Here is a 72,089-nt window from a genome sequence, read left to right on the forward strand (position 1 = left end):
TGGGAGCTAATTAGATTAGCATAGGAAAATGCTATAATATGACTATCGTAGAGATCCTTCTCGTTCAATCGATTATTTTTGAATAAGGGTATTTTATTCTGGATAAGTATCAATATATGAACTATGGTACTTTAGGGATAATGTTTAAAATTTCACAAGACTATCGACCATATAGAATAGTCATGCATTCCTAAGAATTTAATGAGAAAATATGCACCAGTGAAAATGATGTATTTTGACAATTAACTACAAAAATGCTAAAGAAAATAAGAAAAAGAAGTTTGAAATTTTTTTCCTGTTGCTCAAAAGCACTTAAATGTCGTGTTATGTTGCAAATAACTATTTTAGTTTTAGGAGTGATGATCCCAATGGAACATTTAATTTATTTTATGGTACTACGTAGTAATAAATAAATAAATCTCCTATATATTTACCATTTCTTTTAATAAAACCAAAGAAATTGAATAAAATTACGTGTTATCCATAAAAAAATATAAAAACCAAAAAAGTAAACAAAGAAAAACTACTAACCTGTACGAGAAAGTCCCCAATTTTGATCCCCTGCAACGTGCCATGCAAAGTAACCTAGCAATCCTCTACCTTTAACATAATTAACCTTATTTCTAACACTTTGAGTATCATCATAGCTAATCCAATTACTTCCAGAGTAACAATAATCTCCAACAATAGTAGCATTATACACCGTTGTGGCGCGACTCTGCACTATATAATCCCTAATTCTGTTATAAGTCATCGACCCATCATCGACCGCACCTACATTTGATTTTCCGGCGGCAGGTGCTCTAAGATCGTGGATATTCGGGTTAACCAATCGCCACGCATAGCCATAAAATGGAATTCCAAGTACCAATTTTTTTGTTGGAACACCAGCTTGAATCCATGCATTAATTCCATCGCTTCCACTAATATGGTTCACAGGATCAAATAATTGTGCATGTGAATTGGTTTGTGATGGTGACCAATTTGGTCCATAGAAGTCATATGCCATAAGGTTAATCCAGTTTAAGTTTCTTGCCACTGATTCAACTGGGTAGTTCAATCCATTGACTCGGGGTGAGTAGGAAACCGCCGCCGTGAGAAGCAGTGCCGCCCTGCCGGAATTTCTCGCCTCCATGTTGATAGCGGTGCGCCACTCATTCAAAAGGATCCCTGTTTAATTGAGACGTAAGTAAATAAGAGTGTATTTTTCAATAGCTAGATTGAGAGATCACACAATTCATATTATATGGTATCATAGTAGACATATGAAACATATATATAATGAGCGGGACCTATCATTTTTATGAGATGATGGGGGCCTACTTGGCAACCGCCATCATACTATGATCAGTTTTTGAAATTATCAATATAATCGAGTGATTCTATCTGAGGGATCTCTCCTCCTTTCAGATTATATATTACTGTGAGTGTGAAAAAAATTGCTATTATTTTCAAAACTATTATAGACCCATAATTTGCAAAAGTTACATTTAATGTGTAGAGTAGTAAGAACCTACAATTGATCTCATCAAATTTATCGTAGATTCGCCTCTGGTCTCAATCATTACCAAATATAATTTCAAAATAATTGGCCATGAAAAAGATCAAGAATATTGCAGTGAGAGACATGTTAAAGATATGATAATTAAGCATATAAAAATATATTATATATATAATAATTTATAATTTCAAATAAAATTGTCACATAATAATTCAATATAATACCTGAACAGACAGATAAGGGTTCAAATATTACAACTAGCTATTTGTCCAAAATAATTCATGTATAAGGACCATATGTGCAAAACAAATGAAGAAAATATATATTTGTCAATAGTACCTAAGTTTGTCATATCTGTAGCTGATAATGGATATTCCCAATCAAGATCAAGGCCATGAAATCCAAATTGTCTAGCCAATCTTATTGATGAATCAATAAAACTTTTTCTTGAATTTGGTTGTCTAGCCATAATTCCATAGGCAGTTGTATCAGCTCTTCCTCCAGCTATAGACAAGAAAGTCTTGACTGAAGGATTTTTCCTTTGAACTGTACTTGTAAATTGGCTGAATGAATCTTGATTTTCCGGCGAAATGATTAACTGATTTGATTGTGGATTAAGATCAGCAAATGCACAAAATAGATGAGTGAAAAGAGTTGAATCTATGTTGTTTAATGCTAATCCACTGTCCTTAAACCAGTACCCTCCCTTAATAACATTTTGGCTATTTGTGCAAACTAGTTGCTGGAGGAGGAAACATGAGAAAATAATGGAGAAAATAGTGATAGAATTAGCCATTAAATTGAAGGTTGATAGCTTATTTAATTTGTGACCCCGAGATTATATAAGTTCGAAAATTTGAGTTAAGATTACTGTCTACCGGCGGCTTTTAATTTGCTACAAACATTTACTACTCCATTAGAAAGTGGTTGAATCTCTCGATGTTTCTGAAAGGAGAAAAGGTCGAAATTTTCCTGTGAATCCTTCGGAAATTTGAGATTTTATCGTACGTTATAGTTTTGGTCTATATGTATTTTTTTAGCAAATCGTCTTGTATTTGTTCTTTTTATTTACGGAGCAAAGATCAGCCCGATACATTAAATTTTTGCTATAGCGGGGTACGGGGAAGAACCGGATTATAAGAGTCTATTGTACGTAGTATTACCCTGCATTACTGCAAGAGACTGTTTTCACGGCTTGAACTTGTAACTTCGTGGTCACGTGGCAACAACTTTACCGGTTACGCCAAAATTATTAACGGAGCCCAACATAAAATTACTGGACTTCGGTCACTCCACGTGTCCAAATTTATGGATTTCAGTCACTTAGCCTTATCCTTTTTATCACGTTATGATGGAAAATTGAGAATTTTGTTGCCGGTCTTGCATGATTTCTTATGAAAATAGGGTATCTTGGTGAATTTAGCAATTTTTTGACTTTTAGAGTTATACATTATAGCAATTGTTTGACTAATTTATGAATCTATACCTTTGCTTGAAGCTCCACGTCTTGTAGCCTTTCTTTTTCTACTAATATAGTAACTTGTTTGGCAAGATTTCTTTGCTAAAAATATTATTATTATTATTATTGCAATTATTTTTGTATGTTAAAGTGTTTGGCCAAAGTTTTAAAAGTGAAAAAGTATTTTTGAGTAGAATAAAGTAGTTTTTTTCGAAAAATACTTTTGAGAAAAAATATATTTAAAAATATTTTTTAAAAGCTTGACCAAAAAATAATTACTGTTTAAAAGTATTTTTTTTAAAATTAATTAACCAAACACTAACCGCTTCTCATAAAAAATACTTTAGTAAAATGACTTTTGAGAAAAGTACTTACAAAATAATTTGATTTTAAAAAGCTATAAAGCTCTATTTATTAGGAACCTTTACTAAGAGTCTAAAACCTAAATGTGGTCTTTTTGGACATAAGAGACACAAATAGGTTAAAAAATAACTGGGCACCATTTTATATATAGCGCAGTTATTCACCACGCTATACTTTAACGACAGTTTTGTCTATTAAGTTATAGCGCGGTGAATAACCGCTCTATATTTAAACTATAAATGTATAGCGCACATATATAAGGCGCTATAGTATAGCGCCTTATGTATGCGCGCTATATCTATATAAAAAACTGTGCCTTCTCCTTCCCCAACTAGACACTAACCAGCAGCCCCCCCCCCCCCCATTTTTTAACCACAGCACCCCCCTCCCCTCCCTTTTTTAAAGCAGAAAAAATCCATTGGAGCCCACCGGTTTCAAAAAAAGTGTAGATTCTCGGTATTGTAGCAAGCTAACATCGGATCTAAGACGTTATCACGTAGTGGATTGCTCGTTTCGGACCCCAAATCATCAAATCTTCACCTTTTAAAAAATTTAAAATCAATGTATTCCGACTTACATTTTGTTAAAAATCATGTATTAAAAATGCCTATTAGTTATTTCTTACTGTGATATATGTTTTTTCGTGATTGTTTTGCGATTTAATTAATTTTTTATTTTTTATCCGGATTAGATTATTATTGTGCTAAAAAAATAGTAAAATAGAGAAATTGTTATTTTATGAATAATTAATGTTATTAGTTATTATAAAAAATATTTATTAGTTATTTTTTACCATGGTATATGTATTTTTTTGATTATTTTGTGATTAAATTAATTTATTATTTTTTATCCGGATTAGATTATTTATGTGCTAAAAGATTAGTAAAATAGATAAATTATTATTTTATAAATCATTAATATTATTAATTCCCTTTAGTGTTATGTTGTGCCCGTAATTTTAATGTATTGCTCGTAATTATAATGTAGTGCCCTTTAGCGAAGTACAATGTAGTGCCCTTTAGCGTAGTATCTTTGTAGTTATTGAAATTAATTATTTAATTATCTGTCAACCCCAAAAATATCTTTAAAAAGATGATAGTTCAAACACAAAGTCTCTCGAATACTAGTCAACAAATGTAAGAAAATAACATAAAAATAACAATATTTGTCAAACTAATTATTTGTATATGAATACTTATTAATTAAATCATGTATTCATATAAAAATTAATTATTTAATTCTATTATACCCAAAAATAGGTAAATAAGAATGAAATATATAAAATAATAAACTAACATATAAAATAATAAACTACCATATAAAATAAGAAACTAACATATAAAATAATAAACTAACATATAAAATCATAATACAGAAAATGTATCAACCTAAGTAACAATATAGTAAAAATATAGATTAAATATTAATATAAAAGATATTGTAATATATTTAAAGTTGTTAAGCAATTAAAAAGAAAAATACTTTAATTAATATTGTTAAATTTACAGACATCGTCATGGAGGTTCCCCCTGTGCATCCTGGACCTGCATCTCTAGAGCTATTGTTGCAAAACGGTGTGATTATGAGTCTCATATTATTGTAGAAATCAAGCAAGTGGTCTTATTGATGATAGCGATGAAATACGAGAAATGTGTGTCAACTGAGACCTAGATTACGATGTCCTTGGTCCCGAAGGGTGAGTACAAGATGTTGATGAAGAAGATGAAGACGGTGACAACGAAATAGTGCCAGACAACGACGATAATGGCGAATGAATTTTTTTTTATTCCTTGGGCTGTATGTTAAACTGTTGTATTGAATTTTTAATTCTAAATAACAATTACATTTAACCCCATTAGAAACATAATTTTATTTCATACATTTTGCAACTTGAACATTTACATAACTTTAGTACAACAAAATTACTCCAATAAAACACTACGTTTACGCTTAATAATTTGGCACATTTGATGAACTGCCACCTGGTGTTAAATTACCACCTCTTCCCAAACCAGTTGAAGGACATTTACGGCGGTCGTGTCCTGATTGGGAACATATACCACATTTATGCGCGTAAACAGTATCACCAATATCCATTTGGTTCTGTATACGCGTTCTCTTTTACACTTTTCGTTGATGCACATAATCCTTGTTACACACCATTTTAAATGGTTTCGACGGCCAATAATGATCAGCATCCACTGGCTGCAACTGTCCACTATAGGTGTTTAAAAACTACTAATCTGTACGAGACTTGTGACTTCGTAGTCACTTGACATTAACTTTACTAGTTACGCCAAGATTATTAACTGCGCCCCAGCATAAAATTACTGGACTTCAGTCACTCCACGTGTCCAAATTGATGGATTTCAGTCACTTAGCCTTATCCTTTTTATCACGTTATGATGGAAAATTGAGAATTTTGTTGCCGGTCTTGCATGGTTTCTTGTGAAAATAGGGTATCTTGCTGAATTAAGAATTTTTTTTGTCTTTTAGAGTTATATATTATACAAATGTTTTGACTAATTTATGAATCTATACCTTTGCTTGAAGCTCCACGTCTTGTAGCCTTTCTTTATCTACTAATAACTTGTTTGGCAAGCTTTTTTTGTTAAATTTTTTATTTTTATTATAATTTTTTGAAAAGTTAAGTTGCTTGGTCAAACTTTTAAAAGTAAAAAAGTACTTTTTCGAAGCAGAATAGAGTAGCTTTTTTCGAAAAATACTTTTGAGAAAAATATATTTAAAAATACTTTTTAAATGCGTGACCAATCAATAATTATTGTTTAAAAGTATTTTTTTAAATTAATTAACCAAACACAAACTGTTTCTCATCAAAAATACTTTTGTAAAATGACTTTTGAGAAAAGTACTTACAAAATACTAAGATTTTAAAAGCTATAAAGCTCTATTTATTAGGAACCTAAACTGATACAATCGGTTTGATGACGATGACGAAAAATACAAATTCTATATGTAACGATCCGACCGGTCGTTTTGAGCTCTATCGCATCGTTCATCGGTTTGAGACCTTGAGTAGTTCCACTTCAGGTATATTGACTTGTACGTGTGGCCAGAATTGAATTTCAGAAAATTCGGAGTTGATTTAGAAGAAAAATTCTTATTTTAGAAGCTTTAAGTTGGAAGAATTGGCTAAGATTGGGCTTTTGAGTAAACGACTTTAGGATCGGGATTTGAAGGTTCCAATAGGTTCGTATAATGATTTCGGACTTGGGAGTATGTCACGACTCAAAATCCCACCATAGGCATCATGATGACACTTAATCTCTAAGACTAGGTAAGCCGGTTACAATTATATTTCGAGCCATTTTTTTTAAAACATATAATGTAATGCAAGCGTCAAAACCAGAAGCGGAAACAAATATAACAACCTCACAAGACTGGTAATACTGAATCACAAACTCTAACTGAATACATGCAATGATCTCAAGGATAGAATATACAATATTGTTCGAATAAGAGTTGACAATACAATAAAATGGAAAGACTCCAAGGGACTGTGACGACCAAGAAGCTCTACCTTGAATCCTTGCGATCAACATACTAACTCTGCCTGAGTCCGGTATCTCCAATACCTAGATCTGCACAAAAATATGCAGAAGTGTAGTATGAGTACACCACAGTCGATACCCAGTAAGTATCATGACTAACCTCAGTAGAGTAGTGATGAGGTACAGTTAAGACACTCACTAGTCAAAAATCAACCAGTGATATAAACATCAAGGCAACAAGAATACCATAACTATTGTTCAAACGAATAAGGAACACAAGTACAACCAATTAATAAAGTCCTTCAAATATAAATATTTCACATATAATTCTTTCGAATAAATACCTCCCGAATATACTTCTTTCAAATAAATATCTTTCGAATTTACTTCTTTCAAATAAATATCTTTCGAATATAAATTCTTTCAAATAAAAGTTACTCTGTGATACCTCATTTCATAATCATAAAATACGGGTCTCAGCCCACTTTCATATTTCAACTAACAACTCATGTGCCAATAATAAAATTCATCATATTTTCTCCGGTACTTCGTACCCGCATTTCATATCATATTTGCACGGACAATTCACGTGCCAATAACATAATCATTATATTTTCTATGGCACCTCATGCACATATTTCATATCACGTATTTACGGACAGTTCACGTGCCAATAACATAATCCGCCTGAAAATAGCCACAGACTCACAATTTCAAGATAGATCAGACTATTATCAAGTTTACCGACACGACAAGACAAGTTACACCAGATATAAAAATAAACACAAGAAAAATCACAACATCACATGAAAATTTTCAACGCAATAACCCCACATCATCAAATAAAATTACCAACACAATAACCCACATCATCACATATCATCCCTTATAATAGCCACCCGTATCTCTCATATAGACATCCTTATCACTCCTATAATAGCCTCCCTGTCACGACCCGAAATTTCTCACCTTCAGGATCGTGATGGCGCCTAACATTTCATTTGCTAGGCAAGCCAACGTTAAAATAATCTTAACTATTTTAAAGCAAATTTAATTAAATAGAAATAAATTACTAAGATAAAGTGTGGAAGACCATAAATACCGAATTATCAAAATACATCCCCGAATCTGGTATCACAAGTGCACGAGCTACTAGGATAATACAAATAAAGGTCTGAATAATGTTCAAGCTATTTGAAAGAGATTACACAACTAAAATAAAATAGATGGGGACTTCAGAACTGCGAACGATGTGCATTTATACCTGAAGTCTCCACTGATAGTTATATCCAGGAAAATCTAATGTAAGCCATTGGGACCAACTCTGAAATCTGCACAAGAAGTGTAGAGTGCAGTATCAGTACAACCGACCCCATGTACTGGTAAGTGTCGAGCCTGACCTCGACGAAATAGTGACGAGGCTATGACAAGACATGTAAGTAATCAACCTGTACAAGTATATACAAATACAAAGTAACAATAATACAATAAATAACAATTTATAAATTGGGAGGGAACATGCAAAGGGGAAGGATATAATAATTTCAGCAGGAGAAGTGTCACTTAGCAGCCAATTAATTTATCAATAATAAAATGAGCAAATGATAATATGGAAATGGCACGACACCACCCTTCGTGATTTTACTTTTATTTGACACGGCATCACTCTTCGTGCTTTTACTCTCATTTGAAAATGACACGGCATCAGCCTTCGTGCTTTTACACTCACAAATGGCACTGCAACACCCTTTGTACTTTTACACTCTTCCTTACCATGATAATAATATTATGAATAATTAAAATGGCACGGCATCACCCTTCGTGCTTTTACACTCTTCCTTACCATGAAAATAATTATATAAATTCGGAAGAGTATTTAAATGCGGGGATATACACTTATCAATCAATTCAATACCAGAATACCGACTTCACCTTCCAAAATATTTAACAATAATTAAATAAATAATAATTTCATGAATAATGATCAAATAATCAATAATAAACTTAAGCGGAAATATCTTAATTAAATACACAATTATTCACATAAACAATTTCCACCCGCACGCTTCGACTCAACCACAATGCATAAGTACTCGTCACCTCACATATACGTTGTACCCGCACATTAAATCATGTAGCAAATAGACAATTGAATCCTACTCCCTCAAGTCAAGGTTAACCACGACACTTACCTCGCTTTGCAACCAAATTCAAGAATCCAACAAACCTTTTCCTCGTGAATTCGTGTCTGAAATCCTCAAATCTAGTCATAAACAATTCAATATACTCAATACAAATCGTAGGAATTAATTCCATATGAATTTACTAATTTTCTGGATTAAAATCCGAAATTCATCTAAAAAATCAACAATGGGGCCCACATCTCGATATCCGACGAAACTCACAAAATCCGACAACCCATCCGATTACAAGTTCAACCATACTAATTTCACTCAAATCCGACTCCGAATCGGTGCTCAAATCTTGAAAATTCATTTTATGAAATAGTAGAAAATTCCTCTGATTTCTCTGGAAAAATCAATAATCTAACGCCGAAAACAAGGATTAATTCATGGAATATAATCACAAGGGAGTCAAGAACACTTACCCAAAGTTGTGTGGAAAACTTCCTCCCCAAAATCGCCCAAACCGAGCTCCAAAATTCAAAAATGGTGAAAAATAGCGAAACCCCGAACTTAAAGGGTTCTGCCCAGCACCTTCGCAGATGCGGTCAAGAGGTCGCACCTGTGACCCCCGCTTCTGCGGAAAAGTTGGTGCATTTGCGAGCCAGACCGCTTCTGCAAAAAAGCAGCGTAGATGCGACTCCGCATCTGCGGAACAATTTGCGCACCTGCGAGGACTGCCTAGCCAATACTCCCTCGCTTCTGCGGCCTCGTCATCGCTTCTGTGACATCGCACCTGCGAGTCTATTTCCGCAGGTGCGAAAATACCTGAACCAGCAGTCTTCAACAATGTAACATGCAACGAAATTGATCCGAACCCCGTCCCAAATTCACTCGAGGCCCCCGGGACCTAAATCAAATATACCAACAAGTCCTAAAATATAACACGGACTTATTCGGGGTCTCAAATCACATCAAATAACATCGAAATTACAATTCACACTTCGATTCGAGCTTTTGAGTTTCAAACTTTTCAATTTATAAATCTTGTGCCGAAACAAGTTAAATTAACCCAGAATGACTTCAAACTTGGCATACAAGTCATAAATGACATAACATAGCTATTCCAATTTTCAGAACCAGATTCCGGCCCCGATATCAAAAAGTCAAATCCGTGGTCAAACTTTTGGAAATCTTTAGCCTTTAAATTACTAGTTCCCGTTAAATGGTCATAACTTGAGCTAGGGACCTCCAAATTAAATTCCGGGCATACGCCCAAGTCCCAAATTACGATACAGACCTATCGGAATGGTCGAAATATTGATCCGGGTTCATTTGCTAAAACATGTTGACCAAAGTCAACTCAAATGGATTTTAACGCTCTATTTTACATTTTAATCCATTTTTCACATAAAAACTTTTCGAAAAATTATACAGACTACGTACGCAAGTCGAGAAATGATGAATAGTACTTTTTGAGGTCTTAGAACACAGAAATAATTATTAAATTTAAAGATGACCTTTTGGGTCATCATATTTTCCACCTCTAAAACAAACGTTCGTCCTCGAACGGAATTAGAAAAGTACCTGAGCTGGTGAGAAGGTGTGGATATTTATTCCGCATGTCCGACTCGGACTCCCAGGTAGATGCTTCTACCAGCTGACCTCTCCATTGTAACCTAAATGTAGGATAACTCTTAGACCTCAACTGTCGGACCTGTCGGGATAGAATAGCTACCGGCTCCTCTTCATAAGTCAAAGCTTTGTCCAATTGGACTGAACTGAAATCTAACACATGAGACGGATCACCATAATGCAAGCCTGTAGGCTACTTCAACCACCCTTTCAAAAATTTCAAAGGGTCCAATATACCTAGGGCTCAACTTGCCCTTCTTTTCAAACCTCATTACACCTTTCATAGGTGAAACCAGGAGCAATACGTTTTCTCCAACCATGAATGCAATATCACAAACCTTACGGTCGGCATAACTCTTTTGCCTAGACTGAGCTGTGCGAAGTCGATCCTGAATAATTTTGACCTTATCCAAGGCATCCTGTACCAAATCGGTACCCAACAACCGAGCCTCTCCCAGTTCAACCCAGCCAATTGGCGAATGACATCGCCTTCCGTATAATGCCTCATATGGAGCCATCTGAATGCTCGACTGGTAGCTATTCTTATAAGCAAACTCCAGAAGTGGCAAGAACTGATCCCAAGAACCTCCAAAGTCTATAACACAAGCGTGAAGCATATCTTCCAATATCTGAATAGTGCGTTCTGACTGTCCGTCTGTCTGTGGATGAAATATTGTACTCAACTCAACCCGCGTGCCTAACTCACCATGTACAACCCTACAGAAGTGAGAAGTGAACTGTGTACCTCAATTAGAAATGATAGACACGGGTACACCGTGAAGGCGGACAATCTTACGAATGTAAATTTCAGCTAATCGCTTTGAAGAATAGGTAACAACCACTATAATAAAATGTGCTGACTTGGTCAACCTGCCCACAATGACCCAAACTACGTCGAATTTTCTCTGAGTCCGTGGAAGCCCAACAACAAAATCTATAGTGATACGCTCCCACTTCCACTCAGGAATTTCTAACTTCTGAAGCAAACCACCAGATCTCTGATGCTCGTACTTGACTTGTTGACAATTTAGACACCGAGATACATATATAATTATATCCTTCTTCAATCTCCTCCACTAATAATGTAGCCGTAAATCTTGATACATTTTGGCAGCACCTGGATGAATGGAATACCTGGAATTGTAGGTCTCTTCCAGCATTAATTCACGAAGCCCATCCATATTAGGCACACAAATACGACCATGCATTCGCAGAACTCCGTCATCCCCCATAGCAACCTATTTGGCATCATCGTGCCGCACCGTGTCCTTAAGGACAAGTAAATGAGGATCATCATATTGCTTCTCTCTGATGCACTCATATAAAGAAGACCGAGCGACTGTGCAATCTAGAACCCAACTGGGTTCCGAAACATCTAACCTCACGAACTGATTAGCCAAAGTCTGAACATCTATAGCTAATGGCCTCTCACCAACTGGAATACATGCAAGACTGCCCATACTCACATCCTTTCTACTCAAAGCATCAGCCACCACATTGGCCTTTCCGGGGTGATACAAAATAGTGATATCATAATCTTTCAACAACTCCAACCATCTTCTCTGCCTCAAATTGAGATCTTTTTGCCTGAACAGATATTGTAGACTACGATGATCAGTAAATACCTCAGACGAGACACCGTAAAGGTAATGTCTCCAAATCTTTAAAGCGTGGACAATGGCTGCCAATTCTAAGTCATGAACATGATAATTCTTCTCATGAACTTTTAATTGTCGCAACGTATATGCAATCACCCTGCCATCTTGCATCAATACTGCACCAAGCCCAATGCGAGATGCATCACAATACACCGTATAAGATCTTGCACCCATGGGTAATACCAACACTAGCGCCGTAGTCAAAGCAGTCTTGAGCTTCTAAAAAATCAACTAACACTCGTCTAACCATCTGAATGGAACACATTTCTGGGTCAGTTTGGTCAATGGGCTTGCTATAGATTAAAACCCCTCCACGAACCGACGATAATAACCTGCCAAACCCAGGAAACTCCGGTTCTCTGTAATTGAAGTAGGACAAGGCCAATTCTGAACAGCCTCAATCTTCTTAGGATCCACGTTTATGCCTTCTGCCGAAACAATATTCCCAGAAAGGCAACTGAGTCTAACCAAAATTTGCATTTTGAAAATTTGGCATATAACTGATTATTCTTCAAAGGCTGAAGCACACTCCGAAGATGCTGCTCATGCTCCTCTCGACTGCTGGAGTAAATCAAATGTATCATCAATGAATACAACCGCGAAATAATCCAAATAGGGTTTGAACACCCGATTCATCAAATCCATAAATGTTGCTGGGGCATTTGTCAACCCAAATGACATCACTAGGAATTCATAATGCCCATATCGAGTCTGAAAAGCTATCTTAGGGACTTCAGATGCCCTAATCTTCAACTTATGGTATCCATACCTCAAGTCGATCTTTGAAAACATCTTGGCACCCTGAAGCTGATCAAATAAGTCATCAATTCTTGGCAGTGGATACTTGTTCTTGATAGTGTCCTTGTTCAACTGCCGATAATCTATACACATTCGCATTGAACTATCTTTCTTCTTTACCAATAGTACTGGTGCACCTCAGGGCAAGACCCTGGGTCTAATGAATCCCTGATCAAGCAAGTCTTGTAACTGCTCCTTCAATTCTTTTAACTCTGGCGGGGCCATACGGTATGGTGGGATAGAAATGGGCTGAGTGACCGGAGCTAAATCAATACAGAAGTCAATATCTCTATTGGGTGCCATTCCCGGCAAATCTGCAGGAAATACTTCTAGAAATTCACGAACAACTGGTACTGAGTCCATAGAAGGAACATCCGCTCTAGGATCGCGAATATAAGCCAAATAGGCTAGACATCCTTTCTTGACCATACGTCGAGCCTTCATATAAGAAATAACCCTGCTGGTAGAATGACCAAGAGTTCCTTTCCACTCTAATCGAGGTAACCCCGGCATGGCTAGGGTCACCGTCTTGGCATGACAATTCAATATAGCATGATAAGGTGACAGCCAGTCCATTCCCAAGATGACATCAAAATCTACCATATCAAGAAGTAGAAGATCCACACTAGTTTCAAGAGTCTCAATAGTAACCACACACGAATTATAGACATGATCTATCACGATAGAATCTCCCACCGGAGTGGACACACACACATAGGAGCACTCAGAGAATCACGAGGAATGACCAGATATGAAGCAAAATAAGAGGACACATAGGAAAAAGTAGATATTGGATCAAATAGAACTGAAGCATCTCTATGGCAAACTGGAATAATACCTGTGATCACAGCATCGGATGACTCGGCCTCAAGCCCAGCTGGAAAAGCATAAAATCGGGTCTGGGCCCTACCACTCTAAATTGCATTCCTGGGACGGCCTCTAACAGGCTGGCCTCCACCTCTAATGGCCTGACCTCCACCTCTAACGGTCTGACCTCCACCTCTAGCTGCATGACCCCTACCTCTAGCTGACTGAGCAAGCGATGAAGCAACCAGTGCTGGAACCATAGCACGAGAACCCTGTTGTTTCATGCTACCTGGAGACCTGGGGAAGAATCTAGCAATGTGCCTCGGATCACCACAAGTATAACAAGACCTCGGTTGCTGTGATTGCTAACCCTGAAATTATTCCTGTCGGCCTGAGTAACCACCCTAAAAACTCTGGATCAGAGGTACACTGATAGGAGCTGGTGGTTCACTAGAGGATGCCTGGAGCGCTGAATGGAATGGCCTGGGAGGATGACCCCTACCAAAATTACCCCAGTCTCCAGACAAGGCACCACTGAACCCACCGAACTAACGAGGCCTCTTACCAGACCCCTGCTCTCTCTCCTATGCAAGAACCATCTCAATCCTCCTAGCAACATTAGCAGCCGCCTGAAAAAAAATCTCACTTCTGGTCTCCTTGGCCATCTGAAGCCTAATAGGGAGAGTAAGTCCCTCAATAAACCTCCTCTCTCTCTCTCTCTCTCTCTCTCTCTCTCTCTCTCGGTAGGAACTAAAAGGAGAGCATGACGGGCTAGATCTACAAAATGGGACTCATACTGAGTAACAATCATATTGCCCTGCTGCAGACGCTCAAATTACATGCGGTAATCCTCTCTCAATGTGATAGGGAGGAACTTCTCTAGAAATAGCCGTGAGAACTTCTCCCAAGTCAGTGTAGGTGATCAAGCTGGCCTGGACAACATAACATCTCTCCACCACCTCTTGGAGGAACCCGTCATCTGAAATACAACAAAATCGACCCCATTGGTCTCAACTATACCCATGTTCCACAGCACCTCACGGCAGCGGTCAAGATAATCCTGCGGGTCCTCAGAAGGTGTACCACTGAAGTGAACTGGAAAGAGCTTAATAAACTTATCTAGTCTCAATAAGGCCCCAGAAGACATGGCGGGCCTATTACCGGCATATGCCGTAATAACTGGTTGAATTACCCTAACTAGTGGGGCTGCTGGAGCCTGATATTGTGGAGCCATCTGCTCCGGAGCGGGAGTAGTAGGAGTCTGTGCTCCTCTCCCAGCCTGTGAGACGGCTGGTGCCACTGGAAATATACCATTCTGGGCCAAGCCCTCCATAAGACTCACCAAATGGACTAGAGCGTCCTGAAGCACTGGAGTAGCTATGAATTCTTCTGGGACTTGAACTGGTCCAACTGGTACAGTCTGAACTGGAACCTCCTCCTGAAGATCCATCTGAGGTTCTACAATAGGTGTTGCTGCTTGATCTCTAGACTGAGCTCTACCTCTGCCTCTGCCTTGGCCTGTAGCACGACCTCGACCTCTACCCCTGACCATAGTTGCCACTGAGGGATCTGGTTCGTGTCCATCAGTAGATGTATTACGTGTTCTCACCATCTGCGAGAGAATAAGAATAGAATGGTTCAATCATCGATGATAGAGAATAAAATTGCATGATAGAATAAGAAAGAAGTGATATTGTTCCTAAACTTCATAGCCTCCGAAAGATAAGTACAGATGTCTCCGTACCGATCCTTCAGATTCTACTAAGCTTGCTCGTGACTAGTGAGACCTAAGTAACCTAGTGCACTGATACCAACTATCACGACCCGATATTTCCCACCTTGAGGATCGTGATGACGCCTAACATTTTACTTGCTAGGCAAGCCAACGTTAAATAAATCTTAACTATTTTAAAGCAAATTTAATTAATTAGAAATCAATTACTAAGATAAAGTGCAGAAGACCTTAAATACCGAATTATCAAAATACATCCCCGAATCTAGTGTCACAAGTGCACGAGCTACTAGGATAATACAAATAAACGTCTGAATAATGTTCAAGCTATTTGAAAGATAATAGATAACTGAGATAAAATAGAAGAGGACTTCAGAACTGCGAACGATGTGTAGTTATACCTCAAGTCTCCACTGATAGTTGTATCCGGGAAAATCTAATGTACGCCGCTGGGACCAACTCCGAAATCTATACAAGAAGTGCAGAGTGCAGTATTAGTACAACCGACCCCATGTACTGGTAAGTGCCGAGCCTAACCTCGACGAAGTAGTGACGAGGCTATGACAAGACACGTATGTAATCAACATGTACAAGTATATACAAATACAAAGTAACAATAATACAATAAATAACAATTTATATATTGGGAGGGAACATGCAAAGGGGAAGGATATAATAATTTCAGCAGGAGAAGTGTCACTTAGCAGCCAATTAATTTATCAACAATAAAATGAGCAAATGATAATATGAAAATGGCACGGCACCACCCTTCGTGCTTTTACTCTCATTTGACACGGCATCACTCTTCGTGCTTTTACTCTCATTTAAAAATGACACGGTATCGGCCTTCGTGCTTTTACACTCACAAATGGCACGGCAACACCCTACTTGCTTTTACACTCACAAATGGCACGGCAACACCCTTCGTGCTTTTACACTCTTCCTTACCATGACAATAATATTATGAATAATTAAAATGGCACGGCATCACCCTTCGTGCTTTTACACTCTTCCTTACCATTAAAATAATTATATAAATTCGAAAAAGTATATAAATGCAGGGATATACACTTATCAATCAATTCAATACCAGAATACCGACTTCACCTTCCAAAATATTTAACAATAATTAAATGAATAATAATTTCATGAATAATGATCAAATAATCAATAATAAACTTAAGCAGGAATATCTTAATTAAATAGACAATTATTCACAATAAATAAATTCCACCCGCATGCTTTGACTCAACCACAATGCATAAATACTCGTCACCTCACATATATGTTGTACCCGCACATTAAATCATGTAGCAAATAGACAAATGAATCCTACTCCCTCAAGTCAAGTTTAACTACGACACTTACCTCGCTTTGCAACCAAATTTAAGAATCTAATAAACCTTGCCTCGCGAATTTGTGTCTGAAATCCTTAAATATAGTCATAAACAATTCAATATACTCAATACAAATCGTAGGAATTAATTCCATATGAATTTATTAATTTTCTGGATTAAAATCTGAAATTCATCTCATAAATCAATAGTAGGGCCCACATCTCGAAAATCCGATGAAACTCACAAAATCCGATAGCTCATCCAATTACAAGTTCAACCATACTAATTTCACTCAAATCTGACTCTGAATCAGTGTTCAAATCTTGAAAATTCATTTTATGAAATTGTAGATAATTTCTTGGATTTCTCTCGAAAAATAAATAATCTAACGCCGAAAACGAAGATTAATTCGTGGAATATAATCACAAGGGATTCAAAAATACTTACCCAAAGTTGTGTGGAAAAATGCTTCCTCAAAATCGGCCAAAACGAGCTCCAAAATCCAAAAATGGTGAAAAATAGCGAAACCCCGAACTTAAAGATTTTTGCCCAGCACCTTCGCAGATGCGGTCAAGAGGTCGCACTTGCGACCCCCGCTTCTGCTGAAAAATTGGCGCATTTGCGATCCAGGCCGTTTCTGCGGAAAACCAAGCACAGATGTGACTCCGCATCTGCGGAACAATTTGCACACCTGCGAGCACTGCCTAACCAGCACTCCCTCACTTTTGCAGCCTCGTCGTCGCTTCTGCGACATCGCACCTGCTAGTCTATTTTCGCAGGTGCGAAAATACCAGAACCAGCAGTCTTCAACAATGCAACATGCAACGAAATTGATCCGCACCTCGTCCGAAATTCACTTGAGGCCCCTGGGACCTCAACTAAATATACCAACAAGTCCTAAAACATAACATAGACTTACTCAGGGTCTCAAATCACATCAAATAACATCGAAATTACAATTCACACCTCGATTCGAGCTTTTGGGTTTCAAAATTTTCAATTTACAAATCCTGTGCCGAAATATGTTAAATTAATCAATGACTTCAAATTTTGCACACAAGTCATAAATGATATAACAGAGCTATTCCAATTTTCAGAATTAGATTCCGGCCCCGATATCAAAAAGTCAAATCCGTGGTCTAACTTTTGGAAATCTTTAGCCTTTAAATTACTAGTTTCTGTTAAATGGTCATAACTTGAGCTAGGGACCTCCAAATTAAATTTCGGGTATACGCCCAAGTCCCAAATTACGATACGGACCTACCAGAATGGTCAAAACACTGATCCAGGTTTGGTTGCTAAAACATGTTGACCAAAGTCAACTCAGTTGGGTTTTAAGGCTCTATTTCATATTTTAATCCATTTTTCACATAAAAACTTTTCGGAAAATTATACGGACCACGCACGCAAGTTGAGAAATAATGAATAGTGATTTTTGAAGTCTTAAAATACAGAAATAATTATTAAATTTAAAGATGACCTTTTGGGTCATCACACTCCCTTATCCCTCCACCCTAACAATATCAATAACCACCCTTATCGCTCTTATAGCCACCCCTATTGCTCCTATAATAGCCTCTCTTATCACTCCGCCCAAATAATATCCCAACACATATAACAACAGTGAAATGCCACCCTTATGCTCGCATAATGTCAACAGTGGAACGTCACCCTTTTACGCTGCATAACAGTAACCCAAATCATAAAACAATTCACATATAATATTATCATAACAACACAACATCATCAACTCGTATTTATAAATTTTCTGTAGCCCACAACCATTCCAAAGGTACAATAAAGTCAATTAATTTCACACCAGATAGTCCACGACTCAACACAATGTATATAAAATCTCAAAAATAACCACAAGGATGGAAAAATAACTCATCATAGGACAATGCCTTCTTTAATTTAAATTTTAGATAAATATATAAACGCCTCCATTTAAACTTATTTAATAATTATTTGCAGATAAGGATTCCATAATAAATTTAATTCCAAGAAAAATATCAAATCAACAACCCACGGAATTCACATAAAAATCCAAGTGAAAATAATACCATATTATCATATAAAATACAAATTCGACAAACAAGGAATGAGGCATGACAAATCAAGGATTTACTAAGTTCCAACTATTTTTCAATTTAATACATAAGGGCGCCTTCGAATTTCAACCGATATAAATTGCATATAAAAACCAAGTACGTACTCGTCACCTCGCGTACATGGTTTTCAGTTACACAATTTCCACATAAAACTCAATGCCTAAGGGGTAATTCCCCCACTCAAGGTTAGGCAAGATACTTACCTTGTTTGGCAATAAATTTCAAGATTCCAATAAACCTTTGCCTCCCGAATTAGTGTGTGAAAGATTCAAATCTAGTCACAAACAATTCATATACTCAACACGAATCGTAGGAATTAATTCCGTATGAATTTACTATTTTTTCAAATTAAAATTCGAAATTCATTTTAAAAATCGATAGTGGGACCCATATCTCGAATCCCAAAAACAACACACGAAATTCGAACACCCATTTCGATACGAGTTCAATCATACAAAAATTATCAAATTCCGACATATGATTGACCTTTAAATCTTCATTTTACATTTTTGGAAGATTTTATAAAAATATGATTTTTCTTCCATAAATTTACGAATTCATGATGTAAATGAGTATGGAATCATGAAATATAATCAATATAGTATAAGGAACACTTACCCCAATATTTTTCCGTGAAAATCGTGCAAAAATCGCCTAAACCGAGCTCCCCAAACTCAAAAATGAGTAAAAATGGCAAAACTCCTCGTTTTATAGGGGTTTTTATGTCTGGGGTGCCACAGGTGTCGTGGGGAGCTGCCTGTGGCACCGTTTCTAGTACCTCCAGCAGTCCCAGTGCCAGGGATAGCTCCCCACGCTATCCTGGACGCTGACGGGAAATATTTTCCGACACGCAAATGTGCATAACTCTCTCATACGATGTCCGAATTCGACGATTCTTTTTTATATGGCTCCAAAATTTTAATACTGATCTAATGATTTAATCAAAACTGAATTTGGAGCTCATTTTCTTAATGTGATACCACTTATTCTTGAAGAAACGACGTCAAAACATCCTAGAATTATGATATAACGGACCTATCAAAATTTTCATAACTGGATTCTGACCCCGATATCAATAAAGTCGACTCTCGGTCAAACTTCCAAATCTTTCATTTCTAACTTTTGCCATTTCAAGCCAAAATCAACTGCGGACTCACTCATAAGTCCAAAATCACCATACAGAACTATTGGAATCATAAAAATTCTATTCCGTAGTTGTTTGCTCAAAACTCGACTCTCTAGTCAACTCTTTTTTTTAAGTTTCTTAAATAAGAATTATTCTCCCAATTTGATCCCAAATCATCCGAAAGCCAAACTCAACCACACACGCAAGTCATAATACATATTACGAAGTTGTTCGGGACCTTAAGTCATTATACGGGGCGACAATTCTTAGTACGACAAGTCGGTTCATTACAGCAAGTCGGACCTTAAGTCACTATAGGGGGCGCTTCAACGTTTATTATGGAAGGTTGGTTTTTTAAAAGTTTAAGAAATTTTTAAGTTTGACTTGTAGTGGATTTTAATGTTAGCGATGCCAGTTTGGTATTCTAAGCCTTGGAATAGTTTCGTTATGCCATTTATGACTTATGTGCAAAATTTGAGGTCAATCGGACTTGATTTGATAGGTTTCAGCGTCGAATGTAGAAGTTTGAAGTTCTAAATCTCATTAAGCTTGAATTGGGGTGCGGTTCATGGTATTAGAGTTGTTTGATTTGATTTGAAAGCTCGACTAAGTTTGTATTGTATTTTAGGACCGGTTGGTATATTTGGTCGAGGTCTCGGGGGCCTCGGGTTAATTCCGGATAGTTAACATATCAAAAGTTAAAGTTGTGAGAATGCTGAAGGCTTGGCTCTGCTGGTGTAACCGCACATGCGGAGCTTTGATTGTAGGTAAGAGCTCGCAGGTACGGGATGTATTGCGCAGATGTAGAGAAATAGAGTGGGAACTGTGGAGCGCAGATCCAGTAAGAATTCTGCATGTGCGGGCTCGCACCTGCGCTTGGAGGGTCGTAGAAGCGGAAGCAGGGGTGATGAGGCTAGTCCGCAGAAGTGGTTGAGCAACTTAGTGGACTCGACAGATGCAAAGGGCGGACCGCAAATGAGGTGCCGCAGAAGCGGATAATGTGGCTGAAGAAGTGAAACTTGACAGATTATTAAGGCATCGAACTTGGTCTTTTTCCTCATTTCGTTTTAGATTTTTGGAGCTCGGTTCTTGGACGACTGTGAGGAGTTTTCATCATGTAACATAAGGTAAGTAATTTTTCACTTGTTGTGAGATAAATGTAAGGTTTATATATGGATTTAAGGAAGAAAGATTTAGGAAACTTTTGGGATTTTGGTAGAAAATCTAAACTTTGGTATTTTTGGATTTTGACCGCGAAATTAGACATGAAATTAGGAATAAAATATATATTTGAGTTCATAAGGTTATGGGTAATATTTTTCTTCGAAAAGTTTCGGTATCCGGACATGTGGCCCCGAGGGTTGATTTTATAGATTTTTCGAGTGGAGTTGGAAATTATTTAAAATAATTAATTATGGGTATTAGAATATATTTTTATGGGTTTGCACATTTGTTGAATAGTTTTGGATCGACGGCCATCGGTTTCAGTTAGTGGCGTGGCGTTGGAGACGGTTTTAGAACTTCAGAGCGAGGTATGTCTCTTATCTAACTCTGTGAGGGGGAAACTACCCCTAGGTGATTTTATTGTTAAGTGCAACTAGTTGTGGGTGCTACGTACGCATGAGGTGACGAGAGTCCGTACGTAGCTATAACATGTTTATGTCCGAGTAGAACTACGATTTTATCGTGTAATGTTTGAATTATTTGAGCTCATGATGCTGACATTAATTAATCGAAGTTATAAATGAAATTGATTTAGAAATAATTATATATATACTAGGCCAAGCCTTAACACTTTGAGTTGTGGGCAAGTTATTTGAGAAAAAGGTAAAGATCATATCCATTTTTGTACCCACGTACGGTGTTGTAAACACATGTCTCTTAATTCGGTAACTTTCTTCCTTTTCTTGTGGAGCGGTCCGAATGCCTCGGCAGTATATAGGTGCATCTATGGTTCGTGCCGCTCGACCCTCGGCAGTGTATATATTATTTCGGATCGGGCCGAACGTCCCTTAGCAGAATCGTGCGTTATATCTCTTGTAGCCCAAATATTCACGAGTTAACCTCTCTACTGATGCCCGACTTTATATGATACACCGGGTTTATTTGATGATGACACTTGATAACTTTTGGAGATATTAAGATAGAATACAAGATTGAGAAACTCATACTTTAAAGAAAATAATTGGAAACTTTTGATATTTACAGATTTACTCCACTATTGTTGTGCACTTCATACCTATTATGAATTATTATACTATGTGCTTGGACCTCTAGTAAGTGTCGATGTCAACCCCTCGTCACTACTTCTCCTGGGTTAGTCTAGATACTTACTGGGTACGCGTTGATTTAGGTACTCATGATGCACTTCTGCACTAAATGTTCAGGATCTGACAGGTTAATTGATGATCACCTTGGCGCGTAGACGCACCTGTTGAGGAGACTCCATGTGAGCTGCATTCCTGGCTACGCATCACAGTCCATCGAGTCTCCATTGTACTATTTATTTTATTCTGTCTTATTACATCCGGGACAGATGTTGTTCTACTATTGCACTCCTTAGAAAATACTCATGCACTTGTGACATCGAGTTTTGGGGTTCCTATGGGTTGTTCGTTATTGTAATTGTGTAAACTCTATTTCATACGATTTAATTAAGGAAAATTGTGATTTTAACCACTTAAATGAGTAAATAAATTGATAACTCACTGTTGGCTTGCCTGGCGGCGGTGTTATGTGCCACCATGACCCTTAGTAGATTTTGGGTCATGGCACTATATGGTAAATTTACAAAGTTTAAACTTATTATATTAAATAATCTATACATACTGCATAGAGAGGCGAATTCAAAATTTTAACTTTATGAGTTCTGAATTATAGAACGATGATTTCAAATATTAATAACTGGCTCTAAATTTCATATTTGTACATATTTGTTGAACTTAACAAAAATATATAATTTCAGCAAAAGTTACTGAATTAAGCCAAATACATATTAAGGCTTCTAGCTCCGTCCCGGCGAACAGGAGTTGTGGATATTGTTGACCGAACAGTCAACTATGTAATTTCTCTAAAAGAAAATAGGGAATCTTACAGAAATGTTCCAAATAAGTCCTAAATTACCAACATCTAGCCATTAATCATAAACTTACCAACACTAGCCAAGCACATATAAAAACTGAAAACCCAAATAAAATAATGTTCTTTCTCTCCAAGAATCACACAAAAAGATCCCCTACCATATTTTTAAGCGTGTTCAGCAATACTAGATGCAAGACGGAAAGGAAATTTATGGATGAGCTAGAAAACAAGGTGATGAAATACATACATGCATACATACATACTAGATGCAAGACGGAAAGGAAATTCATGGATGAGGTAGCAAATAAGGTGATTAAATACATACATATATATATATATATATATATATATATATACACACACACACACACACACACACACACACACACATACAAGATTCCAAAAATCTAAGCAAAAAAGTACTATTTTCAATGGTTGAAATTTATTGAAAACAAATAGATGAGTCAAATACAAAAATTGAGGAAGATTGGAGGTGATTTGGACTGACGTAGTATCAAAATTCATAGTTAAAATCGAGTTCGAAAATTTCTTTTGCGACACATGTATCACACACACATGTATACATAGATATACATGTGATATGATACATATATGATACACAATGTGATACACATATTATTTTTTATGTTCATCTTCTACTTTGAATTTTCAATTCAAACCTCAACCAAATCATCAAAACTGAGATTCAAACTCCTTAACATGTACCAAATCTATTCTAATAACACCCACTCAAAAGAATAAAAAAAATTGACATTTTTTTTACAAATAGTTAATTGGATAATATTAATACATTTGACTAATTTTAGTATTGTTTTATGAATTGACCAATTTTTGTAATAAGCTACTTATAAATGGACATAGCTGGTAGTTTCCCAAACAAATATAGAGATTTTTACCTTCCTATACACTATTTGAAATCTTATTACCCTCCCTACTCAAGTTTCAATTTAATTACATGGTCATATACAATTTACAAATTATATACAACAACAGCAACAACAACAACAACCGAGTATAATTCCACTAATGGGGTCTGGGGAGGGCAATGTGTATGCAAACCTTACCCCTACCCTAGGGTAGAGAGGCTGTTTCTTATAGACCCTCGGCTCCCTCCCTCCAAGAACTCTCCACCTTGCTCTTGGGATGACTCGAACTCACAACCTCTTGGTTGGAAGTGGAGGGTGCTTACCACTAGAGAGAACTCACTCTTGTCGAACCAATTATATACAAATAACTTTTAAATTAGTATTTGTTTATATTAAGAATTGAATAAGGAATATCCGTTATTTTCTTATCCCATTATACTTCTCTCTCTCTCTCCATCTCTCTGTCTCTGTCTCTATCTATATCTCTCTCTTCGTCTCTCTACTCTCCTTCTCTGTTTTCCCAATTTTTCTTTATTTGATATTCTCTGTTTTTAATGCTTTCTTGTTGTATAGAGTTTTAGCGGAATTCATTAATGGATTTCAATCGTTTTAACTTAGCAATTTCCTTTCATGTTGCACAATTGGTGTTCAAATTGAAATTGTCAATCAATAAATTTTGAAGGTGTTTGACTCTCCACCATTGACAGCCATTAAAAAGCTTTGAAGCTTTGAAATCGAATTTGGATTTTCAAAAATAATTACTTGTTTGGAATGGGTGTTGTTGCAAATAATTAAAAATATTGTTTGGAGTTTATATCTCAATTTTGAGGGTGTTTTAGTGAAGATTAGACTTGATTTTAGCTGAATTTCATATTGAAACTCGAGAAAGAAGAAGAAGAACACATGACTTACAATATACTTACAAAATTGTAGTAAAGTTGTATTATAATTGTATGTAAATTGTATTTTATTGTAGTTATTTTTTTATTTAAATATTGTATAAAAGTTAAAAAATAGTTGTGTAATGTATGAATTATTGTATAAAATTTGTATTTAAGTTATCAATACTATCTTTTTACATAAAGTTGTTGATATATATCAAAATTGTATTAAGAGAGTAAGTTTTGATCGGAATTTTAGAGGGGAAGAAGCACACACCACATATAAAATATATACAAATCAGATACAAAACGTATACAAACACATATTGTATAAAATTTATATAAAAATTATATTTAAGTTGTATGATATTGTAGTTGTATTTAACTAGGTAGAAATAATGTATTAAAGTTGTAGATAAGTTGTATAATATATAATTAGTTGTATGAAATTTATTTTTACTATATATGTTGTTGTAGATATTCAAATATGTATTAAATTTGTACGAAATTTATTTTTAATTTGTATATTGATGTACCATATATTATTTTTTTCTCAGTTGATTTTATCTTCTCTGAAGTCTGAGGAGATACTAAATTTTGTTCAGCTGCAACATTCGATACAGGTTTTTCGTCGCTTGCTTTTGGAAACATTGCCTTCTTACTATGCTTACTATGCCTCGTTTACACTATGTTCAGGCGTGACAATACCCCCCTATTATTTCTGGTAAAAGTATTGACTAAATTGATGGTTCATCTTATTCCCATATAGAAAGGGGTAACAGAAATTTTTGGAAAAACATTGTCTTCCAACTTCAACTGAACCGTTGCCTAATGTATAGTACTTTCATGGCAATAACAGGCGACCGTTGGGAGCTGGGACCAAATGACGAATCTTCTCATCCAACTAGATTATTTCCATAATTAAATATAAGTTCGATCTGGAGAGAAGAGGGGAGAGAGGAGAGAAAAAAGAAAAATTGTGTAACTAAATCTCTTGATTGAAAGCACTAATAATAGATTGAGAGCCTTTTAAGGTGAAATGTATATAATTTATAAGTAATTCTTATTTAGGATGTGTAATATACAAAATTAGAATAATTTTGATAAATAAGTTTCAAATATTGTATAAGAACAAAAAAAATCCCAAAAATATAAGGTGAGTAAAATTATTTTTGATCGACCAACAATTGTGTTAAAAGCCCAATATATTTCCTGAATAGATGGGCTGGAGTTTGGGACCAAGACCAGTAAGGCCCATTAGAATTGTCGACCCTTCAATCCAGATATTTCCGGCTAATGGGCTTAGATGGAGCTATATAAACATAGCCCTCTTTCTAACTTTGAACAGGATTTTGATTCCCTATCAATTCTCAAATATGAGACCCCTCCTCCTGCCTTAGGTTCTACGAGCAGTCAAGCGCCATTAGCGTAACACAACGAATCAGGTTTGCGTTTTTACATTCTGCTAATTTTATTTTTGTGAAATCATGCTTCAAATGTTTAGTAAAATCATGTTTCCAGCTTCAAATTTCGTCCGCAATACATTGATTTTGGTGCTTGTAATGTAAGATTTATAGGTATTTTATTACATTTATTTTTATTGCATTAATTAATTGTTCCTCCTTTTTGTTCGAGAAATGGAACTCTCTTTTTTCTTCTTCATTTTTCTGCTTTCATGATATGAACTACTATATGGTTAATAATTTGTAGGAACATAATTCTTTGTGACCTAAAGGCTTGAACTGAATTTAATTGGTATCAAAATCAGATATTGATTTTTTTTTTCTTTTTGCGGTGTTCATTTTAAGCTTGAAAATGTCTATGCATTTTTATTTTTAGAGGTTGATTTGGGCTTGAGTCCATGTGATGTCAGCAAGATTATAATCGTAACAGTAACAAGAAGGTAAAGTGACAATAATACCATAATATATGAGTCAAAATTTGCCTTTAGGATATTCGGATCAAAATAACAGTGCGAGAAGGACCCGCAAATTATCACTTAAAGACGGTCGTGAAGTCATATTGGCCAAGGTCAAGGTCGAGAAGTCGAGAGTCACGGTCAAGTAATCAACGAGGATCATGGTCGAAGAGTCGAGGAGGGCCGTGATCGAACACTAACGATAGAGCTGTAACGACTAGTTTTCAAATTGGAATCAGGAAGGGAATATTTTAGTGAATATTCCTTACATTTGTGCTATTAGGGTTTATCGGGAAAAGATCCCATATAAATAAAAGGAAGAGAGAGAGAGAGAGAGAGGAAAGACACGTGAAATTCATTCTTGTAAGAACAACACTTTGACAAAAGATTTATTCTTCACTCAATACAAGACTTTACTTTTTATTAAGATTCTTGCCAGATCCGAGGGATCTTAATTGTTTGAGGATCTGTCATCCAATCATTGTTAGGGGAAGGTTCCTTTGTTCCACCTTTTGTTGCTTAGATTATTCCTCTTAATTACGTGATTGGCATCAGATTGACATTTATTGAATATCTTACGTATTGTTATTATCAGTTATAAGACATCTATTGCAAGGAATCATCATATTTTTCATAAATATTTTTCAACTACCTATTCGATATCAAGATTTGAGGAAATTATTCTTAACTAAGATTAACCATGTTTATTTAGAATTAATTATTTGAACCAATATTTACGTTTTTGGGTTAAACAATTTGGCGCTGTCTGTGGGGATTTCCTACTTAAATATTTAGTTTCTTCTAGATCTATAACCAACACAGATCACTAACATCACAAAGCCCAAGATCTTTTCTCTTTCCTTGTGCAAAATCTGACATGCCAGGTAACTGAGAAGAAAGGCTGAGAATAACAAATGACATACCGACCAACCTTATAATTGTCCTCAATGAGAGCTGCGAAACGACCAGTGAGGATACGACACCCAATGCCTCCCCTAGACGAGATGGGTCACCTCTTCCTCACTACAGCATCACAAAATCTCTTGGTAAGGGAGCCTCCACATCTGTGGCGGAGGAGATACCCCATGCTGTAAAAACGCTCCTTGAGGCATGGTTAACTGACACGATAACCAGCATCCTCCATAAGCTCGCTAGGGATACGGCTATAGGAAATGCAAGAACTTGCGTTATACAACCAGCAGACGAGTAGCACAACCAACTCCCTCCCCCTCCAACGACAAGTATTTCTCACAATGTCGTTAATAATGCAGGCGACGACACTCTCACAACCATCCTAAAAAGGATGGAGGAAATGGAGAATGAGAACAGATCACTCCGAGATCAAATGAGAGAGCACCAAGAAAGGGTCGATAAGATACCGGATGCTCCTAAGCTTTTGCCGACGAGAGATGCCGGCCGATTCGTCGAGCAACCCTATAGTGATGACGCCGCCACACATGCCATACCAAAAACTTTTAAAATGCTGCCCTACCTCAAGATATATGATGGCACGATTGACCCTGAAGATCATGTGACTCACTACGTCACCGCCGTGAAAGGCAATGACCTCGCCAAAGAACAAGTATCTTTCATTTTGTTGAAAAACATCGGTGAAACCCTCATATGAGGAGCGTTAACATGGTATTCTCCACTACCTGCGTGATCCATTGAAACTTTCGAAGAGATGACCGACAAATTCGTAATGGCCCATGCTGGGGCCAGGAAGGCAGAGACGAGAGTGAACGACATATTTGCTATTAAACAGTCTCCGGCGGAGGGATTGAGGGACTTCCTTGCTCGGTTTAACCGAGTGAGGATGACCCTATCGAGCGTGTCAGAAGAGATGGTGGTCGCAGCCTTTCAAAATGGGTTGAGTAGGGATGGTTCGAGGGCGACTAGAAAGCTACTGAGTCGACTGATGAAGTACCCCCCAACCACTTGGGATGAAATACACAACGCGTATTGTGTCGAGGTCTGAGTAGATGAAGACGACCTTAACGGACCAACTCATCGACTGACCTCGGTACAGGCCGAACCTAGAAAGGATCGAAGAAATGATACTAGAAGAGACCTCGCAGCTCCGTGGCCTAACAGGGAACGACATCAACCGTAGGTCAGAGCGTCCATCGCGCCCTCCTCCCGCCACGAAGAAGGCTCGCCTAGATCAAGGACAGGGACTCACCGGAATGAAAGAGGTATGCACCCTTTATTATCCGCTAACAACTTTTGTGCGTCACCTACAGAGATAGTCTATGCCCTGGAGAAGCTCGGACCAAAGGTGAAATGGCCACAAAATATGAGGTCAGATCCGAGCACCAAAAAGTCAGACGCCCTCTACGAGTTCCACCAAGAACGAGAGCATAAAACAGAACATTGCATCGCCCTAAGGCAGGAGGTCGTGAACATGTTACGACAAGGACACCTCAAAGAGTTGCTGAGCGACCGGGGAAGGACCAACTTTTCTAGAGGACATGAACAACATCAATGACCGCCGAAAACACCCTCACCAACTGGCACCATTCACACTATCATCGGTGGTGGCGACGATCCTTCCATCAACATCGTGAAGTTCACCACTACCTACAAGCTCAAACGGTCGATCACCCGCGAATGGTATGACGAACTCGAAGAGAGTATCATCTTCGATAAGTCAGATACCAACGGTTTGGATTTCCTTTACTATGATGCCCTTGTTATTATTTTACGAATTTTAGATACCGATGTGAGACGCATTATGGTAGACGATGGGAGTGGCGCGTGCATTATCCATCCTCGAGTACTTGCACAAATGAAACTCGAAGTTAAGATAATGTCGCATTGCATCACGCTAACTGGTTTTAACAATGCAGTCGAGCGAACATCTGGTGAAATCACACTCCCCGTTCTGGCCGGTGGCGTCACTCTAGAAACCACGTTCCACATCATGGACCAATACACAACGTACAACGCCATAATAGGGCGACTATGGATACACACAATGAGGGTCGTCCCTTCCAGCTTATACCGAGTCAGCAAGTTCCCGACTCCATAAGGAATATTCAGCATACGAGGGGAACAACGCATATCCCGGGAATGCTATCGCATCGTCCAAGACAGTACGGTCACTCAACAAATGAAGGACACAGAAAAAGAGGCATAACAATCAAGAGGGTCGAGGTTGATATGTGATGATAGCGAGGACGTCATCAGAGACCCCGATATGGTCGAAGCTGCAGGATCGACCATAGAAGACCTCGACCCTGTTCAATTTGACCTCAACGACCACAACAAGAAAGCTTACATCGGCTGCAAACTTCAGGAACCAGGTAAATTCCGTCAATTCTTAAATACTAATGCAAATTTGTTTGCTTTTAGCCATACAGATATGCTGGGTATCCCAAAAATATCTCCACGCACAAACTGAACATCGACCCATTCCACCCCTAGTGAGACATGTCAGGCGTAAGTTTAACTCCACAATCAATGATGCAGTATGTGAAGAGGTAGAAAAACTATTAAAAAATGGCTCCATCAGGGAGTTAAAGTATCCCCAGTGGGTCGCCAACGTGGTCATGGTTAAGAAGAAGAATGGGAAATGGCGGATGTGCGTGGATTTCACAGATTTAAACAAATCATGCCCAAAGGATTCATTCCCATTACCCCATATCGACCAATTCATCGATGCAACAGCCGGACACGAACTACTGAGGTTCTTGGACGCTTATTCAGGTTATAATAAATTCCTCATAGAAGAAGAGGATCAGGAAAAAATCACCTTCATCACCCATTAAGGGACGTACTGCTACAGGGTCATGCCCTTCGGATTAAAGAACGCGGGGGTGACCTACCAAAGGTTGGTGACGAGGATGTTCCAAGGACCAACTTGGTAAAACGATGGAAGTCTATATAGACGACATGCTGGTCAAGTCCAAAAGGAAAGAAGATCACATCGAGTATCTGAGAGAAACGTTCGACATACTCAAGCGATACAGAATGAAGTTGAACCCCGAAAAATGTGCGTTTGGTGTGGCCTCAGGAAAGTTTCTAGGTTTCCTAGTATCATAGAGAGGGATCGAGGTCAATCCCGACCAAATGAAATCCATCGAGGGGATACTAGAACTTTTGACCACTAAAAAGCAAGTTCAAAGGTTGACTGGCCGGTTAGCCGCCCTATCAAGGTTTATTTCACGATCATAGGATCGATGTCACAAATTCTTTGCCATACTCAAGAAGGATAATAGCCTCCAATGGTCTACGGAGTGCATCCAAGACTTGAAGGATTTAAAAGCATACTTGTCGTTGCCACCACAGCTTTCTGTCATGACCCAAAATCTCACATGTCGTGATGACGCCTATCTCAATACTAGGCAAGCCGACAATCTCAATAAACTACCATATCTTTTAAATTTGAAAATATAATATTTAAGTTCCGCGAAAGAAATCTCACAAATATAGATATAAACACTCCCAAAACTCGGTGTCACTGAGTACATGAGCATCTAAATGAATACAAAGTCTAATTGATACAATCACTGTCTGAAAATATAGAACAGTACAATAACTAAAATGGAAGGGAGTCAAAGTCTGCGGACGCCAAGAAGCTACCTTGATAGTCTCTAACAAAATAAAATCCGAAATCTACCAGCCGCCGTATCCGAGAGCACCTGGGTCTGCACACGAGGTGCAGAGTATATTATGAGTACAACCAACTCAATAAGTAACAAGACTAACCTCTGGGCTGAAAGTAGTGACGAGCTCCGCGGGTACAGTCCAGTTTAAATAATGGTACATAAATGTATGCGTGCTTACAAGTTCAACAGTTAAACTTAGTACACGCAAAATATATCAATACTGCATGATATGAGGAATGTGACATCTCAGTGGAAAGACTTCTTGTACTACTGGTAACTAATCATTTGGTCACTCGGTAGTGTTTATGGCCAATCCAGCCCAGGGATATTCCATCCCGTATATATATTCACATCAACTGACAGTAAGTCCCTCAATACCGTATAAGGCTAATCCAGTCCTGGGGTAATTTACCGCCACATGTAAATGATACGAACAAGATCCATGTCCAAGGAAAATTCATCACAATATAAATAAATAAGGCAAGTCCATGCCCTGGAAAGTCCATCCCGAATATATATATAATCATCTACGCTCACTGGGTGTGTGTACAGACTCTAGAGGGGCTACTTCAGCCCAAGCGTGATATAAAGCCGATATAGCCTACTGCATGCGGGCAATCCCGATCTGTATAATAATAAAGCCTATAAGGCCTGCTGCATGCGGGCAACCCCGATCCATATAACAGTAAAGCCTATAAGGCATGCTGTAGGCGGGCAACCCCGATCCATATAATAATAATATATATAAAGCCAATATGGCATGGTGCGGCGCGCCGCTCGATACCATAAATATCCTCACAATGGATGAATATGACTGGGTATGAAATGTACATTTTTGAAACAATTAATTCAGTAGCAACACGACCCCATGGGTCCCAAAATATCGGCACGTAGCCTAAACATGATCTTTAATAAGTGCCTCAGCTCAATTTCTCTAACACGTGGGAAATTCTCAGATAATAACATGATTCTTTAATTTTTACAACTTCACAGAATTTATTCAAGCCACAATTTCAATGGTGCACGTCCACACGCTCGTCAATTATCGTGTGCGTCACCTCCAAATAATTTATATAACAACAATTTGGGGATTCATACCCTCAGAACCAAGTTTAGAAGTGTTACTTACCTCAAACCGTGTAATTCTTTATTCTTCTACGCCTTTGTCTAGTGAGTTGGCCTCCAAACGCCTCGAATCTACCCACAAATAATTCGATTCAGTCAATAAAATTTATTGGAATACTAATTTTCCAAGAAAATCTGAAATTTAGCTCAAATATCGACCGTGGGGCCCACATCTCGGAACCTGACAAAAGTTACAAAATCCGAAAGCTCATTCAACCACGAGTCTAACCATACCAAATTTACCAAAATCCGACCTCAACTCGGCCTCAAATTCTCATTTTGAAATCCCTAGGTTCAAATCCCTGTTTTACACTTCAAAAAATTGTAATCTAGTCGGATTATTCGATGATAATTCAATATTATGGAGTAGAAATGATTACAAGGGACTTACCTTAAGAATTCCCGTGAAAACCTTGCTCAAACATCGCCCAGCTTGAGCTTGAAATGCCTAAAAATGGCAAAAGCTCGGAACCCCTATGTTTTTGTACTGTCAAGGTGTTTCCGCTTCTGCCGGATTTTTAGCCGCTTCTGCGGACCTTGTGCACCTGCGATGCCCATTGCGCTTCTGCGTGCTCGCACATGCGAGCCAAATTCCGCAGGTGCGATTGCAACAGAAGGCAGAAACTTCAGCTTTTCTTCTATGTCCCAATTTGATCCGTTAACCACCCGAAACTCACCCGGCCCCCGGGACCTCAACCAAATATACGAACAAGTCTTAAAACATCATACAAACTTAGTCGAGTCTTTAAATCACATCAAACAATACTAAAAACACGAATCACACATAAATTCAAGCTTAATGAACGTTGAAACTTTCAATTTCTACAAATGACGCCGGAACCTATCAAATCACGTCTGATTGACCTCAAATTTTGCACACAAGTCATAAATGACATAACAGAGGTATTCCAATTTTCAGAATCGGATTTCGGCCCCGATATCAAAAAGTCAATTCCCCGGTCAAACTTCCTAACTTAAATTTTTATTTTAGCCATTTCAAGTCTAATTTAACTACGGACTTCTGAATAATTTTTCGGACACGCTCCTAAGTCCAAAATCACCATACGGAGCTATTGGAATCATCAAAACTCTATTCCAGGGTTGTTTACACATAAGTCAACATCCAGTCATTATTTTAACTTAAGCTTTAAACCTTGGAACCAAGTGTTCCAATTCATTCGAAAACCTTACTGGACCCGAACCAATCACCCCGGCAAGTCTAATAATAATTTGTAAAGCACAATTTGAGCAGTAAATGGAGGAACGAGGTTGTAATACTCAAAACGACCGGACAGATCGTTATATTCTCCCCCACTTAAACATACGTTCGTCCTCGAACGTGCCAAGAGTTGTTTCCAAGCCACAAACTCACTATTCCATCTTACCATGCATGTACCCGGGGGTGATCTCTCGTCACCCTATTCTATATAGGTCTGACAACACAACATAAATGAAGATCATTAATTTAACCTTTGCCCGTAAACCTTGGAATTCAATTTCCAGCATTCGAATTTTTTTTTTCAAGACCCGAATCTCGCATCTACGCACTGCATAAGTCCGTACAAACTGTATCATCTCATAGCCATAACTCACGATGTAGTAGCATGATATATCACACAACTCTCATACTCGCAACACCATTTCCGATCACTGTAACTACTCCAAACCAACCAAGTACTATATTAAACCCCGCATCCCACATAACCTCATTCCAAAACTTTCGTACACTGCTGATAATAAAAGAAACACGTGGAATCTCATAACCCCTTATCAGATCAACAAGTCATGGAGCTATCTCGTCCCAACCAGAACCATAATCACTTTCTAAGCCGACTTTCAATCTCATCCTCCCAAATATACCATAATCAAACCTAATAGTACCCATTCTAGGTCCAATGATCATATATTATTAAACACAACTATCCGACAAATATGCCACATCAATCTAATTCAAGCCACAAACTGCACAATCCGTGTACCCAAAAATGTTTCAAGGAAGAGAACCGTTTCGCAAGTTCAACAAGCACTTCTACAACCGAAATGCTATGAGCTCACCATACATGGTAAATCCAAGACACGAATCTAATAATGGTAACCAGCTCTCCTAGAGCTCACATTAAGATCAATCCGCACGGACAACTCACGTGCTATCGTATCAATATCTGGACCCGCACGAATAACTCACGTGCCAATAATATCAGTATATGGATCCGCACGGACCACTCACGTGCCAATAATATAATCCGCCTGGCATGGTCACAGGCCTCCAGTCCAAGCATATCATATAGGAGAAATCAAATAAGTACACATGTTTATGATAAATGAAATAAAATTCACATGCTCCTGGACTGGTATAAATAATATGCCATAGAGTAGGCATGTGCAAAATGCGCTATCACAACTCCAAATTGGCAAGTGAACGCTGAAATAGTAACTACCCAGTTTATTCAGGTAATTAGCCTCTTTGTAACCTCAAGTATAGCCCGGATAGTTCTCAACAAAGGTACGAATACGAGAAATGTCATAACTTTACACTTAACCGTCAACTCTAAGCATATCATAGCCTAAACATTTTTTCGAGTCTGAATACTTTCCCCGATGCCTGCACATGGGCTCAAACCTCACATATATATATATACACACTTGTAGCGCGTAGTCATCACAAATAATTAAGGCAACTAGTGCCTCTACTGAGTTTAAATAAAATACTCACCTCAAATAGGCCGCGACCCTGAAATAATATGCTTCTGAGAACCCCTAGTCTCCAAATTCATAGAACACATGGACCACCGTAACTGATCCCAACTCCAGCACTCGAATGACAAACACATCTTTCATGCACGATCATCCCACGAGGAATACTTTCATAATTCTACCGTGCCACATTGCAATAATTTGAATATCAACAGTTTATCAACCAAGTGAGTACCGTAATGCTAATGAACACATGTAAGTCAAAACACAATGCCCTTTTGAAATGCGTACCCTTCTCAGGGATTACCGAGCAGTTATAATATCCGTCTATACATCCGAAATTGACCATTCTGCCCATAATTCGTGGTCTTGCTTTCCAGAATGAACTGCCACCTTGTACATGTAAGTCTTAATCCCGCACAACACACCACATCTATTATGCCATCATGTGACAAGCACAAGAATCTCATTATTAACTCTGAGTCACCAGCATATTACATACCCGGTAAATTAGAAATCTTTCATATGCTCTCATCCATGAGGAATTCACAATACACAATATGTCTCTCACACCGGTAGAAAATATCTAGTTCAAACCACGGTAGAAACCAAAGAACACTTTCAAATCCATTTGCACATAACCAAACTATCAAAACTGAATTCTTCTAACTCGACCAAGCCACGCAGGTCACCAAACCCAAGAATATTTCCACCGAAACATCTGTAAAGTCTTACCACATCATAATTACCCCAAAAGAACCGGACATACCATTACCATACTAGTCTAGCCTACTACCCAGTTGTCCTATTTTCTTCGAGTTTCTTCTGAATTACCCTCATGTTGACACTTCTCCTTGTCAGAACACCACGATCCTTACCCAAAGCTCACTACAAGATATCCTAACATAAAACCACACCGCCCTAAGTCCCATAAGCCATTGTATTCTTCTTAAGTACCTCCATAAATACCACAACAGAGACACCCACTCTTAAGGACCTTATGTGAATTTAAAATTGTTCCTCTTTCCTTTCTTATACTGAAAGGTAGAGTCCATAGTCAAACAGAATTACCGCACGTCCCGATACCATCCAGTGTAAGTAACCGATTCCAGTGATATAAAAATTCGAAAAAAATTCAATTGCCACATATACATTTTGAATCCATTAGAACCCTCTAGAGAGTCATCCACTCTGCTCAAATCTAATTTGCTCCGCCCAAATGGGCCAAAAGACACGTGCTCCTTTAGCACAATCAACACTCAAAGAAGTAACCTTGATTTAACACGACCAATCAAATTCATACTTCGTGCGCACTACATCCTTCAAAATAACAACTTAATCATTCCATAATTTTCATATTTTCATAAAGTGCAATGTAACCCGTATCCAGGAATTTCCTTACCCGAGTCATCCTCGGTCTCCACCTCTGCAAGTCATAACTAACCCACAAGTATGCCTCTGACCAACACTAAAATTTAACATATATCCATGTAATTGAATTGTCAATAGCAGGCTCCCCCACTTGGCTCGAAGCCATACAACAAAACACTCTATAACTCACAATACCCATACTTTATTACTGCCATAATATTGCAGTCAGTTCAACGAAAATTCTTCTCAAGCTTATGCAACACCCACCATAAAATACCTTAATCATCTGCTAAGTTCGCATTTATTCTCGTGACAGTCAAGTCAACTTTCTCAACCGGATTCACATCCGCTAAGTTCGCATTTTCTCAACTTTCTCAACTCAACATTATAAGGAACACACCTACATAGATTACTCCGCATGAGATAACCCACCTGCTTAGCCTCAAATTGGCATATTGCTATACCCCTTCGCAGCCACAATTACCACAGAATCACTTAATATTTCTAAGTTTGAACTTATCAACACGACGTGAAAATCTACTTCACTCCACAATTAAATAGCATGACAGATCCCTCGACGTACTCATACCTCAAGACTGTACGTCACATCAAAACAGGAATCAAGTACCCAATAGCAGACTCTTGAGTCACAAGTAAACTTTATTTGTCTCATTAAACCCATCCGAACACATCTTGCATTCACATCATACTTATCATATAGTCATTCAACCGCTCATCGAACCATAAATTCCACTCATATGAATACTACCGAACGCATAAGTCCAATCGCACAGGTTATCACAACTGAAACTACAGAGCTTAAGCTGCGGTCTAACTCCGGCCTCAAGTCCTCCAGACTGGCCCATCAACAAAACACAGAATACTCATCTTGAACCTCGTTCATGGAATCACAAGCCAACGATGCACAACTGATACTAAGCGCTCATATGCGCACATGAATGCGTGGAAGGAATTCAAAGAGTTATGTTTCAAGATGAATCAATTCCGCACGATAGAATACAAGAAAGTGAAATTTTCCTAAGAGTTCGGCAGCCTCTCGAAGATAAGTACAGACGTCTCCGTACCGATCTGCAAGACTCTACTAAACATGCTCATGACTCGTGAGACCTATGTAACCTAGGCTCTGATACCAACTTGTCACTACCCAAAATCTCACATGTCGTGATGGCGCCTATCTCAATACTAGGCAAGCCGACAATCTCAATAAACCACCATATCTTTTAAATTTGAAAACATAATATTTAAATTCAGTGGAAGAAATCTCACAAATATAGATATAAACACTCCCAAAATCCGGTGTCACTGAGTAAATGAGCATCTAAATGAATACAAATTCTGATTGATACAATCACTGTCTGAAAATATAGAACAATACAATAACTAAAAAGGAAGGGAGTCAAAGTCTGCGGACACTAAGCAACTACCTTGATAGTCTCCAACAAAATAAAATCTGAAATCTAGCAGCCGCCGTATCTGGGAGCACCTGGATCTGCACACGAGGTGTAGAGATTGTAGTATGAGTACAACCAACTCAATATGTAACAAGACTAACCTCTAGGCTGAAAGTAGTGACAAGCTCCGCGGGTACAGTCTAATATAATTAACGGTACAGAAATGTAGGCATGCTTTCAAGTTCAATAGTTAAACTCAGTACAAGCAAAATAGATCAATACTGCATGATATGAGGAATGTGACATCTCACTGGAAAGACTTCTTGTACTACTGGTCACTAATCATTCGGTCACTCGGTATTGTTTATGGCCAATCCAGCCCAGGGATATTCCATCCTGTATATATATTCACATCAACTAACAGTCAGTCCCTCAGTATCGTATAAGGCCAATCCAGCCCTGTGGTAATTTACCCCCCACATGTTAATGATACGGACAAGATCCATGTCGAGGGAAAAATTCATCACAATATAAATAAATAAGGCAAGTCCATGCCCTGGAAAGTTTATCCCGAATATATATATATATATATATATATATATATATATATATATATATATATATATATATATATATATATATATATATCATCTACGCTCACTGAGGGTGACCGACTCCGGAGGGGCTCCTTTAGCCCAAGCGTGATATAAAGCCGATATGGCCTACTGTAGGCGGGCAGTCCCGATCCGTATAATAATGAAGCCTATAAGGCCTGCTGCAGGCGGGCAACCCCGATCCATATAATAGTAAAGCCTATAAGGCCTACTGCAGGCGGGCAACCCCGATCCATATAATAACAATATATATAAAGCCAATATGGCCTGCTGCGGCGCACAGCTCGATCCCATAAATATCCCCACAATGGATGAATATGACTAAGTGTGAGATGTACATTTTTGAAACAATTAATTCAACAGCAACACGACCCCATGGGTCACAAAATATCGGCACGTAGCCTAAACATGATCTATAATAAGAGCCTCAGCTCAATTTCTCTAACACGTGGGAAATGCTCAGATAGTAACATGATTCTTTAATTTTTACAACTTCACAGAATTTATTCAAGTCACAATTTCAATGGTGCACGTCCACACACTCGTCAACTATCGTGTGCGTCACCTCCAAGCAATTTATATAACACCAATTCAGGGATTCATATCCTCAGAACCAAGTTTAGAAGTGTTACTTACCTCAAACCGTGTAATTCTTTATTCTGCTATGCCTTTGCCTCGTGAATTGGCCTCCAAACACCTCGAATATAACCACAAATAATTCGATTCAGGCAATATAATTTATTGGAATTAATTCTATAAGAAAATACTAATTTTTCAATAAAATCCGAAATTTAGCTCAAAAATCGCCCGTGGGGCCCACGTCATAGAACCCGACAAAAGTTACAAAACCCGAAAACTCATTCACCCACGAGTCTAACCATACCAATTTTTACCAAAATCGGACCTCAACTCGGCCTCCAAATCTCAAATTCTCATTTTGAAATCCCTAGGTTCAAATCCCCGATTTACACCTCAAAAACATATAATCTAGTCGGATTATTTGATGATAATTCAATATTATGGAGTAGAAATGATCATAAGGGACTTACCTTAAGAATTCCTGTGAACTACTTGCTCAAAAATTGCCCAGCCCGAGCTTGAAATGCCCAAATATGGCAAAAGCTCGGAACCCCTATGTTTTTGTACTGTCCACGGGTTTTCGCTTCTGCGGGATTTTTAACCGCTTATGCGGATTTTCTCCCGCTTCTGCGATCCACCTCGTGCAGGTGCGAGTCCGCACCTACGAAATGCCTTCCGCATCTGCGCTCCACAGTCCACCAGCCTAGCCTCCGCTTCTGCGCATCCCAGCTCGCACCTGCGAGCTCACATTGCGAGATTTTCATCCGCTTTTGCGGACCTTGCGCACTTGCGATGACCATTCCGCTTCTGCGTGCTCGCACCTGTGAGTCAAATTCCGAAGGTGCAATTGCACCAGAAGGCAGAAACTTCATCTTTTCTTCTAAGTCCGAATTTGATCCGTTAACCACTCAAAACTTACCCGAGGGCCCCGGGACCTCAACCAAATATACGAACAAGTCCTAAAACATCATACAAACTTAGTCGAGTCTTCAAATCACATCAAACAACACTAAAAACATGAATCACACATAGATTAAAGCCTAATGAACTTTGAAACTTCCAATTTCTACAAACGATGCTGGAACCTATCAAATCACGTCCGATTGACCTCAAATTTTGCACACAAGTCATAAATGACATAACAGAGGTATTCCAATTTTTAGAATCGACTTTAGGCCCCGATATCAAAAAGTCAACTCCCCGGTCATACTTCCAAACTTAAATTTCTATTTTAGTCATTTCAAACCTAATTTAACTACGGACTTCCAAATAATTTTTCGGACACACTCCTAAATCCAAAATCACCATACGGGGCTATTGGAATCTTTAAAACACTATTCCAGGGTCGTTTACACATAAGTCGACATCCGGTCACTATTTTAACTTAAGCTTTAAACCTTGGAACTAAGTGTTCCAATTCATTCAAAAATCTTACCGGACCCGAACCAATCACCCCGGCAAGTCAAATAACAATTTGTAAAGCACAAATTGAGCAGTAAATGGGGGAACGAGGTTGTAATACTCAAAATGACTGGCCGGGTCGTTACACTTTCAAAACTAGAGCTAGGAGAACGTCTCCTCGTTTATCTCGTTGTATCCGAAGTAGATGTAAGCGAGGTTCCGGTTCGAGAAAATAAAGGTACGCAATCCCCCATCTATTATATTAGCAAAATATTAGTCGACACCGAGACGAGGTATCCTCACCTCGAAAAGCTGGCCCTGGCCTTAGTTGTAGCTTTACAAAATCTTAGATCGTATTTCAATGCCACCCTATTTCGGTTGTCACGACTTTCTTCCTGAGAAGCATTTTGCATAAACCCGAGCTATCGGGAAGGCTGGCCAAATGGGCCATCGAGATGAACGAGCACGATATCACATACTAGCACTCAAGTACAGGGCAAAACAGTTAAAACTACGTTGTGATTCCCAACTCGTAGTCAACCAAGTCATAGGGATTTACCAAATCAAAGAACAAAGATTGCAAAAATATCAGACTAAAATCTGCAAGCTGCTGCCCGAGTTCGACGAATGTCAGTTCGACCAAATTCCCCGAGTACAAAATGCTGAGGCGGACGGCCTTGCAAAGCTGGCCGCAGCCACCAAAAGCATCGCAACTGAGACAAGAACGTAGTCCACCTCTTCAACTCATTGACGAGAGCAAAACATACACTTAAATTATGCTCGCTAGTCAAAGATAGTATAGTATAATATTGTATCCACATGGATTGGAGTTAAACAGTATTATCGTAGTTTGTAGCTAGATTGTTATCTAAGATGATCAACACTTTAGATTTATGTGGTTAATACTAAATTTAATTAAGAATCTAGAGTTAATTTACTAATGACAATCGAAGTAAGGACTAAACAAGGGAAGATGTCAATGTGAGAAAATAGGGTTTTGATAGGATATGTGCAAGATAATTGTCTGGGATTTAACTCTAGATAATTCACTTCTAATGTTCAAGTGAGTCTCTCGAATTCACTTAATTATCAGTACAATTGTTTAGTATAAACTCCTCTCTCGATTAAGTCTCAACCTCACAATATGAACCAATTTAAGCTCTGTAAAGATATGCAAGAATGCGTAGTGGATTGGTCTTTAGGAAAACCTCTTTCGATTATTCTCCTAACTAGATTTAATCAATGATTCTACTAGCCTCTTTCGATTACTTAGAAGAATCTATGAACTCAACCAACAATATAATACAAAGATATCACAAGTTATTCCTCTTTCGATTACAAGAACAAGTGAATATAGATGTAACAATTACATCTTCCAAAAATGATTCAAATACATAAAAATAGAGTTATAATCCACAAACAATCATCAATACACCAAATCCATCAAAACCCAAAAGGATCTGCTCCATAGACATGGAGAAGTTCTTCACAAATGTAAATAAAGTATAGAAAAACATAAATTCAATCCAAACCCGGATCTTGAGTGAGGAAGGAATGATAAAATCCTTGTTCTTGTGTTCTTCCAACTCCTCCTTAGCCTCCTTAGGTCAAAATCTACCCAAACACTACAAGAAGAAGGAGTTATTGCGGTGGTTTATTTAACATATAATGGAGGTTTACAACCGCCATAATACACAGTAACGACGGCTTTTGAAAGCGCCACAATCCCGTTCGCCAAAATTATATTATGGTGGTTCTGTCAAAACCACCGTAATTGCATTTGAAAACTGCCGTATTTTAATCTGGTTAATGCGGCTCTTTGGTTTGCTTATTGTGTTGTTTTTAAACCACCGTAGTTGCAAAAGAAAATTGCTTCTATAACGCCAGTACCCTTTCACAATTTATTTATGTCACATTTACAATCCTATTTATTAAATGCCATGCTTTGAAACTTCCATAACACTTCATAATCATTTTAACCCAATATAGAAGATTAAATAAGAAAAATATTCATTATATAAAAAATACAAGTATACCAAAATTACATCATCAAAATATTAATGCTTCAAAGTGTATTTCATCAATAATCCAAAAGATTCATATTTGATCCTACAAAATAATCACTAATTCACACTTGGACAATTAATAGTAGTCTATAATTATGTAGTTTAGCTACCATTTGCACTCTAACTTAGCTGTACTTTATTGATATTTGAATGTTAAATGATAACAAATTGATCTAATTAAGAACTTTATGCTTTGCAGGAGCAATTCCGAGCTATGAGGACGTTAAAGAGTGTTTTGGAGCTAATATGGAGCATTGAAGGCCAATTGGAGGTTAGCGCGCTTAAAAAGAAGAAAGAAACAATGCCGCATAAAATCCTCCAGGTGCGCGGTCTATGCGCGGTCTATGCACGGCCGTGCATTGGGCCACGCATGATAGGCAGAAACTGGCCAAAGTGCGCAGTCGATGCGCGGTTGATGCGCGGCCGCACACGCACTTCCGAGAAAAATAGTCCAAGGCCAATTTTGTAATTTGAAAGGCGATTAACCTTGACCTATATGAAGCCCAACTCGCCCAAAAAGAGGGTATCTCTGTTTTTAGAAGAACTTTGGAGGCAAGAACACAAAATGAGCAAGACGGAGAATTCTCCTACTAGTTTTTCATCTTCTTCTTCTTCTTAATTCCATTGTTGGATATGACTTTTTATATTGTAATTGTGCATAATAGTATGAGTAGCTAAACCCGTCATATAGGGTTGATAGAACTAATTGTTGGATGAAGTCTTGATTACGTTTTGATATAATTGAGCCGTTTTTACTCTATAATTGTTCAACTATGTGTTTCTTGTGATTAATTGAAAGGGCTCTTGACTAATCGTGTCTAGTTATCTTGTGTTGCTTGAGAAAGAACACTTGATTAGATTGTTGTTGAACAATGCCACTTTCGAGTAAGTTAAGAGATTAATTACTTGAATTTAAAAGCGGGATTAGAGTAACGAAGCTTTGGTGTGATATTTATGAGTTGTACAAATTGTCAACTAGAGTAGTTCGAGAGAATGCTTCTAGTAAATTATCGTAATTGATCGAGAGATAAGTACGGTAAGAGAGATAAGTACGGTAAGCAAAAACTCATCATCTTTATAGCATGTTACGACAAGATTATAGCTAACGTGTCACGAATTAATCCGACAATTGGGGAAATCAATAACCCTAGATTCTTTTACCCTTGAATTCAACTTCATTCTTGCTTATTGATAGTTTTTATTGTCATTTTTTCTTAGTTAAATAATTTCTGTTAACTATCACATAAAATCTTGAATTCTGAAAATTGTCTGAGCTTATCATTAGCGATACTAAAAATTGTAGCAAATAGGTTAGTTCCATGTGGGATTAGACTTCGGACTCTTGAACCGGATTATTTTTGCAGTGACGGCTTAGTCGTTTTTATAAGGCATAGTTGGGCGTGACCAACGATCATCATTGTTACTTTCGTCTAAAGATCTTCTTGGTTCAACTGTTGATGGTGCACCACTTCCTAAATCTGGTGCTTGAAAAAAAGAGAGGAAAAATACAGTCAATAAACAAATAACTAAAATTTTAACTAGCTAGCTGAAGCAGGAGAACTCCCAAAGTGTTGAAAGAGTTCTGCAACTATACATGTGAAAAAAGACTTAGGACTTAAAATCCTTCTAGTCTTGGGTTTTTTATTACACTCAATATGCTTATTAGAACAATTGCAATATTCTCAAGTGCAGACCCTATTGAGGATTCAAAATCTTTTGAATTATCCACCTGCTTTGAGTAGTTGGAACAATGATACAAATTTCTGTAACTCCTCTTTTTCTCCCTCTACAGAAATATATATACACAAAAGCCATATATATATATATCTTCCCTCTCCATTTCTATGGATTTAGCACCAGAATCCCTCTCCATTTCTATGGATTTATTTCTTCAGGTACTGTATTGACCCTAACATGCATGCTGAGCAGTCCTCAAAAAACTGTGTAGTGATATAAAAGCATATTTGGAATTATATTTCAGAAAATAAGCATCATTAGAGATTATCGTAAATGCTTAAAAAGGAATCAACTAATCAAATTTAATTTCTAACAGCCTATTAAAAATTAAAACAAGGAGAGAAACCACTTTATGTCAAAAAAGAACCATAAGAAAAGCAAACAACTAAAATTTTAATGTAGCAAGAGAACTTATACATGTGGAGGAGTGAAAAATAAGTGAGCAAACTCCTCAGGGATATTCCCTATGTTCCTTTCGTATAAGCTAATTAGTGCATTTAATTTTGATTTCACATCTGTTATCTCTTGCTGTCACTGTGGAGTTGGAGCGGTAGTGCTAGATGAACCCACATAACCACGACGGTATCTCGCTGATGTCTGTTTGAATGCTACAGTTGGAGCTACACCCATGCCTAAACCTCGAACACGGCCGGGGTGCTCGGGACCGAATACTATGCAAAGTGCATCATTTGGTGAAGGTTCATCAAGACTTTCTGTTCTTTGACTTCGAATTTCTTCAATTCTTTCCTACAAAATTTGAAGAAGCATAAATTAAGCAATAGATCAAATGACTGGTATATTTGAAAGACAGGTAATGAAAACATGTTATGGTCTATTTTAGAAGATGGTCAGATGGAACAACGCAAGGGAAAGAAAAAGAAATAGTTGTGAAAACTTCATTCTATATTGAAACCAAACACAACTGAGAATATAAAGGAAAAACAAGAAAATAAGCTGCAATATTCAGCTACTACTTGTTGCCTAGTAGCACAAGACATTATCCCTTTTCTTTCTTGGTTGTCTTCTGTATACACATTGTCATAATATTTTTTTTCTGCAATATTAGCCATTGCAACATTGTAAAGGTTACTGTAAAGGGAGGCAACAGATCAAGTACGAGTCTGCGGGTTCGGCAGAGATCAGTTTTGAGGTTCCCAAACTCAACAAGCACAGTCATTATACTGCTCGGGCAGTCATAGTTCTTTCTTTCCAAAATTTTACAATTGTTGCCTCTTTTTATCGATTATTCTAGCAACAACACTCCCATTTTAAGTATTATAAGGAAACTTGATGAAAAGACTGGATACAACTAGTACCATTCTGAAAATAAAAGAGATAATCACAACAGAAGACACCAAAAATGTTACTTACCCCAATCACCCTAGCCTCATCAGTTACATAACTTCCATCTTTCCTTTTATGAGTCTCAGTCCACATTTTCCCTCGATCAAAAGCTTTTCCCATTGCCTTCTGAAATTTTTAAAATGAATAATGTTAGTAATTAATTAAGAATATATATCTTATCTAAGTAAATCGATTAAACTACCATCACAACCCTTCTTCTAGCAAAACTCATGGCACCACAAGTATGAGGAAATTGGTTTTGTTGAATCTGTCCATTCTTCTTGCAACGCGCCTACAAATTAAATAGGTGAAATTATATTACATAAGACCAAAATAAGCAGAAACAGAAGCTACTATGATATAAATAAAAATTTAAGTTCAATGATTGAATTTATTCATCGTCAAGATCGAAAGAACATGAACAAGCAACCTTAAAAAAGAGCAGACAACAGATTATTGTCTTTTCACATTATTAGATTTGTGCAGACAAAAGAGCTCCAACTTTGGCAAATGTCCGACTCACATGACAGGAAAGAGTAAACATTGTTGCTTCTGATTAAAAGTGTTTAACAGCTTTCCAAGGACAATTAACAGAGCATGGTTAGATAAAATAGAAGAAGAAGAAGAAGTAGCAGTAGCAGAAGAACAAAAAGCAGAAGCAACAGTAGCATAAGAAGCGGGAGAAGCAGTAGCAGGAGAAGCAGCAGAAACAGAAGAAGCAGAAGTAGCAGTATCGGAAGAACAAAAAGTATAAGCAACAGTAGCACAGATGAAGAAAAAGCAGAAGCAGCATGCAGTAGTAGAGGAAAGTACCTTTATCACCTATTTCAAGCTATAAGTAACATACATTGCCCATTGGTCCATCGGTATGCCATCCAGAGCGTTCTTGATGATATCTTATTTACTTAATAATGGATCTTCAACCTCCTTTCATAGTTTAAGCATGTACTCCTTCCACTTTTTGTTAAGGGAACTGTTAAGCCATGCTTTTGCCTTTTGTTGATTAATCCTTAAGAAAAACCGAGGCTTCACAAATATAAAGTAACTTAAATTACTGCAGTTTTACATATACATCTAAAAGATATAAACTAAACAAAATAATTTAGATGGCATTACCATTATTATATCATTAAAAATACGGTCCATAAAATATTTGGGCATGGATGATCATTTCACAAACCCAATAGGAAAGTACATAGAATTTGTTGCAAGCTTCCCTAAAACTCCTGCAATTAGGCCAGCCGATTTCTCAATTGCTGCATGATATTCATTAAATTCTACAATTATACGCAATCCTTTATCCATGTTATGGACATCCTTAACCTTCAACCTAATTCTTTTTATTACTTGTTATTCATATAAAACAAAATAACTTGAAATTTATATGTACCTATAACATCGACAAACCAATGAGGCTCTTCATCAGTAGTAGTACGTCTAATTCGTCGTGAAGAGATTACATCAGATGATGAATATGGAACGGCAGGCTGAGAAGATACTCCATCAGATGATGAAGATGGAACAACATGCTGCGAAGAGACTCCATCATATGATGAAGATGGAACAACGTGCTGCGAAGATACTCCATCAACTGAAATAACAGGACGTGTAGGTTGTGTAGGCAGTGTAGGATGTAAAGAGACTCGATAAGATGTTGAAGATGAAGCTTGAGCCTGTGATGACTACCCCGGAACAAGTGAAGATCTCTCTTTGACTGATTCGAATTGATTTTTAACCCTATTTTGCTTCGACATCTCTACATACATAAAAGTATATAAAGCAAAAGAAGAAAACCTTGATACCAAACCAGTTTAAACTTCAGCACAAAAATAACTTAAGCTTAATTAATGAAAGAAAGTAACTAGATGCAAGAACATAAAGCAATTCAAGAATATAAAAGGACATAGCTATAATCTAAACTAATTTGAAATGAAAATATATCAAGATGCTTCCTTCTAAAATATGAAAATGGCTAGCAATGACTCTTCAAATATGTTCATTTTCGCCAATCTCATTTTCAATATCGCGATCACTTAATATTTAATTAGTTTCATCCTCCCTACACAAAAGCAGATCATTAACATCCCCAAAGTGTTGATCTAAGTATTGCAGTAGGAATGACTCATTCTCAGAAAATTCTTTATCTCATTCTCCTCCCATATCATATAAGTCTCTTTGTTTCAAGTGAACAACAGTACTCCAACCTTTATTCACCACATCGTCCACATAATATACCATTTGAGCTTGTGAAGCTTCAATGTATGGATCATGCTCTTCACGATCACCAGTATGAATCAATCGTGAAACATTAACGGAAGAAAATCCCCATGCATCCGTTCTGAACTCCCTATCCCTAGTTGTGTTAGCCAATTTACACTTGAATAGTGTAACCCGAAATCGACCATAGTAGTTAAGTTCAATGATGTCTTCTAATTTGCCATAATATGGCAAATCCACTTGCCTCAAATTTCTATCAGCACCACTAGCAATACAAGATGTGGACGAAGTAAATAATACTCCACTGTTTTGAGTTTTCAATCCATTCTCTCACCCTAAAGTCCGAAATTTGAACCCGTTGATATTAAATTATGTAAACCTTCTAGCATGTGGTGCTGGACCATCTGCTAAAAAATTTTAGATCATCTGATACAATATTCGAAATATCTGGGTTCACAATCTGAAATAAGAGTTAAAATAATATGTTAGGCATAGTTTTAAATTTGTAAAATTCTAATACATTTGTAACAAACCTTTCGGGGAAACCAATCAATGAAGTCTTTATTAACTATCTTCTCAATCTCCGTACTGGTAGGCTTTCGACCCTTCCAACGCCTTCGTACATGATCTTTAAATTAACTACATGAAATGTTGATACAAATATTAATCATTATATATGTTCTACATATTTAATATAGGTATTATATTTAGATTTGCATTAAATACTCACTCAATGAACGACATGACTTGTGGACAATTTAGTACCACATATCGATGTGCTTGACGTTTCACCATAGGTGACAACTCAAATGTTTCTGATGCTACTCCTTTAACAATTGGTGGAAAAATGCTAGATGAATTCGTCGATCCTCTATCATCCGGATAATCATCAACACGATGGGGCCTATTAATCCTTGTCTCAATCCCTTCAAAATACTGAGAACAGAAAGTAAGAGCCCCTTCAGCTAGGTATCCTTCAGCTATGGAACCTTCTGGTTGTGACATGTTCCGCACATAGGACTTAAAATGTCCCAAATACCTAAACAAAAGATCAACAGTTAGTTAATGGTTAAAATTTAACATCTTTGTCTTAAAGAATAAACTCCAATTAAGCAATAAGAAATCTTTTACTTCTCCACAGGATAAATCCATCGACACTATTGCGGTCCCCCAAGTTCTTCTTCACCAGCTAGATGACAAGTTAAATGAACCATGACGGTAAAGAACGCTAGAGAAAATAATATTTTCAAGTGATTCATAGTGAGAAACTGTCGAGATTGGAGCCTATCAAAGTCTACTGGACTTAAGCCTTTTGGCACAGAGTTGTCGAAAGAACGAACTCAACTCTATTAACACTGTAGTCACTTTGTGAGGTAAAATATTTTGTATGGCAATTGATAACAAGTGCTGCATAAGAATGTGAAAATCATGACTCTTCATATTAACGTGCTTCCGTTGTTTCAAGTCGATACATCTCGAAATGTTGCTCGCATATCCATCAAGCATTTTGACATTCTTTAAGGTCTGCAAAAATATATCTTTCTTCAATCCACCTTTATTTGTATTTAAAATAGTAAACAAATATGGACGATAGCTTCCATTCTCATCTGCCCAAAGTTCCTTCCTTACACCCATTTCTCTAAGATCCTTCCTAGCTTTAATATTGTCTTTTAATTTTTTAGAATCATTGAGTAAAGTGTATATCACATTCTCACACACTTTCTTCTTAATGTGCATAAGGTCTAGATTATGACGTAACAAGTCCGTTTCCCAGTAAGGAAGATAAAAAAAATATGCTCCTCTTTCTCCACTGCCTCGATCTATCTTCATTAACAGTTTGTCTTCGAGTTACCTTTATCATTCAAATCAGGTATTTTTCCAAAATTGACATTAATGCCCTCCACTTGTTTCATGATGTCTGACCCTGATAATGCAATTGGTGGCTCCCGTGTTCGATTTTCCTATTAAAACAAACACATTGCAATCTAAACCGATGGCCGCTTTCAAGAAAAATGACGATGAACAATAAAACACCATTTTCTACTATGCTTCAATCTGTAAGAGTCTGTATCAAAGTTACACGTGGGGAAAGCAAATTGAGTGTATGTGTTCCATCCAGATAAGGTACCAAGTCCAGAAAAATCACTAATTGTCCATATCAATGATGCACACATTTTAAATATTTCATTCTTTGAAGAATCTAATATCTGCACTCCGTCGTACCATAATTCCCTCAACTCTTAGATGAGAGGTTATAACTACACTTTTATGTCATTGCCTGACATTTATTTTCTTGGAATGATCATTGAGAGTATGCATGAAGTTTGCTTCATGCACTCCCAAGGAGGACGAATGTATGGAATAAGTACCGCTGGCCAGATACTATTGTTAGTTTCCAAAAGGATTGAAACCGTCACTAGCTAGGCTTAGCCATATATTTCGAGGATCTGCAGCAAATTCAGGATGACACAAGTCAAAAGTTTTCCAAGCCTGAGAATCCCTGTGATGCCTCATCAATCCATCTTGGCAACCCTCTAAAGAATGCCATCTCATAGACTCGACAGTTTTATAACACATGAACAATCTTTGCAACCTTAGTTTTAGTGAAAAGTAACGCAATATCTTTGCAGGCTGCTTCTTCTTATTATCCTTCCACCTAGATGTCTTGCATCTTTTGAATTCTTGCAATTCTTCATCTTCGCCAAAATATAACATACAATCATTTGAGCGGGCATGTATCTTGGTATAATTAAGACCAAGTTTGTTGATGGTTTTCCTGGCCTCATAAAAAGAACTAGGAATCTTGGCATCTTCAAAGACATCTTTTAACAATTCTAATATCATACTCATCACTTTGTTAGCCATTCGATAAAAAAACTTTATATGATACAATTTGATTAGAAAGGACAATTTGGAATACTTCGTACACCCTTCGTATAATAGTTGATTGACATCTTCGACCAATTCATAGAACTTTGTATAATCTTCATTATGCCCCTTAATTTTCTTCTCTATTTATATGATTAGAAGAAATACCAAGCTCGTTGACATTGTTCTTGGTGAACCCAAACACATCATTAATCATAATTTCCATTGGATCTTGGGGTTGTAAAGTATCTTCTATGACATGGGTGCTCTGAGAAGTCTATTGCACGGTTGCATTTGATTCTTCACCATGCCAATACCAAAATTTGTAGTTTTTTGGAAAAGGTTTGAGAATCAGGTGCTCTTCAACTACATCGCTTCTTTGTCACTTGTTAAAACCACATTTTGGACAAGGGCACTTAATTACGAGCCCATCAATTGACCCGTGCTCAAAAGCAAAATCCAAGAATTGTCTTACACCATCTGCATATTCAGGTGTGTTTCGTGGTTTGCTAATCCAAGATTTATCAATTGGCATGTCTAGAAAGGAAGACATAAGATAACATCACAATATCAAAACGAAAAGTTAGTTAAAAAGCTTATATGTGAAAAACATAACCTGTGAAATAACATCATTTCATAAGATAACAAAAAATAGTTTTTGTGTGTGAATAAGAGTAAAAAATAATGCCCTAAGAGTAAAAAATAAGCTCCATCACCAGACTATTTTCAGATTTGGTCTGCAAATTAAGATAATGCCCTAAGTGCAAGATGAAGCCAGTATAAAGATCAAGGGAACATTCGCATGAAAGTTATTATTTTCTTTCTTTTTATTTCATCATGTGAAGAAAAATAGAAGTTCTAGACACTCAGGCTGCACTCTTTACTCCAGCTAGTATGTTCAGCTTTGACCTTTTGTTTCATATCAATATTGTATAGTCTTTTCAAATAATTCTTAGTATCAATTTCCTATATGAGAGCACCAATGCTTACTGGTACTAGCAGCAAGCAGTGAATCAAGACAAATAGTATTTTATTTCTAATTGAGAACTAAGATACTACAGTAAATAGTGCAAATATGTTGATAAAGTAGGCTATAATTCTTAGATGGAACCTATGAGAAACCTTTTAAGGCTGAAACTTAACATCTGATCTTGATTTGATTAACAAGTTAAAGAAATTACCTAATGAGAAGCCTCTAAATGATATAAAAGTACAGATAGAAAATTTTTACTTCTTCCATTATAATTAGGACATAACTATCAGAAGCTCGACATGTAGAAGCCTGCAATAATTAGTGAATATTTGCACTTAATCTGAACTAAGTTCTTCTCTCAAAAGTTTTGTTTATACATGTCAAAGTGTTAGCTTACTACTTTAGATGCTTTGCGAACTTACTATAAAAAATAAAATGTCCAATCATACATGACTTAACTTCACTCCTACTCAAAAACTTACTAAAACATAAGTCTACCAAAAACTTATTTCATGTCCTCATCATTCTAGTGCACTTTAATTAAGCTTTCTTAAACTAATTTACACCAATAAGAGGTCACTCAACACTAAGAAATAATCAATTTACCTTTAAAAAAATAAATCTGCTCAAAAGAAAAGAAAAAATTAAACTGAAACGAATTATACCTACCAAATGTCTAACTGTTGACGTCGATCCCAATAGCTTCACTAGCAGTTTTTGATCCCTCGGCTACCTATCAAGCCCATATATAATATTTAGGTTAATATTAGCAAGAACAACAACTTAAAATATCAAAATTAAGTGTAGGCAATCGAAATACCAGACAAAGCAGCAAAAATTTAAAGAAATACCAAATTAATTGAACAGAAAAATAACAAAAAATGGACTCAAAAATAAAATAAGCACTGAAACCATTAGATTAGTAATGTTTTCTAATAACAAGAATACTAGCTCTGTTGTCCTTTTTTCTACTAATAGATTACTATTTTGGATGTTATATATTCAATTGACTGAATGAATCATAGATTATCGGACCGACGGAAAAATAAAATTAGAACAGAATTGGGAAAAATCGCTACACTTCCAAACATGCATGAACTCTAATAAAGAGAAAAGAACTTTTGGTACTAAATATGCATCATTACCTGAAGATTATTGAAGCTGCTAAACGAATTTCATGTACTTTTTCGGATTTGAATCTCGATTCTTCTAGCTGGAGAAACACTACTAAAAATCAGGTTTTAGTGACAGACAAATTCTGTAGCTAAATAGAAAAATTCCTCGCTAATCTCATTTAGCGACGGATTAGCGATGGATTATCAAGAAATTCTACTAGCTACGAGCGTTTTAGCGACAGATTAGCGACGACGTTTGTCGCTAATTTCAGTTTTTTTTGTTGTGAAACAGATTGGGTGAAATAGAAGAATCTTAGGTTAGAAAATAGAACGAAAGGGGGGGGGGGGGGGGAATTGGGGGTAAATAGAACAAATAGGGGGACGTAATTGGGGGAAAGAGAAACAAGAGATCTATTGAGGGGGGAATTCCAGACTTGACAAATTCTGGAGGGAGTCTCAAATTTTGAGGGGGAAATACTAAAACCTATTGAGGAAAAATAATTAAAATGTTTTGATTACAACATTAATGCGGTTCTAACCTCCGCAATATGAAATAACCACCATTATAAAATAACTTTAAATCGGTGGCTTCTAAAATGCCGTTTTATATGAGATTTTGTGGCGGGTGTTTGGAACCACCGTAATATAATCGCCACAATAATTCCGATATTTTGTAATGAAAAGTCCTGAAAATGGTATTTTTTCGTGTATTTAAGCCACCCCTCAATAATTCCCAGACGAAACTACCCCTTTTCAGCGGAATTGAGAAGTCACTCTAACCTTTTTGGGCTACCGCGCCGCATGCCAGGCCGCCCCATGCGGCGCGCTTGTGGAAATTTCCATAACACTTTGCAAAATACAATCTGGCCACAATTTGCACTAGCGCGCCGCACAGTGCGTCGCATTAGTGCAACTTTCTCAGAGTACAGATTTTGCTTCAATTTTGACATCTAGACTTTGTCCTCGACCCTGAACATGATCCCGACTTGGTCCCTAGGGTGTTTACTCAGACTTCAAAGCTACAAATCACTCGAATTAGCTCCATAATATCGACATCACTCGGAATCACTCCTACAATGCATAAAACACACAATAAATGCAACACACTAGCGATTAAAGCTCAAAATACAATCTGGACACAATTTGCACTAGTGAGTCGCACAGTGAGTCGCATTAGTGCAACATTCTCAGAGTACAAATGTTGCTTCAATTTTGACACCTAGACTTGGTCCTTGATCTCCGAACATAATCCCGGCTTAATCCCTGGGGATTTTACTCAGACTTCAAAGCTATAAATCACTCGAATTAGCTCTATAACATTGACATCACTCGGAATCACTCCTACAAGGCATAAAACACACAATAAGTGCAAAACACTAGCGATTAAAGGTCAAAATCAATTAAAGTACAGTAAATTAGAGTGAAATAAGCGACTAAAATATGTAATTATAGCCTACCATCACTCATCGCTTGATCAAATCGAGGTAAGAATAGTAATCTTAAGTTGGGACTGGCACAATCATATTATTACATATTTGCAGGACGACACACTCCTAGATGATAAAAAATAAGGCAAGAAACTTAGAATGCAAGCGGCCAGGTACAATATCATCCACAACGACCTATATAAGAGGACTTATGGAGGCCCTTTGGCAAAATGCCTAGGCCCAAACCAGACATGGCGCATCCTTGAGGAGGTCCACGAGGGCCATCCTGGAGCTCATTCCGAAAATCGGCTCTGGCCAGATGCCTCATATGGGCAAGCTACTACTGGCCCATCATGAAAAAGGAGGCCATAGACTTCGTGAAAAAATATGAGCGACGCCAAAAGCACGCTCCGATGATTCATCAAGCGGGCGAATAGCTCCACCCGATCACCTCACCTTTGCCGTTCATAAAATGGGGAATAGACATCGTAGGCCCCTTCCCGGCTGGGCGAGGTAACGTACCATTTCTTTTGATTTTAACTGACTATTTTTCTAAGTGGGTGGAAGCAGAAGCATTCGCCCAAATACGTAAACAGGAACTGATCGCCTTTATATGGAGAAACATCGTATGCGATAACAGACCCCAGTTCATGGGGAACAAGACCGCTAAGTTTATTGAGAAATGACATATCAAAAGAATACTCTCGACTCCATATCACCCCGCGGGCAATGGGCAAGAAGAGTCCTCCAACAAGTCGTTACTGAACATCATAAAAAAAAGCTTCAAGACGCTAATAGACTGTGGCCGAAAATATTACAAGAAATACTACGGGCCTATCTAACAACGCCGAAGACGAGCACGGGAGAGACGCCCTACTATTTGGTCTATGGGACCGATACAATAATACAGGTCGAGGTCGTAGAGCCGAGCTTAAGGTACTCCCATGAAAGCAGACCAGGAAACGAAGAAAGCAGAAGGTAGGAGCTTGACAAAGCCAAAGAACGAAGAGACATAGACAACATAAGGATGATTGCCCAAAAACAACAAGAAGAACACTATTATAACAAGAAGGCAAAGGTCAGGCCGCTCAAAGTCGAGGACTAGGTGCATAAAGCTAAAACACAAGCAAACAAAGACCCACGGGAAGGAAAACTTGGAGCCAATTGGTATGGCCCGTACAAAATTACGGCAAAAGAAAACAAAGGATCATTCCAACTGGAAACAATGGAAGGAAAGCTACTACCAAACAACTGGAATATTAACCACCTCAAGTACTTCAACTTTTAAGAGATAAAGCGTCCCCCAAGTCGTACTGTTTTTCCCTCACTTCAGTTTTGTCCCAACTGGGTTTTCTCAAGGAGGTTCTTAACGAGGCGACGAAGGGAACACTTCAAGTCAAAGTACACAAAGACAAGGCCAGTACGACTAGTTTATTGCTCGACCTCTCCAGCACTCTCCAGGTCAACCAATGAAGGGACTAGATAGACTGGGACTGGGATTGGAACGCCAGCCGACGCCCAAAAATTAGTAAATTTCTCCAAGTGTATAACTAAAGCAACAATGCTTGAAACTTATTGTTATTTATCCAAGTGCATGACCAAAGCAACAATACTTAAAATTTATCGGCACATCTTTCTAAATTTAGGTTATGTTCGGCCTTGTTTGAACTAAGACCTACCGGCCATCAGCCGGAATCAAATCTAGGTTACATTCGACCCTATTCAAACTAACACCTACCGGCAATCAATAGTAATCGAATTCAGGTTACGTTCGACCTGTTCTAACTAACACTTACTGGCCTTCGGTTGAAATTGAATTCATGTTACGTTTGTCCTCGTTCGAACTAACATCTATCGGCCCTCGGCCAAAATCTAATCCAGATTATGTTTGACTTTGTTCGAACTAACACCTACCGGCCCTCGGCCGAAATCAAATTCAGGTTACGTTTGACCTCGTTTGAACTAAACACCTATCAGCCCTCGGCCGAAATCGAAACCAGGTTATGTTCGACCTTGTTTGAACTAACACCTACCGGCCCTCCTCCGAAATCGAATTCAGGTTACGTTCGACCTCGCTATAACTAGCACATACCGGCCTTCGGCCGAAATCAAATTCACGTTATGATCGACCTTATTCAAACTTACACCTACGTGACCTTAGCCATAACTAAATTCAGGCCGATCTAGTTCGAACTTGCACGTACCGGCCCTCGACCACAGTCTTGGCAAAATACCATATTCAACCTCGCTCGAATAAACGCCTATAAACATTTGGCCACAACTCGTGATTAAGTGATCACGACCAAATGACAGAATAAAAAAATACACAAACACAAAAACAAACCACAGGAAGAGAAGCAGATCCAAAACATAAATATGGCATTCCATACTGGAAACATTCTTTACAAAGGCTCATGAAGACGCGACCAAAAACACAACAAAAGTTAACAAAAAAAGAGAAGAAAATAAAAACTATTGGTCACTGCCATTAGGGCCTTCTGCGCCTCCACTATCCTGACTACCGACGTCCTCGCCACCTTGATCACCCCCGCTTACACCACCCACGCCGTCGGGATAAGCGGTATCATAACAAACATCCTGTTCTAAATGGTCGACGGATTCATCATCTCCATCTTCATTGCCCTCAGGAGTAGTGAGATCATACCCGCAAGCAACTCGAGCTTTATGGGCTTTAGCACAGACATTCTCGAGAGAAGCCCCAAAAATGGATCCCTCCTTGTACTAATATCGATATACGTCTAATAGGGACTCGGTGTGAATTCACTCCTCATACGATGCCCAATGAACGTTGGGAAATTTCGAACTATGGGAAGAAGAGGGTTGTGCAAGTAATTAAGCCTTCTTAACCTCCAATGTGACCACTTGACCATGAAGGGAGGCGTTATCTTTCTCCAGCTCTCCGACCCTCCCCTCTCGGCGCTCCTCTATAGCTTTCTCCGCGGACCGGTCATTCAACCACTCAGCCCGTAGGACGTTGTTCGCTAGTTCAAGTACCTCCAATCTCCTCTGAACGTCCACACAGAGAGATTCCGCCTTCTCAATCTTTCTTTCTTTCATAGCAGCTTCACCCATAAGGCCCTGCAACTGAAGACGACAATCTTCCAATTGCCTATGTAGCTCAATGACTTGCGCTTGAAGATCGATGCACTGGGCCTCCATGCCCTTGCTAATTTCAAGCTCCTCCTCATTACTTCGCAATATTCCCTCAAGAACGCTACACTTCTCGATGGACTTGACCAACCCATCATACTTCTCCTTTAACTCATCTCGATAGGCCTGCATGTCGCCCCCCTCATTAGCCACCGACAAAGTTCCCGATGCTTGCGTCGGTACTCAATGTAACACCCCAGAAAACATTTCTAAGTGTTTTAAGACCATTAAGAAGATTGACGGATGCTAATTATATCAATTCGGGTCTGAACAAGTCTGGTAATTTGAATGATATCAAATGATCATGATAATATATGTATGAGGTGCATTAAGAATGGTTTAGGGTCTAAGAAGAGCCCTAAGGTCAAGTCAAGTTGAAAATTATATGATGGGATAAAGTTTCAAGTGAGTTTGCACAAGATCTAACTTCAGATGAGCATAACTCTCAAGATATGATAAGTTATATGGCGTATAATCTATCCAATTAAATTACTTTGAGTCTAGTTTCCAACGCATCAAACCATTTATAATTTGGATATGTATACCGAAAGTTATGGCCATTCTACTAGACATGTGTCATATGCGCGCCAAGATGCGCGACCACACATATTTGAGACTTTCTGCCTCAGGTGCACGGCCACCTGCCCAGGTGCACGGCCGCACACGTAGGAACCCATTAAATAACCCCAAGGCCGGGTAGAGAGAGGGGTTAAGTCATTTTTGAGGTAAAAACCTGATATTTTAGAGAGATGTAAGAGCATTTTAGAGAGAGAAGGAGTAAACCTAACATTCTAATCATCCAATATTGCACCAATCTTCAAGAATCAAGAAAGCTAATCACAAGATCTTCATCAAAGAGGTAAGGTTCCATACCCTAGTTTTTAATTTCGGGATTTAGATTAAAAGTAGGCCATAAAAAGTATGATTCTTGGGTGTGAGAGTATTATGTGTACATGTATGGATTTAATATGGAAATATGAGTATGAATATAGTATTGGAACTTATGGTATAGTTATTGGAAGACATAAATTCTCAATTTAAATACATAGCCATTGTAGAGATTGAAAGGTGATTATTTGATGGAATTTTGTTGGTTGGGTGAGAATGGTTGGTCACACATGTGATGTTAGGATTATAAGTTGTTAAAGAACGATGGTGGGATGAATTGTTGGTAAATGATGGTAGTTGGAAAAACTAATTCTATGGTTAAGAAATATATAAATGTATGCCCACTAGGTATTTGGTAAATTGTCTAAATGGCCTAAACTATGGAATTGGTTACTAATGTTGGTCCCATTGGATGTTGATATTATAGGTTAAAGTTGCTTAGTCTAGTAGATCGTTGTAGTATCATTAAGGGGTGAATTTCAGTTTCGGATCGTTGTCATTGAATTGAGGAGACAAGAAGGCATTCACAGGTGGATACGTGCGGAATGGAATTTCCAGAGTATTGATTAGCTTGCTCGACGTTGGGTTCGTCTTGTTGAGGTAAGTAACACTTCTAAACTTGGTTCTGAGGGTATGAATCCCCGAATTTGGTATGATATGAATTGTTTGGAGGTGACACACACGATAGGTGACGAACATGTAGACGTGCACCACAGAAAGTGTGTCTTGAATAAATCCTGTGAAGTAGTAAAATTAAAGAATCATGTTATTATCTAAACATGTAGAACATGTTAGAGGAATTAAGCTAAGGCTAGTAATAAAGATCATGTGTAGGCTATGTGCCGATATTTTAGGTCCCATGGGGTCGTGATGCTGCTGAATTAATTGTTCTAAAATATACATTTCACACTCAGTAATAATTGTCTATTGTGAGGATATTTATGGGATTCAACTGCGCAACGAAACATGCCATTTGGCTTTATATATGTTATTATTAAGTGGATCAGGGTTGCCCGCCTGCAACAGGCTAGAATGGCTTTATACATTATTATTGTTCTGGATCGGGGCTGCCCGCCTGTAGCAGGCCTTATTGGCTTAATTACAAAATGGATCGAGGTTGTCCGCATGCAGCAGGCCTCAATGGCTTTATTATTAGACGGATCAGGACTGCCCACCTGCAGTAGGCCATATTGACTTTTTATCACGCTTGGGCTGAAGAAGCCCCTCCGAGAGTCTGCACACACCCCAAGTGAGCGCGGTCGACTTATAGGGCTTGGGCTGAAGAAGCCCCTCCGGAGTCTGTACACCTCAGTGAGCGTAGATGATTATATATATTCGGGATGGATTTCCTAGGGCATGGACTTGCCTTACTTACTGCTTATATATATGTTTGGGATGGATTTTCCCAGGGCGTAGACTTACCTTACTTATTTATATTGTAGTGAATTTACCCGGACATGGATCTTGTCCGTATCATTTTCATTTGGGGATAAATTACCGAGGGCTGGATTGGTCTTATACGGTACTGGGTGACTGACTGTCAGTCGATGTGTATTTATATACGGGTTGGAACACCCTGGACTAGATTATCCATAAATAGTACCGAGTGACCGGATAATTTATGACCAGTATTTACATGAGGTATTTCTACTGAGATGTCATATTTCTCATATCATGTAGTATTGATCTATTTCAATTGTACTGAGTTTAACTGTTAAATTTGCAAGCATGCCTACATTTCGTACCATTATTTATTCTCGACTATACCTGCGGAGATCGTCATTGCTTTCAGCCCAGAGGTTAGTCTTGTTACTTATTGAGTTAGTTGTACTTATACTACACTCTGCACCTCCTTGCAGATCCAGGTGCTCCTGGATACGGCGTCTGCTAGATTTCGAAATTAATTCTGTTGGGGACTATCAAGGTAGTTGCTTGATGTCCGCAGACTTGATTCCCTTCCTGTTTAATTTTGTACTGTTCTATATTTGTAGATAGTGATTTTATCGGTCATACTTTATATCCATATTAGATGCTCATGTACCCAGTGACACCGGGGTTTGGGAGTGTTATATTTGAAATTGTGAGTTTCTTCCACTGAATTTCATTATTATGTTTTCAAATTTAAAATATATGGTGGTTTATTGAGATTTTCGGCTTGCCTAGTATTGAGATAGGCGCCATCACAACAAGTGAGATTTTGGGTTATAACAAGTTGGTATCAGAGCTGTAGGTGACATAGATCTCATGAGTCATGAGCAGGTTTAGTAGAGTCTTGCGGATCGGTACGAAGACGTCTGTACTTATCTTTGAGTGGCTACCGAAACCTTAGGAAAATTTTACTTTCTTGTACTCTATCGTGCGGAATTGATTCATCTTGAAACATAACTCTTTGAATTCCTTCCACGCATTCGTATGCGCACATGAGCGCTCGGTATCAGCTTTGCATCGCCGACTTGTGATTCTACGAACGGTGTTCAAGATGTGTATTCTATCTTTTCTTGATGGGCCAGTCTGGAGGACTTGAGGCCGGAGTTAAACCACAGCTTAAGCTCGGTAGTTTCGGTTGTGAGAACCTGTGCAATTGGACTTATGCGTTCGGTAGTATTCCTATAAGTAGAATTTGTGGCTCGATGAGCGGTTGAATGACTATGATGCGTATGATGTGAATGCGGGATATGTTCAGATGGGTTGATTGAGACAAATAAAATTTACTTGTGACTCAAGAGTGTGCTATTGGGTACTTGATTCTTGTTTTGATGTGACGCACAATCTTGAATTGTGAGTGCGTTGAGGGATCTGTCATGCTGTTTAATTATGGAGCGAAGTTGATTTTCGTGTCCTGTTGATGATTTCAAACTCATAAATATTAAGTGATTCCGTGGTAATTCTAGATGCAAAAGGGTATGGCAATATGCCAATTTGAGGCTAAGCAGGTGGGTTATCTCATATGGAGTAATCTATGTAGGTGTGTTCCTTATAATGTTGAGTGGAGAGTTTCTTTTCTACCAGCTAGGCGTCTGTGTTGAGATATGAATTCGAATCCTGTTGAGAAAGTTGACTTGACTGTCACGAGAATAAATATGAACTTAGCGGATGATTGAGGTATTTTATGATGGGTGTTGCGTAAGCTTGAGAAGAATTTTTGTTGAACTGACTGCGGTATTAAGGCAGTAATAAAGTATGGGTATTGTGAGTTATCGGTATTTTAGTCTATGGCTTTGAGCCAAGTGGGGGAGTTTGCTACTGACAATTCAATTCATGGTTATGTGTCAGATTATTTTTTGTTTTGGTCTAAAGTATACTTGGGAATTAGTGATGACTTGCAGAGGTGGAGTTCGAGAATGACTCGAGTAAAGAAATTTTTGGATACGGGTTATATTACGCTTTATGAGTGAGTTGCTATTTGTGAATGATATAGTACGCGCGGCGTATGAATTTGATAGGTGGTATTAAAATAGAGTTATTTCTTTGAGTGTTGATGTGCTAATGGGTACGTGTGTTTTGGCCTATTTGGGCGGTGTAATGTGGATTTGAACAAAGGGGGTGACTCTCGAGAAAGTTCTAATGGATTCGAGATTCAATATGTAACAATTGAGAATTTTTGGCGGATTTGTTTATGGCTAAAATCTGAGATTTAAGTTAGATGGTGTCGAGACTTGTGGCATTTTGTATATCATTATCGATTTTATATTTTGATATTAGAAAGGCGAATGAAACGGCCTTAGATTCAAATAAGGTATTTTCAGAGTGGGTGTTTTGGTTGTAGTTTTTATAGGGATAATTATGATGTGGTGAGACTCTATAGATGTTTTGTTGGCAATATTCTTGGGTTTTGATGACCTACGTGATTTGGTCGAGTTAGAGGAATTCAGTTCTGATAGCTTGATTATGTGCGAATAGATTTTAAAGTGTTCATGATGGTTTCTACCATGGTTTGAACCGGATATTTTTTACCGTGTATGGAACGTGTTGTGTATTGTGATTTCCTCCTAGAAAGAAGCAAGAGAGAGGTTTCTAACGTATACGGTATGTAATTCGTTGGTGACTCAGAGTTGATAATGAGATTCTTGTGCTTGTCACATGATGGCATAATAGGTGTGGTTGCGAGATTAGGATTTACATGTACAAGGTGACAGTTCGGTCTTGAAGAGAAGGTAACAAATGTGGGACATCATGGTCCGTTTCAGATATTTCGACGGATGTTATAACTACTCGGTAATCCCTGAGAAGGGTGTGCATTTTGAAAGGCGCATTGTGTTCTGACTTTCGAATGTCAGCGGTATTGTGATACTCACCTAATTAATAGACTACTGATATACGAGTTATTGATATGTGGCACAGAGGAATTATGGGAATATTCCTAGTGGGATGATCGTGCATGAAGAATGTGATAGCCATGCGAGTACTGGAGTTGTGATCAATGGCGATGGTTCATGTGTACTTATTTGATTTCTCCTATATGTTATGCTTGAATTAAAGTCCTGTGACCATGACAAGCAGATTATGTTATTGGCACGTGAGCTGTCCGTGCGAGTCCAGATATTGATACTATAGCATGTGAGTTGTCCGTGCGAGTGATGTTAATGTGAGCTCTAGAAGAGCTGGTTACTGATATTAAATTTGTGTGTCTTGGTTCTACTATATATAATGAGCTTATAGCATTACAGTTGTAGTGGTGCTTGTTGAACTTGCAATACGATTCTCTACTTTGAGACATCTTCCGTTTGGGGTACAAGGTTGCACAGTTGTGGCTTGAGTTGTATTGGTGTGGCATGTCAGTGGAATAGTTGTGTTTAATAATATATGATCATTGGAACTAGAATGGGTACTATAAGATTTTATTATGGTATATTGAGAAGCCGAGGAAGAAATGAAAAAGAAGTACCCTCATTTGTTTGAATAGTCATGTATTTATAAAGTTGTGTTCTATGAAAATGCTAAGAGTTACCTTCTATGAATTATGTATCAACTGTATAGATGATGTTAAAAGTATTCCTCTTTGGTAGTATACTGCTCATGAGGCCACGGTTGTCATTGTTTTAATATTATGTTGCGTCGTTGGTTCATGAATATGTTGTTAGGACTGGTTTTGGTCATTCTCTGGCAGGTGGTTAGGCCCAATTGTAGAGGACGCTCTGCCGAAATTTCTGAAACATTTGGGAGTTAGCCAAATTTTGGGGCCATAAGGAAGTTGAAAGGTTGGAAGAATATCTAAGATCTATATGAAGTCAAGAACAATTAGAGGTGATGATTAAGGTGAAAAGAGGATAATATTGTGCCTAATAATGACTGGTAAAACATTCGAGGACGAATGTTCTTAAGTGGGGAAGAATGTAACACCCCGGAAAATATTTCTAAGTGTTTTAAGACCATTAAGAAGATTGACAGGTGCTAATTATATCAATTCGGGTATGAACAAGACTGGTAATTTGAATGATATTAAATGATCATGATAATATATGTATGAGGTGCATTAAGAATGGTTTAGGATCTAAGAAGAGCCCTAAGGCTAAGTCATATTGAAAATTATATGATGGGATAAAGTTTCAAGTGAGTTTGTACAATATCTAAATTCAAACGAGTATAACTCTCACGCTATGAAGAGTTATATGGCGTATAACCTATCAAATTAAAGCCCTTTGAGTCTAGTTTCCAACTCATCAAACAATTTGTTATTTGGATATATACACCAAAGGTTCTGGTCATTTTACTGTACCTATGTCATATGCGCGCCCAGATGCGCGGCCGCGCATATTTGAGACTTTCTGCCTCAGGTGCGCAGCCACTTGCACAGGTGCACGGCCGGTCACGTTGGAACCCATTAAATAACCCCAAGGCCAGGTAGAGAGAGGGGTTAAGTCATTTTTGAGGTAAAACCCTGATAATTTAGAGAGATGCAAGAGCATTTTAGAGAGAGAAGGAGTAAACCTAACATTCTAGTCATCCAATCTTATACCAATCTTCAAGAATCAAGGAAGCTAATCACAAGATCTTCATCAAAGAGGTAAGTTTCTATAACCTAGTTTTTAATTTTGGGATTTGAATGAAAAGTAGTCCATAAGAAGTATGATTCTTGGGTGTGAGAGTATTATGTGTACATGTATGGAATTATTATGGAAATATGAGTATGAATCAAGTATTGGAACTTATGGTATAGTGATTGGAAGCCGTAAATTCTCAATTTAAATACGTAGCCACTGTAGAGATTGAAAGATGATTACTTGATGGAATTTTGTTTGTTGGGTGATAATGGTTGGTCACACGTATGATATTAGGATTATAAGTTGTTAAAGAATGATAGTGGGATGAATTGTTGGTAAATGATGGTAGTTGGAAGAATTAATTCTATGGTTAAGAAATGTATAAATGTATGCCCACTAGGTGTTTGGTAAATTGTCTAAATGACCTAAACTATGGAATTGGTTACTAATGTTGGTCCCATTGGATGTTGATATTGTAGATTGAAGTTGCTTAGTATAGTAGATCGTTGTAGTATCATTAAGGGGTGAATTTCAGTTTTAGATCGTTGTCATTGAATTGAGGAGACAAGAAGGCATTTAGAGGTGGATACGTTGAGGTAAGTAACACTTCTAAACATGGTTCTGAGGGTATGAATCCCCGAATTTGGTATGATATGAATTGTTTGGAGGTGATACACACGATAGGTGACGAACATGTAAATGTGCAACATAGAAAGTGTGTCTTGAATAAATCCTGTGAAGTAGTAAAATTAAAGAATCGTGTTATTATCTAAACATGTGGCACATGTTAAAGGAATTAAGCTGAGGCTAGTAATAAAGATCATGTTTAGGCTATGTGCCGATATTTTAGGACCCATGGGGTCGTGATGCTATTGAATTAATTATTCTAAAATATACATTTCACACACAGTAATAATTGTCCATTGTGAGGATATTTATGGGATTGAGCTGCGCAACGCAGCAGGCCATTTGTCTTTATATATGTTATTATTAAGTGGATTGGGGCTGCCCGCTTGCAGCAGGCCAGAATAGCTTTATACATTATTATTGTTCTGGATCGGGGCTACCCGCCTACAGCAGACCTTATTTGCTTTATTATTAAATGGATCGGGGCAGCCCGCATGCAGCAGGCCTCATTGGCTTTATTATTATACGGATCGGAACTGCCCGCCTACAGTAGGCCATATTGGCTTTATATCACTCTTGGACTGAAGGAGATCCTCCGAGAGTCTGCACACACCCCCAGTGAGCGCGTTCGACTTATAGCGCTTGGGCTACAGAAGCTCCTCCGGAGTCTGTACACCCCAGTGAGCATAGATGATTATATATATTCGGGATAAATTTCCTAGGGCATGGACTTGCCTTACTTACTACTAATATATATGTTTGGGATGAAGTTTCCCAGGGCATGGACTTGCCTTATTTATTTATATTGTAGTGAATTTGCCCGGACATGGATCTTGTCCGTATCATTTGCATTTGGGGATAAATTACCCAGGGCTGGATTAGCTTATACGGAACTGGGTGACTGACTGTCAGTCGATGTGTATTTATATACGAGTTGGAACACCCAGGGCTGGATTGGGCATAAACAGTACCGAGTGACCGGATAATTTGTGACCAGTATTTGCATGAGGTCTTTCTACTGAGATGTCATATTCCTCATATCATGTAGTATTAATCTATTTCAATTGTACTGAGTTTAGCTATTAAATTTGCAAGCATGGCTACATTTCGTACCATTATTTATACTGGACTGTACCTGCAGAGCTCATCATTGCTTTTGGCCTAGAAGTTAGTCTTGTTACTTATTGAGTTAGTTGTACTCATACTACACTCTACACCTCGTGTGCAGATTCAGGTGCTCCCGGATACGGCGACTGCTAGATTTCGAAGTTAATTCTGTTGGGGACTATTAAGGTAGCTGCTTGACGTCCGCAGACTTGATTCCCTTCCTGTTTAATTTTTGTACTGTTCTATATTTTTAGACAGTGATTTTGTCTGTCAGACTTTGTATCCATATTAGATGCTCATGTACTCAGTGACACCGGGGTTTGAGAGTGTTATATTTGAATTTGTGAGTTTCTTCCGCTGAATTTAATTATTATGTTTTCAAATTTAAAATTTACGGTGGTTTATTGAGATTTTTGGCTTGCCTAGTATTGAGATAGGCGCCATCACGACAGGTGAGATTTTGGGCCGTGACACTCAAAGTATTTGTTTTGCAATCTCAGAAATATTTCCCTACGCTTCTCCTCCCTTCGAGCACTCTCAAACTCCAATATCATCGTCTGCAACCAGAAAAAAAAAGGATATATAAAATAAAATAAAAAGAGAGAGAAAACAGAACGCTAGAAACTCATTATGAGGGCGAGACCAGCAATACTCCTCGACAACGTATCAGTATCCAAATCTTTCAGGGTCTTACCTTGGGTCTCGGAACAAAAGGGGCTGAGGCTGGGGACCACGTCCTTCGTATTCTTTAACAGGTCACGATCCATAGGGATCGCGATGGTCCTCGTAGATCCCTCCAACCTTACCTCAAGTTGGGTGAAACCTTCCACTATCATTCAGAGATCACCGGCATCAATATCCGAGCCGATTTCGTAGCTTTCCTCAGCAACGCCTTTCCCCTTTCAATGGTCGGCAAAGAAACATCGTCAGCCGGTTGTGAAGTCGATGGCCTATCTTGCTGCAAAGTGTCTAAGACCCCGGTTGCCATTCCATCTGTGTCCTTCTTCACGGGGGAAGGTGCGTCAACATGAGCCTCTGCCAACCCTGGAATCTCTGATGCTAGTTCCCCTCGTCTCCAATAATGATAGTCACCATCTCACGCAACGAAAAATCACCTCCCTCCTCGTCGACGGCGTGTGTGACCCCGTCATTAGTATCCATAGGCCTCATCTTGCAGGGCATTAAGTCTTCTTCACCGGTTGCTAGCTCCTCCTCGTCTTCATCTGTGAGACGGTATAATGAGGATGTCGAAGGAGGAGCAGACTGAGACGTACCAACAGAAGGAGCCGAGGCACGAGCAACGATAGTAATAACTAAAGGAGGAACCAGGGCGGGAGTCAAAGATGGAACTACTGAAGAAGGAGCGGAATCATAGTCCCTGGTGTTCTTCCTCTTTCTGAACGCAGGGGTGAGGGCTTTAAATCTCGTCAAAGACCTCCTGGCTGAAGTTAAGAAAAACACAGAAAGGAGCAAAAGCTAGCCGAAGAGAACCCGAAGAGGAAACTGATCGAGGGGCTGATAATAAAGATAACTTACCAGTCAGGGGAGGATGAGCCCCAAACCTTTTGACGAAGCCGACCACTCGCGTATCCCCGCAATGTAAGAAAGAAGTTGACCCACCTAGGCGGAAATATCATCAACCAGAGGAAGAGGCGAGCGTATAGCTGCACAAAAACTAGCAAAAGGTTAGAGGCACAAACAAACACGGTAAGAAATCAGATGGTAACAAATAAAGAAGTCACGGATTTACGAGTGTGATTCCAAGCCTCAAGGAAACCGTCGACATCAGCCAGCAGATCCTCGGTTTTCACAAATAAGTAGTTGAGCCAGAACTGGTGAATAGCCTTATCGTCCATCTTCACCACAAAATATTTGCCTCCTTGGTAGCGAAGGTTCAACATTGTCCCCCTATAAAAGCTGGGGGCGAACAGGTGCGCCACATGGCAAAGCGTGAGATCGACCCTAGCCAGCTCTACAAACTTGGTAAGCATCCTCAAGAGTTTGTAATTATATGGCGCGAGCTGAGCCGGGCAAATGCCGTAGTGGCAGCAGAATTCCTCCGGCAGCGGAAATATTGGAAAAGTATAGCCAACATGGAAGGGGTAGGCATAGAAAGTGCAGTACCCAGGGTGATGAAACTTTACCTTATCCCACCCAGCGGAGATCAACTCGACATGGTTAGGGATACCGTATTTAGCCCCGAGCTCTGTCAAATCGTCCTCTTTCATCAATGATTTAAAGGATTCAGGGTCGGCTTCGGGGTAACTTCGAGAAGTCACACCTAACAACGGGGGTCCGAGGAACTAACTCATCCACCTTAGGGAAGCCTTCATCCTCAGCGGCGGTGGTAGAGAAGTTCCCTGCATGAGGAGGAAAAACCATCGACAAAGGAACCACATCGCTCCCCTTGTTGGATTCAGAAGGAACGTTAGACATATTTTTACAAAAAAGAAGGAGGCGCGAACAAAGAAGAATTAGAAATGGCGAGGATCGCTAGAACAGGAAAGAAAGTTGCACAGCAATAGGGGAAAGATGAGAATATAAGGTTTCAAAATCGGAATTCTTCAAACTTTGAAATCACATCCTCATACCTCTATTTAGAAGGATTCAAGCATCGAAACCGAAAAGTCGCCTCATCATTATCTGGCACAAAAATCGAAGCGGCATGTCCAGTCAAGAGTCACATGCAAAACGAAGAAACACCTTGGGAACGCGCGTTATATTGACGCAAGACATCGTGATATCACCTTGAATCATGGGTAGTATGGTATCAAATATTTGTGGCCTGCAAAAGACCACATTGGCCACTCCACCTCAATCATTACGATTTACCAGCTCGCCAAATTATTTTTGACTGCAATGAGTATAATCCGCTCATTAAACCTGCCCAAGGCCAGTCTCAGTAAGCGGAAGAACTAACTGTATGGGTAAAAATCTACCTTTAAGATATTCTGGTCAAAATTACACTGCGCGAAGGATCCACAAATCATCATTTAAAGACGGCCGTGAAGTCATATTGGCCGAGGTCAAGGAGTCTGAGAAAGTCATGGTCAAAATACCGAGGAGGACCAAAGTCGAGAATTCGAGGAGAGTCACAGTCAAGTCATCAACGAGGATCATGGTCGAAGATTTGAGGAGGGTCGTGATCGAACACTGACGATAGAGATGTAACGATTAGTTTTCAAAATGGAATCAAGAAGGGAAAATTCTAGTGAATATTCTTTACATTTGGATTTTTCGAGAGAAGATCCCATATAAATAAAAGGAAGAGAGAGAGAGGAAAGACACGTGAAATTCATTCTTGTAAGAACAACACTTTGACAAAAGATTTATTCTTCACTCAATACAAGACTTTACGTTTTATTAAAATTCTTGCCAGATCCGAGGGTTCCTCGACTGTTTGAGGATCTGTCATCAAATCATTCCCAGGTGGAAGGTTTCTTTGTTCTAGCTTTTATTGCTTAGATTATTCCTCCTAATTACATAATTTCCATTAGATTGACATGTTGAATATCTTACTTATTGTTATTGTCAGTTATAGGACATCTTGTAGGGAAATGACACTGAAATATAAAAATAATATTGCGATAATATTATTTGTGAGAAGATACACTAATTATCTTGAGTCGTGATGGACACTGTCCTAAAAAACTATTTCAGTAGTGTGAAATGTTCCCTCAGGATTAAAAAAGCTTACCTCTATTTTATTTAAAGGATACAAGAATCAGCAAAATATTTATATTACAATAATCCAACAAGATTGAAAAGAGAATAAGGACAAAGAAAATTTATAAATAAAATTGGAAATAAGAGAAGCTAGGCGAGAAAGAGAAGAAAGTTAAGTAGAAAGAGCTTTTTGTTTCTGATAATGGAGAATTGTGTAACCAATGGTGGCTATTTATAGTTGTAATTGCATGGAACTTTGTTTTTGCATGGCAAAAACGTGGCAGAGGATTTGCCACTTTTTACACTTCTTTTGCCACTTAACATAGCCTTCTGGAATGGCTAAGATATTTGTCCAAAACGCTTTAAAATATTGCCACAGTCCCCCATTATTTTAAAAACCTTTAAAAATAAACTTGATGGATTTGTATGATCCAAATATAATAGGTTTGGTTTCTTTTGGACAATGAACTAAACTTATACCAATAAAACATAACTCACCGAATTACTGGTGAAATATAATATCACTATAAACCAATAATTCTTATTGTAAGTAAGAGATTTTATCAATCACATTTTGACCCTCACAATTTTGATGTTCAATGCAGTTTTTGCGCCACTTAGGCCATGCGCGTGCCTGGTTATTCATGAGAGCTCTAGAGACTGGGCCAAAATCTCATAGGAGTGACCCACTTCACTCTCATATAGGTGAATTCATCAAGTGAATACTGCTTTTAAATACACCATCCATAAGGACTATGAATTTCATTAAGAGTTATAAATCAGCCTCTCAATTAGTAGTAGTAAAGCACTCTCTTTTAGTGCTTCAGTGCCAATATCGACTTGTTATTACCCATATGGACCTACTTCATGGGATCTCCAATCACATAGGTTGGGTTACCATTGCTATTGACAACACGTCGGCCTTAACCCCATCTCTTTTGAGGTTTGAATAATTAATTTTCTTCCCACAGGTTTAGTCAGAGGGGCCAAATTTATCTCTGACTTTACATAGTCAATGAAAATTATTCCATCTCTCAACAATTATTTTATGACATCATGTCTCAATTTCACGTGTCTACTTTTACAATTATAAGATTTATTCTTTGCTATAGCTATTGTCGTCTGGCAATCACAGTGTATAGATACAGAAGGCAATACGTCCTTTATTAAAGGAATATTAGGTAAAACGTTTCTTAGCCACTCAGCCTCAGAACCAGCTAACTCCAGAGCTACAAACTCTGATTCCATAGTCGATCTAGCAATGGTCGTCTGTTTAGCTGATTTCCATGATATTGCACGACCACCCAGGATGAATACATAACCACTAGTGGATTTTGTTTCATCTGAATCAGAGATCCAGTTTGCATCACTGTACCCTTCTAAACTAGAAGGAAATCCACTATATAGGATACCATAATTCATGGTTCCTCTCAAATATTTTATTAGTCTATCCCATGCAGACCAATGCTCTCTGTTGGGATTATGAGTATATCTACTCAGTCTACACATATCATATGCTATACTATGCCTTGTAAAATTCATTAAATGCATCATATTACCAATAATCTACGCATATTTAGATTGAGCAACTGGGTCACCATTATTCTTTTTCAACTGAGAGTTAGCATCAGAAGGAGTGCTCACATATGTGACATTAAAATATTCAAACTTCTTAAAAAGTCTCTCAACATAATGTTCTTGTGATAACATTATTCTATCTTCACTCCTTATAATTTTAACTCCCAATATTGTATTTACTTCTCCCAGATCTTTCATATAAAAATTAGCAAACAAAAATAATTTAGTACTCTGCACAATATTTAAACATGTACCAAATATATATATGTTATCAACATACAGGCATATTAACATATAATCATTATTTACCACTTTAGTATAAACACATTTATCCACCTCGACTGAAGAAAAGCAATCTCTCAGTAAGACTTGTTCAAATTTCTCATACCACTGCTTATGAGCTTGTTTAAGGCCATAAATAGATTTAATTAATTTACAAACTTTATTTTCTTATCCATGAATGACACAGCCTTCAGGTTGAACCATATAAATTTCTTCTTCAAAATCACAATTTAGAAAAGAAGTTTTGACATCCATTTGGTAGATAAAACATTTACGGATTGAAGCTAAGACAATTAAAACTCAAATA

General features: G+C 38.0%; 2 protein-coding genes and 1 long non-coding RNA gene across 11 annotated transcripts in view; 1 reads left to right on the forward strand and 2 right to left on the reverse strand.

Annotated features, from left to right (window-relative positions):
• Positions 1-2,322, reverse strand: part of LOC104115934 (class V chitinase-like) — a 2,833-nt gene extending 511 nt beyond the window's left edge. Inside the window, exons 1-2 of the mRNA XM_009626667.3 lie at positions 1,841-2,322; positions 532-1,170 (exon numbers count right to left, since the gene is read on the reverse strand). Of these exons, the coding sequence (XP_009624962.1) occupies positions 532-1,170; positions 1,841-2,297 (1,096 nt within the window). The 5' untranslated portion in view covers positions 2,298-2,322. The remainder of the gene's footprint in view (positions 1-531; positions 1,171-1,840) is intronic.
• Positions 2,323-26,337: 24,015 nt separating this feature from the next.
• LOC117281395 (uncharacterized) lies at positions 26,338-43,564 on the forward strand. Its single transcript, XR_004512020.2, has 2 exons — positions 26,338-26,456; positions 43,001-43,564. It is a non-coding gene; the product is annotated as an uncharacterized lncRNA (long non-coding RNA).
• Positions 43,565-44,887: 1,323 nt separating this feature from the next.
• Positions 44,888-53,572, reverse strand: LOC104115935 (uncharacterized). Of its 9 annotated transcripts, XR_011412399.1 has the most exons (12): positions 53,086-53,569; positions 52,610-52,673; positions 49,231-51,476; positions 48,830-49,138; positions 48,633-48,738; positions 48,434-48,559; positions 47,273-47,638; positions 46,999-47,108; positions 46,696-46,908; positions 46,085-46,174; positions 45,910-46,008; positions 44,888-45,285 (listed from the first exon to the last, which is right to left on the reverse strand). XR_011412399.1 is itself a non-coding variant. In XM_070188676.1 (11 exons), exons 9-11 carry the CDS (start codon positions 46,112-46,114, stop codon positions 45,070-45,072), a joined length of 336 nt encoding a protein of 111 aa, XP_070044777.1. In that variant the 5' UTR covers positions 46,115-46,174; positions 46,696-46,908; positions 46,999-47,108; positions 47,273-48,559; positions 48,633-48,738; positions 48,830-49,138; positions 49,231-51,476; positions 52,610-52,673; positions 53,086-53,382; the 3' UTR covers positions 44,888-45,069. The 9 variants fall into 9 exon arrangements, 4 of the variants coding, with proteins under 4 accessions (XP_070044777.1, XP_070044774.1, XP_070044776.1 ...); XR_004512022.2 differs by having other exon boundaries at positions 46,999-47,138; positions 47,273-48,559; positions 53,086-53,572; XR_690722.4 differs by having other exon boundaries at positions 47,273-48,559; positions 52,606-52,673; positions 53,086-53,571.
• Between the last annotated feature and the right edge of the window lie 18,517 nt (positions 53,573-72,089).

This window comes from Nicotiana tomentosiformis, chromosome 11 (assembly GCF_000390325.3).
Source record: "Nicotiana tomentosiformis chromosome 11, ASM39032v3, whole genome shotgun sequence".
NCBI classification, from domain to species: domain Eukaryota; kingdom Viridiplantae; phylum Streptophyta; class Magnoliopsida; order Solanales; family Solanaceae; genus Nicotiana; species Nicotiana tomentosiformis.

Bases quoted from the DNA above. Each gene is read 5' to 3' on its own strand.
- LOC104115935 (XM_070188675.1), bottom strand. From the start codon at position 46,114: ATGAGTTTTGCTAGAAGAAGGGTTGTGATG. The intron at 46,009-46,084 runs GTAGTTTAATCG...TAAAAATTTCAG, and splicing joins CTAGAAGAAGGGTTGTGATG to AAGGCAATGGGAAAAGCTTT. The intron at 45,286-45,909 runs GTAAGTAACATT...CAAATTTTGTAG, and splicing joins ATGAGGCTAGGGTGATTGGG to GAAAGAATTGAAGAAATTCG.